Consider the following 70,401-nt stretch of genomic DNA (forward strand, 5'->3'; position numbering starts at 1 on the left):
AGTGATACACAGCTCTGATGAAAGGGTATTGTACAGATTCCTATCCCATGTATGGAAATGTGTGGATAAATTTTTCCATGTCTCTTTGGGCTCATGTATTATTAGCAGATAGTCTGAAAGACAAATAGACAAAAAAAAATCATTCAACATATTGTATGTCCAGAATATTCTACTGTCAGTAAAGTAATGCATATTCCTATAATATTTTCTTTATTCGCTGATTCATAATTTTTTCAGTTCTTTCACACCAGCTCAATTATGCTCTGCTTGTTTCTCAAGTCTCTGAACAAGCACAGCATAATTGGCTTTCATATGTCCAACATCAACCACTGCCTTTGCTTTCAGCCACAAAGTTTCCTAGACACCAAAACAAAGCATTCTTCAGTACATGCTCAAGAGCTTTGCTCTCATACATCACTAGCTGGGCATTTAGTTCCCACATAGTTCAGTGCTCTACTAATCCTGAAGAAAACTACACTTGCCCAGCTTCAAAAGGATTTTAATTTGGAATTCCTGTTTTCCATGGGAGTTATGTATGGACCAGGCTACAGATATTCAGCCATAATGTATGAAAAATGTGCAAACTACATCTATAGGAGAAGAGAACAATGATGGAGGAGTTTCATTCCATGGTTCTGGGACAACAGGAATACTAGATTTAGGTAAAGTCATCATTTCTGCCTTCTATCCTGTCCCTGCACCTTATCATCAGCATGTAATTCTTCAATTACCCCTATATTGCAGTTATGAAACCTTGACTATTTTGACTTCAATGGATTTTGAAGAACTGGGTCAGAATGCATGTATGACAGATAATAAGCCTTAACTATAAAAGCAATAAAAATGCAGAAGGTGCTATCTATGTAATATAGTCCCATTAACATATCACACTAGAAATCTTAATTTTGGAATTTCCTGAGGTAATTTTAACTATGCAATTTCCACATTACATTAAAAGTCCTCCTTGTATAACACCCAGGGTGGCACAGCAAGTGTAGCAGGAACTGAAACGTGGGTTTCTGAGCTTAGTGACTTTAACCTCTGCTGCCTGAGCTTAAAGATGGCAGTCAGGAGAGACACAGAGTGCCAGCGTGGGTTACAGTAGCATATTCTTTAGTTTTCTGCTACTCGCACCCTTGTTTTCACAGCAAAAAAAGGAAGATCAACAGGCCTGAAGGAAATTGGATGGAAGTGTTCCTGGACTGAAAATAAAATAGTAAGATTTATTTTGAGTATTAAGACACATATGCATATATGGGGGTTGGGAGTGAGGAAAAGAAAAATACTCAGCATGGGTGTTAAGGAGAGAAAAACAGTGTCTGCTTTGACAGTTAGTATTTGGTGCCCTCTTCTGCACCCATCCGTACTTCTAAAGTTCTTTAGAATAAGGAGAAGAGCATCTGTCTGTCGTCCATTTCTACATAGCAGTGCTTTGCTGTGAGGGGCAGCGGGTCACCCTAGCAGATGTCAGCCATCATGGTGATGGGAAAAGTAGAATTTTTTTTAGGTGAGAGGAATGAGTGTGTTAATAGAGAATAAAAGGCTGTGAATAGAAATTTAAAAATATTTAACTGAGATTTCAGTTATGACATCTAAATTATTATATTAATAAAAGTAGGTTGTATTTTGATTGTGACTGAAAAAGAAGCATACCATGTATATAAGATATATAATCAGTTTAATCATATGCTGATCCCAGGACAATCTCATCCCAACATTTTATGAAATTACAAATAATATATAGCACACACAATTCTTCATAGTAATTTAAATGTCACTTTGCTAAATGAACTTGAAGACAGATTTGCACTTATTGAATGCAGAACAATTTCAATATTAATTTCTATTTTTTCCATTACTGGAAGATAATTTTATGCTAGAATTTCAAATACTTAAAACCAAAAGGTTCACTAATTCTGGTCTCAGCTTTTGAGCTTCAGTTTGAGTTTCAAGTTCAATTGGAAAGTTTCCTAACTACCTTCTTCTCTCTACCTTCATTTTATCCGTAGATGCACAAAGCATTGCAAACATCTTACAGCAGTTCTCTACCCGTCTGCCACAGCCTGGGCAGCTCTTGTTTCCTGCAAGATTATTCATTTATTTTGAAAAGGAACGATATGGAGGTTATAATTGTGCCAGCTCACAGCTCCTCCACTGAGAACTGAAGAGAGCAGTATCTAAATCATAGATGTTGTTATGAAAATGACAAGCCTCAGGTTCCTGAACAACAGTCCACCTGAGCCCCTGACCCCAGGCAAGGTCTCTCAGAAACATCATCTGAGCAAGGCATAGAAGACTGAGGTCTGGTTTTACCCTTCCAGGTATATTTCTGTTCCTGTTTATTGCTGGTTGACTTCATGAGAAGAAATCCACTTGACATTTTAAGATTTTCTTTCTTGGATACATAGGTTTGAGCAGCTGCTGCTAACCTCCCCTACAGTTTTGAAGCCAGTTTGTTTTCAGTCAAGTTAAACCTTAGAGCCAAAACTGTCAAACTTGGGTGACTAAATTCCACAGAGAGACAGGAAAGCAATTGGCCAGATTTTTGAGGATGGAAAACATTCTGAGTTTGGATCAACTTAGCACCTCCAAAAGTCAGGCCATTCATTTAAGTAATCTAAAATGGATTTTGATTCCCAAACATAGATATTTTATTTGGAATATCTGGCTAATATTTTCAATTTTCCTCAACAGCGAACGGCCATTCTCAGTAACCTGTCCTGAAAACTGTTACCTTCTTTCTTATTTTCTAACTTTGGAGTAGAGAAGATACATCTTTAGTGTAATGACTAAGTTTTATACATACATCAGAGGATAGATAGAATGAGGTATATCACAGAAAAAGGCTCAGGAAAATATGCAGACTACCACTCTGAGCAGGCACACGACCTCAAAAGCAGGGGCAGACACTGTGCACCCAGGCAAGCTCATCCTGAATCTGACATATTATTGTCACTAAGCAGATCTGAGCAATATAAGGAAACCTTGCTATGCTAGATCTGCATCTTACTGTGCAGGAGTGCAAATCCCAAATACAAGAACATCTCTGCAAAGCTAACTTTAGCCTAAATGTTGCCCAAGTTTAACCAGGATCCCAGCTTCAGTGTGGTGAAGCCTGTGGCACTAACTGGCTGGCCCACTAATGGATGCAGTCTAACAATTGATCTCCCTGTAGCAGGGACATATGTTTGCTCCATGGGAAAACTTCAAGGGTATACAGTCCTTCAGTGCTTTCTGCTCATCTAAAGAGGTCAGCCTTTTCTTATAAACAATTAACTGGGGATGTTTTGTTTTGTTTTGTTTTGCAGCTTGCTCCAGTAAAGAAATCCATAGGATGCCCATCCACAACTGTTAGTATTACATACAAGCATAGCGTGGACAAAACAAACTCTAGTGTTATTTCACAGTGTGGTTGCTTTCATGCAAACAGAGCTTATACAAACAGAGTAATTCAAGCACGGATAATTCATGTTAACTCTTCACTGAAGACACATCCATCAGTGGTGCATAGGAAGTGACTTTACCCTTGCTTTGTTTTCACTTAGGTTGCTAATTAAGAGAAGTTAATCTAAACAGCTTGAACTGGATTCAAAGTGTCTGGGATTTTTTTCTAGTTTACATAGATCAAATAAAACTAATTGATGTAAACTTTTGGAACTTTTCTACTGAGGACAAGATCCCGTGTAATAGAAAATATGAACACAGACTGCAAAAATAGATTCCAGAGTTTACAGCACCTTTTTTTTGTGATGTCTTATACTTTTACATCATATGACCATCTGCACCTAAGTGGAGCTGGCCATTCAACAAAGGGACTAGTCAGGTCACTGAAATATGGAGTTGCCCTTTGCTTGTATTTGGATAACTCTGATGGATAAAACATTGCTGAACATTATTCAGAAATGACATCAAACATTTTGTCTCTGTACACAAAAAATTGCAGTCTAGACTGAGAGGAGGCTTTCAGCATTCTTATTTTCTACTCAACTTTGCAAAAAAAAATCTTTTTGAATTAATTATTAAATTAAGGCATTTAAAAATAATAAACCAAAGCTCCATTTAAATCTCAAACAAGGATGAAGTACCTGTGGAAAGAGGAAGGACATTTTCCTCCTTTTGCCATGGTACCTACAGTTTTTGAAGGTGATTAGCTATTGAATGCTCTAATATTAAAAGGTTTTTTTAAAGGCATTTTATTGTGAGAATTCCTGATTTAAAGAGGTGCTTCAGGAAGTAATCAGCTGTTTTACTATCCTGTTGAGATAGCTATCTCTGACACTGTAAGCTCAAGTAGTATTCATATCAATGTAAGCAATGTTATGGCACACAATCTCAGATTAAACTGTGTGGAAAGCAGCTTCTAACATTGCATCATCTACATAGTAAAAATATATGCCATTAACAGAATGTACTTACAAAGACAACAAACAAATATCATAGGTAGGCTGCTTAGAAGAAACAGGCTTCACCACTATGTCATCATCATATTCCTCTAATCTAACAAAACAAAAATAATTTTGATGAGTCAGTTAAGAACATGATTTCAGAATAAAACCACCTGGGTTTTCTTTTTCAATGTCAGTCTGTGCACATCAGATCAACTTCCTTGGCATTTAAACTGCTTGCCTCGTGTCACACTGCATCAGCCAAAACAGGCAGAGGGACTTGTGCTAGAAGTCTCTTCTTTAAAAGGCAGAAGCCTAGAAGGGGCTAAATTTCAGAGGAGTTACCCTGATTTTGGAAACCATTCCCTGTACCAACTGGTCTATCTAGGCTATTTTCATTTGAGTCTGTCCTTATAGACTTCAGAAGCTGGTTGTTCTACTAGACCTGACAACAAGGCTCTGAAAAACCCCCTTTTTAACTCAAAGCATCACCCAGTACATTCAGAATCTAAAAGCTAGAGAAATATTCTCAGCCCAAAGCTCATGAGGGAAACACTCTGACCTGCTACCTAAGGTGATTCAGCATTGATCAAAAAACATAGGTACCTGAGGAGAAACAGCTTAATTGATCTAATTCTAAATCTATAATATTCTGCTTACATATACGGACAAGAGGATTGAGCCCAAGATTAAAAGTGTGTGGTAGCTGCACACCGAGAAATTAGCTTGGATCTCACCTGAACAGGGTGAGCTCTGGAAATGTGTGTTGTCACACAGCTCCCCACAGCTCAGGGCAAATGTCACCTAATTTAATGTTAACCACCTCAGCTCTTCAAGGGAGACTGTCATCTCCTTCTAAGCCCAGGCCACCCAGCCTGCAGCATGTGGAAAATACCTCCAAGCAGAGGCAATACCTGTGCACAGGGACATCAGCGTCATCGTGAATCTTAAAATCAGTAGAGGTTTTCTCCTAAATGTCCTGAAGCCAGGGCATAGAAATCAAACTCCTTGGCCTATGCCTATGTGAATCTTGGTACTCTCTTACTGATCCAATCTCTAGGGTTATATACTCCTAAGTTTAACAGTGTCAGGCAAAGTTCAAAGTGTTCTCAAAGTTCTATATTGTAAAATTAGAGTTAGAATAATTTAGAATAATTGGAATAGTTACAAGCACAGCTTTGGTCTGCACCATATAGGACTTCGCCAGCCATAGTTCAAGAATTAGTACAGCCCTGGCACCACTTCCAACAGGTGGTGTGGGTGTGGATGCCCTTTGCTGAAGGGTAAGACTTTATTAGTGCAGTTGCAAGCCACTCTGTGACAGCTGGCCTTAGTGCCAGAACAGGGCCCCAGAATGCTTTGCTTACCACCAAACGTAGTTTAAACACTTGCCAGCTGAAGACATACTTGCCCCCTTTATAAATTTAGGACCAGATGTGAGGCATTCTCCAGAGGTTTGGAGACTCTGAGAGAGTGGATAAGGAATTGGATCACTTCATTCACCCTCAGAACTCCACGGCAGTCTCTGACACACCTGTGAAGAGCAATAGCTTGTCCATGTGTGCTGCTGCTAGCCTGAGTTACATTTGTTGATGAGGAAACTGAGGCAAGTATTGCTTTTCATGGCTATCAGAAATGGAAATGGAAGCACCACAAAGCATGGGTTTGCTACTGTTACAGGCAATATACATCTTCCCACCTAGGTGTTCATTTCCATAGTTATAATTTTCAGATGAAAGGGTATGTCCTGTTGCAGTCTTAACTTCCAGTAAACAGAGATATGGTTTTTAATAAATGCATACTGTGGCCCATAGAAAGTACAAATCATGTTCCTTGTACTATGCAATAAACCTTCTGGATACCTTTTATTTAATTAATCTATGCATAGTGAGATTTTTATTTTAACATCAAGTCACTCCTTAACTATTAGAGCTCGCTCCCTGGAGAGAAATGTCCCCAATTATCATAATTATCATATAGTTCAGCTCCTGAAAATTTTATATTATGCATTTAACTTCTGGCATCATAAAATGTGAAGTGCAAAGTACACATGATGTACCTTCCTTCACAACTTAACAGTAGCATTACCTACTTCCTAGATCTGTACACTTTTTGTACTTTTGACATGGAATTACATTAACATTAGCCATTCTTCTCTCTTACTAAAGTAAGAGAAAGCATTTCTTTGCTTCAAAACTACTTGTTATAAACCATTCCTCCATTATAGCAACCATTCCAAAACTGTATACTCAATTTTTAGAAAGATTCCTGGATAAATATCTGAAATCATCATAATGGGCTAGTTTGTAAATTTTCTTTTGGAGATTACATGTATAAAAATTTCTCAAACAAGTCTCCTGTCTATAGAGACATTCGTTCAACTTGTCTGACTTTCTCACCACTTATCTTTAAGATGTAGGAGCTGTCTCTGTTACAATGGCACTGACATACCAGGACTACTCCCAGCAACAGTGATGCATTAAATGCTTCCAAGAAAGAATGCTTTCTCTCCAGTGGTAGCCTACGTACCCCATAAGTTATCCCAGAAATTCACTATGTGAATATACTTATTCTTCTGGGGATTCTTCAGAAGTTTTTCTAGATATTTACTTGAGGAAAGATCAGGATAGACCATAGTTGGAAATTTTAAGATAATCTTGCCACTTGAAATGTTGAGTTGCATTTTTTAACTAAAACCAAGTCATCTGTATTTGGTACTTTTTATATTAGATGCTTTGAACCCTTGATTAAGCAACCTAAGGATGTATTTAAGAATTTTTTCCTGTGCATTTAAGAATAAGCACTTTTATTCTCAGTCTTGTTTATTTTGGTATTTTGGACACATACTGTAGCTTCCTTTCTGCCACAGGGTTCTGTCCCATCACCATCATCCATTTATTTTTACTTCTAAATGAACATTTGGAATTGTCACTTAAGAGAAAGCATATTTTGTCAACGTCCTTCTCTGTTCTACTTTACTCAGTTCTGTTTATTTTCTTTCCATATCTTCACTTCCATTTCTTTAAATATTGACTTAGATATTCTTTAAATCTTAACTAAGAAAAAAGACAGACTTCTTTTTTGGTTTGTGTTAGAATTACTCATAAGGTAATATATATGCCCATGCAATAAAATAAATTTTAAAAAACAGATTTTGTTCTAAATCAAGAAAAGCCACCACAAATAGAACCATAACAGCTTGTTAGCAGACAGTGAGAATATTGCTGTGGCATAAAGGTTTCTAGATTTTTCCAAAGACAAGTAAAACAATGAGACGGTGGTGTGAAAAGGAAGAATCTTCAGACATGGATTATGGAAGAAGCCTTAAGAATGTAGATTCACTTGGAGCTACTAAAAATATTATCATATGCCAACAGTAATGTTTTTTTAGATTAAAATCAAAAGGACAACTGGCATTCTAAGGAAAAGTTATTTCAAAAAGATGAACCATCTTATTATAAAATTAGTTTTGATTCTTTGAAAACATTTGGCTTCCATCTGCTACAAATTATAAAGCAAACACAGAATAGGTACAAAAGAGAGAATATTAATTACTCTTTTTATTATTTTCTTTGATTTATGGATATGATCTTGTTTTAGCATAAACAAACATGACATATTTTGGTTTAAGCAGCAAATTTTTAAGCAAAAAGAAGATATTTCCCTGCCCACTCCCTTTTACGGCTCCTCTTTTGGGTCAGCTTGTTCAGACATCTTCAACAGGGTTTAAAAAGGCTGCAAGCTGCATATACATAACTTCATATTGTAACTCAACTATTTATTGGCCAGCACCCGCAAAAGGTAGGTAGGATTTAATGTTTAATCACTAGTGTGCTTGCCATCCTGACAAAGCACCTGATGACTCTACTAGCAAGGCAGGCATCAGACACAGGGGAAAGGGCCAGTCTCCAGGGCTCCTGAGGATGGTCCCTCAGCATGGCAGAGCTGCCATCTTCTACCTCAAGCTGAAAGTCCCAGGCCTGAAAAAATTCCATTAATTGATCATGGAAATTCTTAGGACCTGGTTTTGAAATTCCTTCTTGTGGTGCACGGCATTGAATAGTGTGCCATTGGTGGCAACAGCTTTGTTCACCAGGTAAAAAGTTCTTTAGAGACATATGGCAGAACAATCACCTTGGCTCAGTTCTAAAATGAATTTCAAGAGAATGGAATCCTCCCATTTCTGCAAATATGTCCAGGTTCAAAAAATGCAGCGCTATTTACATTCAATTTTCATATAATCTTCCCCTCTATATTCTACTGACCTTGACTTCTGAAGATTTCTAAATTTTACATTTTTCTGGATACCATGTTCCTGACCAGTAACAGCACTGCCACTACTCAGTGATAGTGATAAGCTGTTGTATGTATTCTATCAGCTAAAACACACCATCATCTAAAATTAAACCTTAACTGAGAGATTAACTGAATATTGCATAGAAAGTTTGAGAATTTGTGAAAGTCTCCTAATATTTGAAAGAAGACTAATTCAGATATGTTGATTTATTTTGCTAGATTTGTTCTAATACTGGAATAAAGATGCAAAACATTTATCATGTAATTTCCAGCATGAACATGAGAAGACAAAAATTTGATTTTTCTCAAGAATTTCAAACTATTCAAATTTTGTACATCAAATATTTGCATTAATTTGAGAAAAAATATGAAGACCAACATCTGTTTGCAAACATTCTCAAAATAATTAGAAGTCACTTAACAATCATATGCCCTTAGAGTGGAAAAACCTCTTTCAATAAACCGAAATAAGAAATTTAAAGTAATAATTAAACTACGTATCATTTGTAGAAAATTTAAAACAGAAAAAGGCAAAGCAAATTTTGTTTCCCCAAGCCTGTTCCTCATTGCAACAGCAATTATTTGCAGGCTCCAATAAGGTGTTTAAAATGTGATCTGAGCACTATCCTGAATGTACTTTACCAAATAATTCCACATTTAATTTCATGCAACAAAAGAGTTACATACAGTTGACTCATCTCCCCTTTTATTTTTAGTGTTTGAAACTGTATTTTTTACTTTGAATAATATCACATTTTCCCTGACAACTTCACTCTGAAATAGACTTTTTTCTGAAGGCTTCTTGCATTTAAAAAACTATATTTGCTCAGAACCTCTATATTCCAAAGAAACTCTTACTGAAATTCCAGTTTGATTAACTTTTTTTAATGCATTCAGAAGAGTGGAAAACTAGCAGTCATATCCCAGGGGACAGGGAAGTCCTTTCCCAAGAGATATTTAACAAGCTTATTCATTTTGCTGTGCTTTTAAAAATTTATTTTTTAAGTAAACAGAAATAATGTCATCTGATTAAATCATATTGTATCTGTAAGTACAGATTGACCTTTCCAGGTAACTTTATAAATGACTGAGAAGGCTTGGCCAAAGAGACAAAATGTCTGGCATCTTTAAAATATGCTGGAGCCTACTTACCTCCGCAAGGTTCAGGATAATTTGCTGCCAGCCAACCATGTCCGGCTGGATTGTGGCAGCACATTATAAGTGACACATGACTTATGTCATCAATACGTAAATAAATCAGTCAGCTCGTGACACAGAAGTTGGAGCTTCCTTCTCTTTTCCCCCTCAAAATCTGCAAACTTTCTCTTCCCTGTTTCACCCCCCATTTAGAAACAGAGCTATCATAATATAAGAAATACAGTTGCTTGCTGCAGATGTTCAGATTTAGGCTGACATGCAGTATTAGATTCTCACATGTAAGGAGGTGATGATTCAGACAGTTTCTACTGATACTTATAATAATCTCAATTATGTGTGCAACTTCATGAATGAGCTCCAGACTGTATCATTTACCCTCTTAAGTGCTTTCTTTGACGGTTGAAGATGGCAGAGCAAGAGTTGGAACTTGGCTCAAAGTGGTCAGTATCTGACAGGTTCTCCAGGCAAGCACAAAACACCTGTAAGTAAAACTACTTTCCAGGTGACAGATTAGTTCTCCAAGAGCAGAGCACTATTTCTGCATTTAGTTACCTCTTGCACTGATGTCTGAATGCTAAAGAAGCTTTCCATGCTTACTTCCCCCTCCAGCCATACCCACACAAGATTATTGTGGATTAAGATCTTGTGCAGCAGAACAACTTCCAGGTGTCATGTTGACTGGGTTTTCAGTACTGGTACCCACAGAGTAGACTGTAGGTAGTGCCTTGTTGCTGCAGTAAGAGAGAAGCCAAAAATGATCAGTTCTTTACTCAGAACATCTGGGTAAGACATCTGCAATATGTTAGATAGGTGGTTTTGCTGGACACTTTATGGCCTTGACATGGATTCAATACAGGTGCATGATTTGCTTGTTTCTGTACAGTTTTACAGCAGACAACTGCTGTAAAAAAAAAAAAAAAAATTGTTTTCTTTGTTATTTGACTATAATGGTCAGAAAGTAAGAGCAGTGATAGACGCTTTTTTTTTTTCCTAAATCCAGATTCAATTTGTCATTCTCTTTCTTTGTTATTTCTGGTAAAGATGCATTGTATGTATTTCTTTAGAGTTTTCTGTGGAAGCCCTGATGACTCAGAAGCTTCTGCTGCTACAGCTGTTTTAAAAGCTAAATAATTTCAGTCATAATTTCTTGTACTTTATTATTTCAGAGACCGGTTCAAAGCCTATTAAAGTAAAGTTAAAGCTTCCTTTTCAGCTCTGAATTGGATGGTAGTTTGGTCATTAGTTTCATTTTGAGGGGAGAAGAAATTTAGTTCTGAATAACCACTTGGTCCTCTTTAGAACATCTCCAAGAAGCATGGGAAAGTGCTAGGTGCTGGATCTGCCATTTCCTGAACTCCAGAGACACTGAGAGGACCACTTCTATTCTCTTAACTTTTCAGCTCCCACCCAGTTCTCAGAAGGTGAATGCAATCTTCTGTTAGACTAGCGTGTGGCTAAGGTGACCACATCTTCCACAACCTGGTCTGCTCAGAAGGATTAATTCAGCATCTGGAACCACTGCACTCTATGAAACAGTGCTTGGTCATCGACCATCACGCACCTGCACGAATTTTAATCCAGCAGGAAAGACTTGAGGCCACAGGAAGACACATGCCAGCCTTCAAAACAAAAGAGAGCCTGCAGTGGGACAAAGATACAGATGGAGTTCATAACCTCCAGCAGCATCCATAAACTGTAGAATGGCCAATCCCTCAGGTTGTCCCAGGGGGGCATGCTCTGAGATGTATTTTCTGGTTATCTGGTGAGGCAGACAGGACTTACAGTGGCTTCTCCGTGCCTACAAATGAATCTTGGGAAGCATACACAATCTGAAAAACTACTGTTTTACTTATTTATTCTGAATATATGTTTGCATCCAGACCCTAAAAGAATCAATAATGAAAAGTTTATAAATCTGAACAGGTTCAGTAATGCAAATAGCAATATATTTCCTTCTGTGTGATGAAGGGATAAAACTACTACTAGATGTGTCTAGATGAGGGAGATTATTTGTATTTCTAGTTCTGTTTTGGGGTCTTCCAAGCAGCTGTGCTATACAGGGAAGGAGGCCCTAATCAATGCTGACGTGAATTGATCGAGGTCACTTTGTCTCGAGGTCAGTCCTTAGGCCTCTTTTCTTTAGAAGCATAGGCACAGCTTCTGGATATAATGTCAGCCCTGACTCAAAGATGCTGCTAGGATCAGCAATGACATTAGTCTAATCATACAGAGACAGAAAAGTCTGATGCAAACCCTAGTTTAAAGAACAGTTCCAAACGATTCTATTATTGAAATACTGAATCAGCAATAGCAACAGTGATAAACATATGGAGGCAAAGTTTATGGTAGACAAATGACAAAGACACATTACATAGTCTAAAAGCACTTGCCAACTAAAAATAGGCCTAGACACTGCATTTAGATCTCTTTGGGCTGACTCTGGCATTTGTGTGGGATAAAACTATCTTCAGATGCCTCCAAATTACATCCATATAAGTTCTGTTTCTTTCTGGGAACTGTTTGTAAATTCAGTGGGGTCTACCCAAGCACATAAATTATGGCAGAGCTGGAACATAATACTGCAGAAAAGAATGTTCCCCAAAATGCCTTGCAGTGCTCAATGATACCCATAAACTGTGGGGGAAAAAATAAAACCAACCAGCAACCCTTAGACTGTGAAGAAAAGATGAAACAGATGTGGGGCTGTGATCCAAAGTGCAGTGAAAATCTGGGTAACACCTTCTTTCATGGGGAAGGAAAGCTGTGGTAAGGAACAAAACAGGGGGCACTGCTTTACAAGTAAAGATCTCTGGCTACTTTTGATTCACCTTTACTAATTCTATGCTCAATCCAAACCACTTTCCCTATAAAATTAAATATGATGCCTCTGTATTTGGTGTTGTCATGTAAATTTTCTTTATTTTTGTATTTGATAGTGTTGGAATAAAGATTCTTGAAATCTCTCTCCCTACAGACTTGACTGACAGCCCCCTAAGCGCTCTGCCTTTTATAGCGTAACATAATTGACAACCCTCAGGTAGCTGGCATATGCAGTCTATGAAATGAAGTGTGTTCGTTCCACATTTGAAGAAAAGTAGGTGCAATGAAATAGTTGCTATTATTAGCCTTTTAAAATAGAATTTATGTGTTTGCACTAAAGAAAGCATGACTTCTGGATATATCAGCCGCAAGCCTTTCAATAGTGATGAAGAAGATCAATGCAAAACAATTTCTGTGTCAAAAAGCACACACATGTCATAAAATATCTGGAAATTACTTAACTGGAACAGAGTTAAAATACTGCTGAATTGTCTGCATTTTTAACATGCATTTTGTTTTTTCAAACACATACTGATCAGCTTCTAAAACACAATGCTGTCTGTCAAGCCACTCTTCTCCAGTGCTCTCCCTAGCCAAAAACTCCAGTTTTTTGTTCAATGCTGGACCTGGGTGTTCCTAAACTTCCCTGGGTCTAAAGACAACCCAGAAAGGGCTCCTGGTTAGGCTCTGAGAAATGCTCTTGGCATGTGGATACTGTAACATCCTGAGATCCTGTCATGCAATCAGCCCCTGGATGAGCACTGTTGATTGCTGTCCCTTTGGCACATGTGCCCCAGAACTTCAGCCAAAATACTTACAGCTTAAGGAAAAAAGGCACAGGGGAAAGAGAACAGAAAACGCTTCATAAGAAGAGTAACTTTAGTTCAGAATTCCAAAACAAATCTACTCTTTTATTTCTGTTTAGGGAAAATGCAAAAATTTAGGTATATCTTCAGAAATGGACTTGGATTACAGCATCCTGCAAAGTTTGAACTCTCCTGCAACTATTTCCTTTGTCTTCTGATAGATGGAGTTCCCCACCTCTGCTGCAGATTAGCTTCTTCTGTTGCAAAGCAGCAGATCCTGCTACATCCTTCATCAAGTTCTGACCTCTTCTCCTGCATGAGTTTCTCTCATATCTAAGCTTAAGATACAGTCTTCAGCTCATTACCGATGAGACTTTTTCTCTGTATATCTAGCCTGTCTTTATAACTCATCACAGTCTACAACTTCCTTGTGAGGGGAACAGGAGGTGCAGGCACTGATCTCCTCTCTGTGGCGCCCAGTGACAAGCTGGGAGGGAACAGCCTCAAGTCGTGCCAGGGGAGGGTTAGGTTGGATATTAGGAAAAGGTTCTTGACACAGAGGGTGGTTGGGCACTGGGACAGGTTCCTCAGGGTAGTGGTCACAGCACCAAGCCTGTCTAAGTTCAAGAAACATTTGGACAACGCTCTCAGGCACATGGTGTGACTCTTGGGGATGGTCCTGTAGAGGACCAGGAGTTGGACTTGATGATCCTTGTGCGTCCCTTCCAACTCCACTATTCTGTGATTCTGTAAGCATGTATCCCTAGTAGAGTGAAGCCATCAGGCTCGATGGACCTTTGGGCTTTCCCAGATCCTTGCCAATTTTCAGACTGCATCTATGAGGCCGTGAGCTATAAATCTCCAGCACTGCCACCAGGATACCTGTTCCTAAAGCAACCGGTTTTCACAGTACCCATACTAGTAACCTGAACTCATGCTATCTACAAACCCCATCTCTGATCACAAAAGAACACCACAAATCTCACTTCAGGACTGTCTGCATGTAGGTTGATAACATAAGCAATCAGCAACTTTGGACCGAAGCTCAGCCTTAGGTTTGCGCTTAAGAATTTGCATATACTATATATGTGCCCCTCAGGCTGTCCCCTGACCCACACATGTGACAGGCTCAGCCTGGTTTCCTTATTTTGCTTTCAGTGATTTTTCACTTCAAAAACCTCAAGCCCCACACAGAAGCACCCTTTTCCTTATGTCAGGCCATCCTCAAAGACAGCACTCCAAAGCTTTGAATAGTCCCAAATTATATGCTTACCCCTCATTATCTAAGTCTAAAAACAAAAGCAGGTAATATGCTGCAGGCAACAGTCCTCAGTTTTGTGATTGCACAGAGCATGAATAGCAGGTTACATGAGGGTATGGGTAATCAGGCTCACAATTGAAACAGGTCCCCAGAGCTGAACATTGCCCAGCTGGGCTCAAAAAGGACATCCCTGCTGCACAAGTGACTAAAGTTCCTCAGAGGGCTTAGCGAAGCATTGGGGTAGCTTGCATGGATTAGGTAAGCATCTACAGTCTGTCAACTAAACACAGAGACAGAAAGAGAAGCCCTTTAATCTTGAGATAAGTAGATTAAACATGGTTTTCTTGCATTTCCCTCCACCTCTGTCTTAACAAATTTTGACAGAGGGACGCGGTGCAGGTGGTTGAGCATGTAAATAACCTCTGCTCACTTTTATCCTACCTTCATTTGTGCTAAAAACTGATTTTGAACTGGCAAACCCTGACTCCTGCCATTCAAGCAGAAGTGGCAATCTTTCCACTAAAAGGAATCTTTCTGGAACATGATAGCCGTGCCTACCACAGAAGTACACTTCCTTCAAAGCATCCCCAGTAATAACTACATGCACTTCTGATCAGTCTAGAAAATGATCACTCAGGGATCTCTGTACAAGTGTCTTCCAGGGGCAAGCATGCACAGGTAAACTCCTTGGCAGCAGCAGGATGGTTGGGAAATATACCTGAAATTTGCGCAAAAATCTTCTGCCTTGAAGAGGCAGCCATCAGTTTCTAATGGCTGACAACTCTAGTGATCCAAGAGAAACACAACATAGCCCTTCATTTCTGGACTTCACATACACCATGCTCTCTATTCAGCAATATGCAAGAACAATTCTGTAACCTCCAACTGAAACCATGGGCTGTATGAAGCCCGATGTCTTTGAAATCATACTCCAGATTGCAAACGCATTTAGGATTTTTTCACAGTGAGCACAGGAGCAGAAAAACGTAGGAAATCATGGCAGCTGTATTCACATCAACTAGTTCCCAAGGACAAGTGGGCAATATTTTATAGGTGGCCTGCTCCTCAAGCCTAATTGATGATTAATTATATGTGGGGAATAAATACCGTTCACTCCAACGGCGCTTTGTTTCTGTAGAGCTGACAGGGGTGAGAAGTAACAATTGCTCAGCACAGTGAGGACTGAAGAGCTCCTCTGCTGCTGAACAAAGCCAAGCTGTGGGGCGACAGATGGCAGATGAGATTCACCATAGGCCGTGAAGAGGCCATACCCATCGCTGGCATTCTCCACCCCTTCAGCTCTGCTGGCTGCTCCAGAAGGTGGGTCAGTGGGACTGTGACCCTAAGCCAACCCCCTTTTTCTCATTTGGAGAAACAGCTAGTAACTAAATGCCATCTCAACATACCCCGTGTGTGCATGGATGCAGTTCCCAGTGCTTGGCCAGGTGTGCACAGGAGAGACACTTCACTGCTCTCCTTCAGTGCAGTGTTCATAGCAATCATTTGCACGTATCCATGTCAGTAAAACTGCTGATGTCTTCATTTTCACAGCTGGCAATTGCAAAAATAAATGCACCTTTCCAGGCAGCTTCTCCTTGACTTCTCCACATGGATGACTTCCTTTGCCCACGGCCAGTCTCCTTACAACCTCTTTTACAACCCGGAGAGGAAATCATACTTACACCTGCATGGCGGGGGGGGGGGGGAAGCAAGGGCCACCCATGAAAAACTTAACAGAAAAATAAACCTGGAAAAGCAGAGATTCATTTCCAGAATTTCCTCTCAAATAGTAACTCCTCTTAAAAAGAAGGTCCCAGTAAGTCTAAAGAAAAGCTTCTCAAAATTCAGTTTTTAATTAATTTCCACTTTTCCCAACGTAAAAAAAAACAACTGACAAAATCTAATCACCTGTAAGGGTATATCCTATGTAACTCAGAGAAACTAGGAACACTCTCAAGCTCCCAAGGTTCAGCATCCAGACTAATATCACCTTGGGAGGTGCCAGGAATAACACCAGCCTCGCCTCAGAAAGAGACGACTCCTGTGTGTCTAAAGTATGTCATCCACAGAAGGGCAATGAAGCTGGTGAAAGGTCTGGAGCACGAGTCCTGTGAGAAACAGCAAAGGGAGCTGGGATTGTTTAGCCTGGAGAAAAGGAGGCTCGGGGGAGACCTTACCACTCTCTACAACCACCTGAAAGGAGCCTGCAGCCAGGCGGGGCTCGGCCTCTTCTCCCAGGCAACCAGCGAAAAGGACAAGAGGAGATGAACTTAAACTGCACCAGCGGAGGTTTAGATTGGACATTAGGAAGAATTTCTTCACAGAAAGGGTGATTAGACATTGGAATGGGCTGTCCGCGGTGGTGTTGGAGTCACCGTGCCTAGGGGTGCTCAGGACCGGCTGGATGCGGCACTGAGCACCATGGTCTCGCTGACACGGTGACTACCACAGGCTGGACTCGATCATCTCAGAGGTCTTTCCAATATAGTTGATTCTGCGATTCCTTTTTTTTTTTTTCCATGGGGAAAAAACCCACAACCCAGTGCTAGGGTGAAACCTGTTTTTTGCTACAAATCTCCAGAGCAGTGCTGCTGCAGCAGACGCTGCAAGTCCCAGCGCTGCGTACTCAAACAAGGAGTCCTGCTTTCAGCGCGCTCCTTCGGAGGCAGGAGGCCAGCCCGGGGGTCTCCTGCTGACCTGGCGGCCACTGTGGCCGTAAGTCCAGGTATAACCCACCACTTTCCCGACACGGCTGGATTTCAGGAACGCCGAGGCTCCGCTGAGCGAGAACCGGCACCGACCCCTGCCCGCGGCCACGGGCTGAGCCGGCGGAGCAGCGCGCAGGCGCTGCCCTGGCCCCGCCCCCCGCCCCGCCCGCCAATGGGAGGGCGGAGCGCCGCGGTCATGGCGGCGGCCGTGGGGCGCGTGGGGCGGCTGTGCCGCCGGTGGGGTGCGGGGCCGCGCGCGCAGGTGAGAGCCAGGCGGGCGGTGGTGGGGTCGGGGGTTCGCGTCCCGCCGGGAATGGCCCTGCCGGGAATGGCCCCGCCGGGAATGGCCCCGCCGGGAATGGCCCTGCCGGGTGTCCCCAAGGGGCGACATTGCCTGGGAGGCCCCGGTGTGGTGCTCACCCTGCTCCTGGGCCGGCGGGGCTGAGGCAGCCCTGCGTGGGGAGTGTCGGCGGCTGGAGTCGCGTTCAAGTCGCCCCTTTCGTGAGCTGCGTTTGTTTCCCTTGATGTGAAGCAGAAGAAGCCTGGTTAAGCCTAGAATTGACAGAGCGGTATATAGGGCAAAGCCCGCGCAAAATATGGCAGTTTTCAGGTTGATAATTCTGAATGATAAAACTCAAGAAGTTCCACCTCAACATGAGGAAGAACTTCTTTACGTTGCTGCTGGCAGGGCGTGGAGTCTCCTTCCCTGGAGACCTTCCAAACCCAGCTGGACGCGTTCCTGTGCAACCTGCTCTAGGTGACAGTGCCTTGGCAGGGGGGTTGGACTGGATGATCTCCAGAGGTCTCTTCCAACCCTGACAATGCTGTGATTCTGTGAATAGTATTTGGTCAGCAGGTGAGTAGATCATGAATCATAGAATCACAGAAAGACTTGGGTTGGAAAGGACCTTAAAGATCATCTAGTTCCAACCCCCCTGCCATGGCCAGGGGCACATCCCACTAGACTGGGTTTCTCTGGGCAAGTCTCTGAATACCTACAGTGGAGAGAGAAATGTGCACCACAAGTAAGGTAACTTCTGATTAAACAGAATAATTTCATTTTGAGAGGTAGGGGTGTTCAGCTGATTGCCATTTAATTAAGGAGCTTAGCTGCTGTCAGTATTGTTTGTGCTGTGATATTTGATACACCTGTACAGATATTTAATCAGTGACCAGCAAGTGGATAAAAAGGCCTGCTGGTAACACTTTCAAGTTACAAAGTAATTTAGGATAATAAGGTTTGAAGAACTGTTGGTGACTGAACTAAACCAAACCATGGGGTAACAGAAGAAAGATGCAGTAAGGAAATGAAATGTAATACCGGAAGGAGCAATTTGAGCTATTTATATTGGTTACATCTAGATTATCTTTACCCATTAGGGATAAAGACCTGGTGCCCATGTGGGTAGCTCTTTATGCAGCAGTCAGGAATACATTGTCTTACGGTGCACAAGGAATGACAAAGAGAAAAAGGCTGAAAATATTCTAATACTTGATTTTATTCTCAGTTGGAATAGTTTGTGTTACTTTGGCTATCTTGTGTCAAAGGTATGTTTATGACAGTAACTTGGTTTTCCTGGCCAGGCACATGCTTGAGTTTTAGCTGAAAATGATTTGTATTGTAAATGATGGAATGTTCTCAAAGGAGGAGTCACAGAGGAAGGTAGGACTGGAAGGGGCCTTGAGGGATCATTTGTCTATTCCTCTCACCCCCAGAGATGGGATCAGTACCTAATCCTGTAGCTATATACAAATTGTCTAGCTGTCTGTGAACCAAAGGATATGAAGAGAACTAATGGGAGACAAGGCCCAGAAACCTAATAGACTCTTCTTTCCATTAGCTGTAGTTAACTTGTGCAACTGAGAATGAGGTGAGAATGTTCAGGATGGTAAGCATTTATGTGAATACAAAAAGCAAGTTGAGAAACTTGGAAGAAAATTCCCCTGAGGACCATTAAAAACAAGATACCAGCATGTCTGAACTGCGGATAGCTGGAAACCAGGCAAGTGTCCTGGGAAAATTATCACTACCTGTTTGTCCTGTCCTTGTGCCTCTGATACAGGCTGTGTTTGAGAACAGGGTATAACTTGATGTATCCATGTTCTGACCTGCCATAACAATTTCTTACATCAAGCGCTTACCTGTCCTGACTGTTTGGAAATTATTTTATTATGCTTATCCTAAAAACCCCTTGCAGTAGATTAGTTCATTACTTCTTGTCTGTCTTAGTGGAGGAAGAAGTTTAATTTCTTAACTTTAAAGTTTGTTGCACTGAGAGACAAAATGGGAGAGGAACTTTGTAATTCAGTTCCCTTAGCAGTGACTGAGCAACAGGTATAGTTTCCTGTTCTTCCAATAAGCAAATGGCAGAGATTTAGTGCTATTTATAAAGAAAAAAGGATTTCTCTTAGGTACTATCCATCATTCACTCTGATGTGATTGAATAGATGTTCTCAGCAGAAGAGTTCAGAGTTCCTATTTAATTTGATTGGGTTGAGTACTTTATCTAAATCACAGTGGTTGTTATATGTACCGATATCAGAAAGAGATGATGGTACTTTGGTGACAGTCTTTCAGAACTACATACTTGAAATGTAAGAGAAGCCTTTTTTGCAGTTGTTAACTAAGCTGCAATTGAAAAGCCTGTTAGTACTTGAAAACTTGGGCCTAAAAACAACCAGATCTGAATTCTGTTCCCTGTTACACACATCTGACTTTTGCCATGTATCGATACATATAGAGCTATCTTTTATTTCCCCACTGTAAGCAAAACTTAATATGTAGGGTTGGTCAAACACGCACAGAAAGTAGGTTTTCTGAGCAGGTGAGATACAGTTCTATAGTTGCCTGCCAAGGGACTTAATTTTGAAAAAAAATTTTCTTCTGATTAAATACTTCGTGAAATCAGGTATAAAAAATAACATCAAATCACTTATGCATATGTGCTGACATCTTGTCATACTTTCTGATGTGTTTTGCAAAATGCTTCTGAGACATAAGTCTGATACTGGTTCACATAACTAGTCTGTAGGCCAAGTGAAATCTGAAATTATATCAGTGGTGTTTTAAGTAAATCCGTTAAAACACATTTTTGTGAAACAGCACACTAGAAATCCAAAACTCACTTATTGAGCAAAAAGCAGTTCTTTAGAAACTGGGATGGCTGTGAGCATCTATATTCTGTATAATTGCTGTGTAAAAAATGGGTTTTTTTGTGCAACAAGTGAACAGAGGACTGTCTTGCATGTCTACTGGGTTCAGTAGCAGCAGCTGTGCCAGTAGCTGGAATATTGGACACTGGGCAGCTTAAGTCCTGCGTTCTGATGTGGTTATACAGCCCCAGTTCCACATCTCTTAGTGAAGTCCTATCCCAGAAATAACATCTTAGTACAAATTTGTTTGTGCGCTGCGTGGTTTTTGAAAAGGAGGTGGTTGAAGTCTGCCAGATAAGAGCATGGAAGAATCATGAAAATGGTGCAACAGTGTGTGTGCTATGTCATTTGGGTGTTTTGTTGTAGAACGGACAACTTTTGGGCTTGAATTTAAATCTCCTGACTCCAATCCACCTTTCCTCCCATTCCAAAAGTATGGGAAACTTGACTTCTCTCTTAGTTGATTTGGTTTGTATCTATGTAACTCCAGTGAAGCAAAATGAACAGGATGAATAAACAGACAGTCCTAGTTACTTCTCTTCTTGAAAGAAAATAGGCCAGAGAAGTTGAAGTTGTCTGAAAATGCTAATTTTTTTTCTAAGGCAAATTTGACATAAGCTGATTTTCTGTAAGTTTATGGTCTCCCTGTAAAATCAGGATTTGCCAGTTTTAATTCTAGGTTGCTCAGAAAGGAGTTGGGAAGGAAGGGTTAATCACAATGAGTTGTGTCCAGAAGTTATTACATGAGCATTTTTAATAATGTTAATAAGCGTTACTATTATTAAAAAAATTGTGAGGCTGCTGTCTTCAGTGATGCTTTATGAAATATGTGAGAAGTGAATGCAAACCTCTGTGGTTTCCTCTACAAAGTAGAGGAGCATGCTTTCTTGTTTGACTGAAACGCCAGAAGCATTTAGCTGTGCTTTGCAGTTTCTGCCTGTGCCACCCATGAAATAGTGCACTTATCCCAGAAGAGGTACCCAATACAGTAGGTATTAATTTGCATAAGAGGCTGTTTTCTAATTATGAATAGTTTGTGTGTCCAGGGACTTTTGATTAGTGACGAATTGAAACTAGGGAAGAATATGAATAGCTTGAGGGAAGAAGGACAAAAATGAGAAAATTACAATAGAAATTGACAGGAATAAGATGAAAGGAATCTTTTTTAAAGTATTCTGTTTAAAGCATACCAGAGAGAAAGCTATTTTGGGCCAAGTAATAAGGAGTCATATTTTCATTAACAGGAATTACAAATAATTAGTTACTATTAAGACAGGTTAGACAGAAGATGAATTGAATTCTGTCCTGAGGAGTGACTAGGAGAGAATGGGGAATATGTGGAGATACCTTTGCTTACCTCATTGCTTTATAAGGAAATCACCAGTGCCTTGCCTGTGGAAAATGTGTGCATTTAAATTTTTGATTATTTTTCTTTTAATTCTGTGTATGTCAGTGTTTCCTCACGGGAAACATGAATATTAAAAGAGGAAGAGACAAACCAGGATTAGCACTGCATGCAATACATATAAGCTGTGGAGAAAACGAAGCAGCAACAGGTTCTTCATCACCAAATTCTACCTTTGACATGTTTTTAAATCTTCTAGCAGAGGTATATGTTACTTTCCTGAGGATCATACCCTGAGGGGCAAATATTTGTCTGTCAGGTAAAAGCATAGAGGGTTAGTCCTTTCTGACTCATGTGATCTTATTCAAAGATTACTTTACCTTCTATAGCAAGCCTGGTTGAATTCATAGGACCTATTTTGCAGCCCAGGCATGGGCTATACAGAGGTTTAATGCAGCATATTGTAGTCTTTATTTCAAGTTGAAATTTCAAGTGGAGTTGTTACGTTTTGTATATTGTAGACTGACATAGGTATGGATGGGTAAATTGGTCATGAATAGCTTTACATATGTGCAACAAATCTAATGAGTTGGATCAGTCCATCCTGGACAGCCAGATGTCCAAAATACCAACTGGGCTGTATGAAAGTACAAGGAAAAGCTGTGTTTTGTTTCCTGTTGAAGTAGGACTTTATCATGTAATGCAGGACACCAAAAGCTTCTTTTCACAGGAGAAGTTCTTGTAAGCTAACTGACGTTACTAACAGAAGGTACAAGTATGATCTGCTTTTGTGTTTGCCTTGTAAATACATTTATGTAATCTTGTTTTGATGAGACGTGTTTATATTGTTGTAGTTATAACTGGGTTTTGAGATTAATGTTGTATTTGTGTAACTTACAGGAAGGCAGCAAGTGTTTTATTTTTTTTATATTAGCTGAACTCAGAAGGGTGAAATCTGTCAAAATGTTCACCATGTCTAAATTGTGCTTGGAAGAAGACAATTCTCATGACTTGGAGAATATTGAATAATTTCAAATACTGCCTTTGTTCTGTTCCTTGTAATCAGGAGCAGAACTAGTTCACATTGCTGCATGTGTTTGGTTTTTAATGTTTTGCTAAAGGTAGACTGAGGCTGCAGCTCCCAGAGCAGCAGGACAATTTAATAATTTGCTCAAGGAAATGAAGGTAAAGAAAGGACTCCCCCTCTACTTTATTCCTCCCATTTGTGTGTTTCAGCCACCTTCTTGTTCCAGCTTTGGCAATTCTCAAAGTGATCTCTGAACTGCTCAGACGTACCAGCTTGGCTGAGAATTGCCCACTTGTTGAGATGAAGCAGAAGTTAGTGTTCTGCCACATGTAGGGAGCTGAGTTGGCTTGCAGAGTTGTTCTGTGCCAGAGCTGGCATAGGGCGAGTAAAGGGAGTGGAGGAAAGAATGCTGGCAGGGGTGGACTATGAGATGGGCACTGTCTGCCTTGTGAAGCTGCGCTGTCTGCTCACAAAGCCTAGCCGTGGCATGTTGAAGGGATGGGGGTGAAGTCTTTCAGAGTACTATGTGATGAACAAAACTTGGCATTTTTCTCAATCAGAAGTGATTCTTTTTCTGTCTTTGCTTTTCTGTCTCACATCGCTTTTTCTTGTGATTCCCTTCCTCCCCCCACCCACAGAAGACCACACAAATAATCAGTTCTCATTCAGTCTGTAGAATAATTAAGCTGCAGAGAACTTTAATACTAATGTTGGAGAGCCAAAATAGTGCATAATATTGGCACTAGGCCAGAACTGAGACATTGCAGCTCTGTCAGTGAAGCTCCTGTTGTCTGGCAGAGAGCATCACTGAAATTAGTCATCTTAAAAACTGTCTGTCTTGATGGAAGTAAGACCAAACCTGTGTGCCACAAAGACTGGAAGGTAACTGCCCCCTGAGTTATGACCTGAGCTGGTACAGTGCTCAGTAGTATTTGCTGCTGGACTACGCTATTAGTTTTCTGCTTGGTCGACTTGAGACAGTGAAGTAGCTTAAGAACCATTTTGGCACACAAACAAGGAAGGAGCACTTCATAGCCTTTCCAGAGCCTTTAGCAGTATTTGGTTAGTGGCTTCTGAAAAGCCACTTGGTAGCTGCCCTGCATATTCTTACCATACTTTGTTGTGGGATACCTTCTAGGTGAAGGCAAAACCTTATTTGCTGATAGATTTTTGTTTTCTTTTATGATGGGATCTGTTGATCAGTGCTGTCCTTTGCTTTTGCTGGATGTTCCTGATATAGGATATACTATGTTTCTTTCCATCAAAAAAATCTAAATTAATTGTAATGTGTGAAAATGTGAAGCTTTTAGAATGTGTTTATCTGTTTATGAACATTAAACCATTGGAAGAAAATGGTTTAATGAGTAATAATGCTTTTCCTGACTTACTCCTGTAATGTGTTGAATCTTGTTATGGGTATGAATAGCTTGCTATACTATTCATGTATTCATTTTATTTAGAGCTCACTATTCCAGAAGTGTAAAATTTCTCACTTTATTTTCTTTTTTCTTTTTTTTTGTTAGATGTTAAGGCTGATCTGTGCCACTACAGCAGTGCAGAGGAAAAATGTCGGAGCCTCAGGACCTGAAAAGTACACAGAGGCATTTATTAAAAAACAGATTGAAGAGTTCAACCTAGGAAAGAGACATTTAGCCAACATGATGGGAGAAGATCCAGAAACTTTTACCCAAGAGGATATTGATGTAAGTACAGTTGCTCTGTTGGAGAAGTAATTTACTGTAGAGTTTCAGATATTGAAAGCACTTTACTTCAGCATGAGCCCCTCAGCTCTCTGTGAATTTTAATCAAACTGTCAGAATAAGGAAGAATGCTACTATGCATTGCAAACATTGCAACTGTGACTGTGAATAGAGATTGTACCTCTGCTACCATGTGAGGTCAGACATCACAGTATAGAGCTGTATGCTGTATCTTGCTAAAGCACAGTAGGTTCTTTTTAAAAGTACTAATGGATAATCCCCTTGATCTGAGGTTGTAAGAGGCACTGTAGTGGTTTATGTAGCATTTCAAAATGTTTACTCACAATTTGACCTGCTGTGTATATTTAGGGTTTTCTTGTGTGATGCTGTAGTTGCTGGTAATGGATATTAAATTTTATAGGATATTTTATAACCAATGCTGTGGATTAGCTTGAGAATTTAATGTGGATGTGATTTTAAGCTCATATCAGTATCTACAAACATGTTGTTTTACTGTCATTCCCTCTCATGACTGGCAGACGGGTGGCCTCCTCTTTCTCTGTCATTTAGGCTTATATAAAGATAAGCTCAATTTCACTCAGAAAAATGTTTTGTTGCATGGATTTTTCTTTTTTTTTTTACATCTCAGCTGGCCTTCACTTCTGTCATTTCTGTCTTAGTTTATCGTACATCAGAGGTAGGAAGGAGAAATGTCATTAGGTGACATTCACTCTTAGGTGAAGTCTCATGGCTGAAGTTTTCTTTGCACAACAGCAACACTACTGCTGTAGCCAAGGCAGCCCAGTGTGCCAGCAGGACCCTTAGGATAGAGGAGGTGATGTGGTAAGTGCAAAGCAAGAGGTGTCCGTGGTTTAGTGTTTTTCAGAGCAAGATTTGTTTGTTGCCTCTCTCAGTGGCAAAATTCCATCTGCATGGCTGTGTCCATTGGAGAGGTCTTGACAGTGTGCTTACACCAAGAAATAATCTGTAGGTTGTGATACAGGCTGATTTCAAACATGTTTGACAGGCTTCAAAACTAAGTTCTGAAACCAGGCAGCAAGGTAGAGAGATCCAGAGTAATGGCCTGTTGAGAAAAAGGCTGAAATGAGACTTGAGTTTTATCAGGTCATAAAATCCATAAAGGCAGCTTGAGTTCAGGTAGGAAATCAAGCTTTGTGAGTACAAAGCTATGCACTGATACTGCATCTACTTTCATGCAGAGATGTGGGTATCACTCTGCCCTTCTACAGACAAGTGCCAGTGCAGAGACCCTGCCAGTCTCAGTGTAAGTAGGTAAAGTCAACAGTAAAAGTGTTCATTGAGGTCAGCAGTAATATCAGGCTGTTTCTTTACACTGGCTATTTTATTTCTCTGCAAACTATAACATTTCCTTTTCATGTATTTTCCAGGGGTTTTTTTCTTACCTTTAATGATCTTTATTTTTTTGAGTTACTTTCTTGTAAAGCAAGCATGCACCAATCTACCACCAGAATATGTCCCATGTTAATACAGTACAATGATGATGCTGATGGTTCAGTTTGCCTGAAAGGTTAATGGTAGGAGAATGCATTAATCTGTAGTCTGGCTTCCTTCCTTCCTTGATAGGGCCTAAGGTGAAGGCTTCTAGAAAGCAAGACTGCAAGAAATGCAAAATGACCCTATTTACGTAGTGGTTTCTTCTTTATAAATCCATAGCGCTACGGTCATTTGCACAACATTAACTAAACTCCACCATTAGTAAAAGCAGGTTCATTCTGGAAATCAGCTTTTACAAATGCAGTGCAGGTGACAAGTATGGGACTGCTTTGCAGACTGTTTCTGAAAAGATGGAGAAGTAGAGCCTAAAGAGTAGTGTTTTGTTTGGTGATACCAAGGATCTGCAGTACATGTTTGATTTCTTCATATTCCATCAGGTGTTGGGAAATAATTAGAGTGTGTAATAGTGTCTGCTATGCATAATTAAATTTCTGTTATAAAAATATAAAAGCTCCTTAAGCACTGGCAGGAGAATTACCAAGCTTTACATTTTGAACAGCAATAATTCTTTCTGATGAGTGCTTATATACCTCCATGTCTTCTGCTGTTAATCAGTCTTTGCAGTGTATTTCAAAAGTAGACATCCTAGGATTCTGTGCTTCACTGGAGTTTCGGTAGAGTTTCATAAAAGCTAAACCTTGTGAAGTTTTAAAACAGGAAAAATAAGTTGACTTACTTGCTAATCCTCGGATGTTGTGGAACCAGAATTGCCTCTTACTGATGCTTTTATTTAGGAATGAAAAGTTAAGCTGTGCATTACAACAGTATTTCTGGAGGAGAAAAAAAAATCCAGCAAATTGATATATAACTCTGCACAAGTCTACCAATTGCTTTTTAATTGGTATTATAGACCTTACTCTGAAGCTAGGATGTTTTATTCTCCTATGTGTGAATATGTGCTATGAAGTTTTTCTAATTGATTTGCTTTGCCCATTCCATTTGATGTATCATTTTTCACTATATTTCATAATTTGTGCTCATTTCTAATGAACAGAGTCGTTAGGACAGGCATGTCTAAGTACAACTGACAGCTAACATTAGGTGCCAGATGCAGTTTATAAAGCTATGTAGAACTGCAGAGAACAGTTTAAATAAATTAGCACCTGTACATTAGTCTCACTTGCTGGTAATTTATAAGCGAATCAGTAGAGATGACATTTAGGTAAGTCATTGATCAAGTTAACAGCTGCATACCCACTGCCCAGCTGGGATACCTAATTAATAGAGATTGCAGTCCTGACCTAGTGCTTTTCCCCATTTGAGTCTGTAATCCTTTTATTTTGTGATTTAACTTTTAACTTGCAGTTGTAGTAAACAGCCCACAATCATTTTCCACTGTCAGTTCTGTGATATTCCACTTTAAAGCCCAGAAATCTAAGTAAGATTAATACAAGAGGAGCATCTTAAGTTTCATGACCTATTTATATGCCGGTATTTTTATTATTCATTTTTATGCAGTCGCTAAACGCTCTCCCAGATACGAGCTCATCATAAAGTAACACTCTTTCCCCGTAAGAGTTAGTAAAACTCCAAAGCTAAAGGTCTGCGTTCATTTTTGCTTTTTGTCTGTCTTATGATCTAATAGATTGTTGTCAAGCAGATGGAATAATTTGAATATAAAATACATGCTTTACTAGTATGTATACTGTTGGAAAAGTACCAGTAAGATTGTTAACTGTGAAAAGGTTAAATGTTGAAAAACCTAATTCCTCATAAGGTTTCTTTCAAAAAATTAAGGCTTCTTTCATGAAAAACTGCTTGTATTCAGTTACTTTTAAAGGTGACTCGGCACATCTCATTTCTAAATAGCGTTCAAATTTTAGCAACACAGAGTGTTAGAAATGAGTGAATATTGGCAAATGCGAAATGTCACAAATGTTATTCAGAACAAAATGTGTTTCTGAACTGCCTGTTGTCTGCAAGAAGAGTGTCTTGTCCAGCATTGTCCTTACAAGAAATAATGGATTTTGGATTTATTTAAATAGTGGAAGCTAGAATGCTTTTTTCAACTCTTCTTAATTTTTTTTCACAGTGGAAGCAAACTCTGCATCAGTATTTTTTTTATTTCTGCATCAATCTGAGCTGATGACTGCTGCATTTTTTTTTACCCTTTCTAATACTGTTCCTCATTTTGAAAAAATGAAATGAAGATAGAAATAACAACTGTTTCTTTCAACAGATTTTTTGGGGCTTTTTTTGCTCTGCAAGCTCATGACAGGACATTAATTTTCATTTTGAAAGTGATTACATAGTATAAATATAATGTAATATTAAAAGAAGGCGGGGTTTTTCATAAAATGCCAGTGGATTGTTCTGCTTGTTTTGGTTTTTTTTCAAGTGATAGAGTTAAAATGTTATGTCACTTTGAACTTGAAACTTTCTGTACAAGCTAGAATTCAGCTTTAGATGTACAGTGATGGGGGTGGTTTCAATAAATTTTACTAGTTAGTTGTTAGAGGAGGGGTTTGTTTTGCAATATGAACTTAGTTGTGTCACTGATTTGTTTGTGGGCTTTTTTGGTGTTTTTGTTTTGTTCTTAACCTTTTCTGTCTTGTTAAATAAATAAAAAAAATATTTCAGAGTTAACATTTTGTGCCCCATTTTTATTTCATTCATTCCTGGGTTTACCCCAGGTATTCTAGATTTTTGATGCTGAAAACTGTTAAAGAATACTGCTAGTGTGGTTAGCAGGAAAACAGCTGTTCCAGAAAACATCTTGGTCTGAGAGGTGATGAAGTACAGTGACTAAATGATGTGATTCAAGAGGCACAGTTTAAGAAGGGAAGTGGCTCTCGTGTGATCAAGTTGAGGAGTAGAAGCTGAAACAGCTTTTGCTCAGGTGTTTCATTAAAATGTTATGGCATAAAGTGTCACTTCTCACTTCAGTGTTTTGATGATTAAAATTTCGTATATATTTAAAAAGGAATGAGCTGGATTCTTGAGTCCACTGCCAAAAAGGGTGCTGCTGCAAAGGGTAGAGGTGGTGTTTGTTTGGGTTTTTTAAATTTTTTTTCCTTTCTTCTTTCCTTTTCCATAAAATATCTTTCCTCAGTGGATGTTACTTAGATAACTATTTTTGCACATGTTTTGCAAATGGGAATTAGTGGAATGTTTTGTGTTCAAGCTTCAATAAAAATGTGGAAAGACACTTGGGCAAGATCAATTTAAGACCTGAACTGTTGAAGTCTCCTATCCCAAAATGACTCTTGTCAACTCTATTTGAATTAAAGTATTGAATTCTTAGTTTCTTTAGACATTAGGAAATAAAACCAAAAGTAACTCTTACTGACCCAGCTGAATTTGTTTGATTCAGACTTAGTCTCTGACATGTGAGCAAACAAAACTTCTTTGCTTGTAGGGGGATGGTAGGAAGGGAAGGAGGATCAGAGGTCCGGATGTGCAACACCCACAGGGAAGAGGAAAGGTTGAGGGTGTGGCAGGTACTCTGAATGAGCACAACATAGCACATGCAGTGCTGGACAGATTATATAATTAATTGGTTTGCATGTTTGAAGGACTGCCGGATAGGTTTTTTTGGATTTCTCTGGTTTTGGGGTTTTTTTTCTTAATAGGGATGGAAGGTTGTACTCATTATTCCAACTGGCTTGAATTCAAACTTAGAGCTGCAAGTGAAAGACATTTTGGTCCTGTGGGCAGTGTATTGACTCTTCTGGTCCCTCAAAAAGTGATGATATAACAGGATTTCTTTTAGTTTGGTACAGGAAAGTTAAGTTTACCAACTGTGCAGTTTAAGAAATGTCAGATGTAAACTATCTTATTACTGACGTGTTCATTATGATCGGCTGTTTTTAAAGATGAGACTACTGGGTATTTTCTTTATCTCTGTGTGGATCAACAGTGAAATTTAAAAACAAAGAGTTTCAAATCCTTAAAAGATATGACTAAATTTTTTTTTAGTAACTCATAGCAGAAGCAGATTGTACCCATTCCACCTTTTTCAAGTAATTTATGTAAGTATTTTTGGAAACATTGTTGTGTTATTAGGTACCAGGATTTTTAATTCTGATTCTGCTGAAAATAATTATGGATGTTTCGTTTTTAGAAAGTTGTGGTTTGTTTCCAAAGACAATGGCAACAGTGTGATTTAACAAATAGAATGTGAAACAGCAGCCTGTGGAGTCTAGAGTGGAGTGCATGTATCTTATATAGCTGACGTGATGACAGGGAGAAAGTAGTTCTTCATATTCAGCACAGCAGTTTCTTTAATCTGGAGTTCAAGTCCAAACAAGCACCAAAAAAAGGGTATGGGCCAGGACCCTTGAGGTGAAAACCACTTCTGGAATGGGAAACTGCAGTTAAAACTAAAAGGTTTCTTGGGAACTTTACTGCTAGCATTTACACCTTGATTATAAAGTTTTAAGAGAGACATTCACCTGCTTTTACTGTTCAGGAAAATGCAGAATGTGCAGTTAATTCTCTATGGAATTTTAGTCTGAGACCTGGAGATTCCTGAAAGGAAACCTGTGTTCCATATCTGAAGACATTTTAAAAAGATTTGAAGAAAATAATTTCATGGTTATGTGCTTCAGCTGCACTTTGGAGGGACTAATTCTGATGTAATTCCTCAGATTGATCCACCATCTTTTAATATTGCTAGTACAGGGGTTTTTTTAAATATTTCTTTTCTACAAAAATGAAGCATTTGCATAGACAAAATCAGCTTCTGTAGATAAAGCTCCCAGGAGGCTGTCTGACTTGCTATGTAGTTGGTAAAAAAGTACAGCCTGAGGACCTAGCTGTGTAAAATTAAGAAGAAAGTTCTGTATAAAGTTGAACTGGAGTCTGTTGCATTCCAGGATAGTTCATCCTTAATTACATTTCCATAAGAAGAGAGAAGTCAGGAAGACTATTTCTTTCCATTTTGTAACAACAAAAAGATAAGCCTATAAAATGAACCATTCTTATTTGGTTAGTTATTGTGTGGAGATCTGAGAGTTAGATGTTAGGATTTCTTAATACAGGATGTGTTCGTGTTGTAGTGTGAAAGGCATGAGTATACCCTTAGCAATAAAATAAACTTTCGAAGAAGTAGAAGGTCTCAGATGGCAGCTACTTTTTTAATTGTAAATGTTAAATTGTTATATTTGGCATTTATTAAGGTGCCATAGTTACAGTAGCTGTTTTGGCTGAGATTCTGGAAATGCTTGTATAAAGATTATGTCTTAAGTACACACACAGTCAGTCTCAGGATCCTGTAATAATTTCTTTTAATATATTATATAAGGTGTTGGTTTAACATCATTTGGCTCACAGCAGATTTCTCTCTTGTCATCATAATTAATCCCCATTTGTTCATAAATAGGTGTTCACCTACTGTGCGTATGCATAAAATGCCCATTGACTAACAAATGGGAATACAGTAGTCACTAAGAGAAACAAAATTACCATTTTATAAAATCAAGTTGAGCCTTTTGTTTGCTTCAGAATTCTGAAAATTTCTGTTCAGAATGCCAGTAGGGGATTAATGAAAGTAATAGGTTAGGTCTTTTTACGCTCCATACGTATTAAATCCGTTGAAGCACTGACAAACCGCTCCAAGTCTATGGAAAAAATTATCAGCAAGTAATAGTCCTAAGGTAGCCTAAGTAACAAAGAACCATTCTTCTTGAGAGAAGATTTTAAACTCAGATTTTATTGTAATTCTACTTTTCTGAACTGTCTAATGGAAATATAAATGAGACCACTGCCAGAGGGGTTTATTTGGTTGGTCCATTTTACTGTACAAGCATAAGATTTCTGTCTGAAGCTCTACTACCCACTGTCTGAAGTTGGCTACCCTTGCCAGACTCCTACATCTGGGAGCTTTTGGTGGCTAGCTTTTTCTGTTGTTTTGTTGTTGTTGTTGGTTTTTTTTAACAAATGAAAATAAATAGCTCTGACAAATGTATGTTTTTGCATTATTAAATGCAGAGGGAGAGTAGGATGATGTGTAACAGAAATGGGTGTCATAGGGTTTAGCTTTGTAAGGTGCTTTGCCTTACATTTTGCCAGAACGATGTGGAATATTGGTACACAAACTTTGTTGGAGGCAAATAATGCTTGTTTAATACATCACATAAATAGTGGTAAATATTGGTTAAGAAAAGGTAAAGTATGTACCTCGTACTTAGTGAAAACAGTGGTAAACAATGAGTGTGTAATGAATGTCATGCATTCTTCTAAAGTATTTTAGCAAGCCTTTAGGTATCCAAGGGGAAAAAAAAAAAGTTGTCACTTGAGTCTTTCTTCTCTGAGCAGTTTGTTCAAGTTCAGCAAAGATTTTAGTGATTCACAGTTGTTTCCAAATGCAATGATCAGTGAAATGCTTATTTAGGCTATGTAAAGTATCTATTACTGCCGCAACAAACATGGCTTTTTAGACTTGAGGAAACTATGTCTGGAAATTGTAGGAAGTGGGATTCCAAATGTTTAAAATTTGGCTTTTTCCTGTTGCTTTAAATAAAATTTCTATGCTTGGTCTGTCAGTAGGCACTGTTAACAAGCACTGATATTTTCAGAAAGATAAATAGGTAAGTGTTGTGATTTCCTCTAGAAGTCACAGCACTTGAAATTTTACTGGAAAATGACTGTGTATAAAGGTGGTCTTTGCACTTGAGTAGTTCTGGTAAGTTGTGATAAATGCATTCTATAAAAACTAAACCTGGCAGCAGAAAGTTCACTCATTCTGATGCAGCAGAGTACAGCCTTCAGAATGAGTTTTTGCTTCTTCTGAGGATGCCAGAGGAAATCGTCTGCTTTTCTTTGCAGCACATCACATATGTGTTATATTTTCTTACTGATTTGCTTGCTTACTGTACAAAAGTTCTGCTATTTTTTGTTTGTAAGAAACATTTTGATGATGCTTTTGTGGGAAAAAAAGTAACAAGATCTTTTTTCTTGTTTTCAGAGAGCTATTGCCTATCTCTTTCCTTCTGGCTTATTCGACAAACAAGCCAGACCTATGATGAAGGTAGGATTTCTTGTTACGTTTCTGAATAACTGTAGCATGATATTTTGAGTAAGTTTTTCCTTCTGCTGATATTTGTTTATTTATTTACAGCATCCTACTGAAGTTTTTCCAGAGCAGAGAAGTAAGTGTTCTTAGATACTTAGTTTATTATTTCTAAGTATTAGAATTGTTACATATGGAGAATTTCTTATTTTTATGGATTGGCTCTTTTCTCTATGTTCCTAATGACTTCTAAGACATGAGCAGTAAAAGTCTATTCTGATACTTTGTGTTTTAGGATAAAAATTATTGGTCTATTCCGGAATACCACTGATCTTCTCAGAAACTGCATTAACTGACTAAGATAAATGTTTTTCATTGTTTAAAAATAAGCAATAAGTGGAATGATGTGTAGAATCTCTTGAAGTAATGGGAAAACCTTTTGTTAAATTCAGTAGTTTTTTGTCAGAGCTGTCTGTCACCTCCATAAAATACTCATTAATACTATTTTAAACCAAAAGTTTTCTTTGTAACTTTATTGCTCTAGACAATTAGAAATTACAGTTTTGAGTTTGTTGAAAGAATAGGCAGAGTAGAAACTCTCCTAATCAGCTCTTTGACGTGAAAAGTCCTAACTCTGTACATCTGTCCATACTGTCTTTGGTTTTGCTCCTGAGACAAGTCCCAGTTGTCAGTGATATGCCAGTACGTTGGTCAGTTCACTAAAATCAGCAATTTAATTTTACATAGGACATTTAAAAAATAATGTCAAAACCTGTTGTCCGTTTTTTGCTAGCATTTGGTATGAACTAGTAGCATGGGTGTGAAATTCTACATTCACTGAGCTGTCAAGTCCCAGATGAACACTTCTGATTATCATTAAAATCTTGACATTTTCCTTCCTTTTTCTTGCTGCTGGAATGAATGATACTTGTTTTTTCAGGAACTTTGTCTTTTGGAAAGCTGTCTAAACTATCTGAAATCTTGAAATTTCAGCTTTCAAATGGTATCATGCCTTATTTTTTAACTTCCCTGTATTGTAAAGTAAAAAAGTAGAAACTGAAAGGTTAGGAGAGAGTTAATCATTAAGCAGTTTTAAAATCCAAAGGCTGTTTTATGGAAGAACTAAGCTACTATTCTATATGCTTTCAGGACTAAAGAATTCTTTGAAATGCTAGCTATATCCTGAGGACTGTAAGAACAAATTAGTATAAATGTGTAGTTTTGTATTTACATCTAAAAATAACATTTTCAATAAGTATCTCTTAAGGCAGCTTTGTCCTATCTATGTATTGCGTCTTTGATAACTTTGAAGTACAAAAACTTAAATTTATACTTTAGAATGTTCCCTGAACAGTAATTTCAACAAAATATGCTTTCACAGCTGCATACATGGAAAATCATGCAGTCCACTCGTAGTATATGTGGGTAAAAGTCCCTTGTATTCTTTCTCTTCTGCTAAGTCTTGCATCTTTACATTCAACTTCTGCTCTATTATATCTTGATATTCCAGTCCAGTATATATAGTGCTTATCAGACAGGTTTTTGGAGTCTTATATTTGCCTTTAATTTATAGATAGCTTTAGTTGAACTTCACTGGATAAAATGGCTGGGACTTTCTCTACAGTTCAATTTGTAAAAAGCTCTCAGGTGTTTATTTTTGTAATTTTTCTTTATTTGGAAGACATCTTTGTCATGTTGTATAAGTTTGCTTTTTTTTTTTCTCCAAAGTTGAAATTTATTGTCCTTAAGTAACATTTTGTAATGAATAAAATACACTGGATGTGCTGAATTAATATGGAACATTTGTTTTCTTGCTGAACTAATTATGTAAACTATAGGGTAGGTCTTTGTATTTAAATATGCCAAATGTAATAACATGAACAAGTTCTAAAATCACCCAAGTTCAGAATACGGTTGTTGCCACAAAAGGCAATTGTACACATACCTAGTTTAGCTTAAATGTATTATGGTAAGAAAAACCTTCTTTTTTGTAGCACTGTTTTCCAGAGCTGCTAATCTTTCATCCTTCATTTTTCAATGTAGATTTCAGTTGTCTCTTACTTTGTACTTCTTTTTGCTCTAAAATGTATGCTTTTATTTACAATACCACCTATACAGTCTTTTAAAGTTTAAGATGTACATGAGGGATTTCCTCATGTAAAATGATATTTACAACTATAATGATAAATATTTGATTATAATTGCAGATGGTGATAAGCTTTTAAAAATATTGTCTAAATCATTAAGATTTCCAGGCAGATTGAACACCTGTGAAATGTCTTTAAATATAATATTTAAATTTAATATTTAAATTTTAAATTTAATATTTAAAAAGACAATCAGTATTATGAAAGAGATTTATAACTGCAGTTATATACAAGGGATTTGTTTTCTAGTGATTGTATATTGCTTGCTTGTCTAATCTTGCCTTCCCGTAGAAATCCAGTGGGGAGAAGATGGCCGACCATTTCACTTCCTCTTTTATACTGGCAAGCAGTCATATTATTCATTAATGCATGTAAGTATGTTATCTGTAATAAATAATGTCAGCTCCCAGTCAAGTGCATGTTATTCTAGAGGTGCCACTCAGGAGCTCCTGAGTTTAGTTACGTCTTCACAGTAGGCCATAATATCACCACTGAAGTTAAATGCAATGTATATTTTTGTGACACAATATTCATTATTATGAGCATTTTTATGTCACATTTAAGAGAACACACTACATAATAGTTCTCCCTTTAATTTTTGGTTCATTTAACAGGTTTGGCCATGGACTGGTTTTGAATAGTCTGAACACTTTCTTGTAAGCTCTATCTAGTTGGTAGCAAAAGATTAGTAGTGGAGAATGCACATCCAACAAAAATGGCTAGTTCTAGCAAAGTTCACTGTAGAATAAAAACTAGGGTTTTTTTCCTCTGTGAAGGGCAAAGCTGTAGGAAATGTTATTTGTGCTGACATTTAGTGTGAAGAAAATTTGCATTTAAACTGCTTAATTGATTTTTCTAAGATGGTTCCATTCATGCAAACTTAAGGCTTTTCCTGATTAATATGGTTCCAGGAGTAAAGGATCTGCATCTTTTACCTTTATGAAAAAAGCTGTATCTAACAGAACGTCACTAGACCCTGAGTCTTAACATGGGTTATGAACAGACCTTTCGTATCTGTGACCATCAGTGGCAAAAGCATTATCTTCATCTTTAGAAGAGTCTATGGAAAGACATTCCTGTTTCTTACGTGTACTTATAGAAGACAAAAGCATTAATAATGTATAATGTAATAATGCAGAAATATTTAATTGGATATTCATGTCAGATTTTGTTTCCTCATTAGATAGTCTTAAGTTAGTTTTGTGGTTAGTCAGTTGTCAGAAAAACAAACTTTATGATCACAATTTCAGTGCACAGCTTTACTGAGTATAGTGTTTTTATTAGAATGATCTGATATTTATTTGCGTTCTGTGTACCCAAAGGACAAAATCCCCTCTTGTCAGGTACATTTATTTCTTTGGGAGAATAAAAAACACCCCCACTTTTTTTTTCTTTTTTTTTTCTTTTTTTCTTTTTTTTTTTTTTTCTGTTGTTGACCTTGGGCAAATGAGCTTCTTGCCCTGGCAGAAATGAAATGAATGATAAATGTAGAGAGTGTCTTTGCTGAGTAATGGAGCTGCAGCATAGGCTTTCCACAGAGGTTTTCTCCTGCACAGCCCGAGGCAGCCCGAGGACCCCTGCTGTTCATTTAAATAGGTATGTCAAATCTGCCTCGAAACGCCGCTGGTTTGATCTGTGGTAATATTTGTGAAGGTTCCATATGGACTTGAGCCCCCTGCAGTGCTAAGAAATAATGTACAACGCTTCATGGTGCAGACGCAAATTTTCTCTGAAAAGGGATGCAATGCTGCGTTTTAGCTGTCGGAGAGGATGATGGAGCTGACGCGCTAGGCCTGTCAACTTGTTACACGGATGGGTTGCACGCAGCAAGGCTGTGGAAAATCTGTGCCTTTTAACTTTTCTACTTAATCACGGTTGTAGCATTGCCTTTAGACTGTATGCTACATTAATTCTCTTCCTGCCTTCTGCCTTTCATCCCAAGTTTCACGGAAAAAAGTAAAGCATGCAGGTCTTGTAGAGGAGCCTTATCAAACAGCTGTCATCTGACAAGCCATTTGCATTTGTTTTGGCTGAAACAGAGCAACCCAAGGGCAAGATGTTTTGTTGCATTCCATCATAATGAAGAAATTACAAATTTTACAAGGAGCACAAGTTTATTTTTAGCTCTACCTAGCAGTTAGAGTATGCAAGCTTGCCTTGGAAATCTCTGAAAGTATAGTGCGCATTTTGTTTCTGAGAGTGTGGCAACCACCTTCAAACAAATGGCCTTGACAATTGCATTTTTCATTAGTATAGGATACTTGAGTGTTCTTCAAGTGTTTCTGAATATTTTCATTAAATAGGCTTCTATAAATGTAAATCCATTAAGTGAGATTTAACAGGGGTTTTTTAAGTCGGCCAAATAAAAGCCAAAATCTGCATGAAATTCCCAACATTGTTTTAACCACTTATTAAACTAATGTGTATTTAACAAAATGTATTCTTAACTCTCAAAGCTAATTAATTTGTCCAGAAAAGAGTTGTATGTTAATACAGCTTAGTGTAAGTAATCAATCTCATTTGAGGATGTCTTTTAAATTGCTACATTAAATCTAATAAACCGGATAAACATATTATTTAGCTTAAACTTGTATGCTATTAATTGCTACATAGGCTCGTGTGGAACTTGAATTTTATTATTGTTTAGTCATATAACTGGGCATAGCATTATTGTTTAGTTAGTGCTAATAAATAGTATTATCCACTTGCTGAAAAGAAACTATCTTTGAATGCATTATAATTGCCACTATACATGTTTGGCTTTCAATATGAAATGAACTATCATGCAAGATATTTGTTACATGCATTATTGTCTTTGTTCTGCTTGTTGAATAAAGTTTAGCTGTAGGGAAAAGGACAATTTATTTTTCTTCTGATACACAAAAGAATGTTTATTGCATGAAACACCGTTTCACAAATGCTTGATAGTACATTTGATCATCATTTAACTTAAAAGTTTTTTAGAATAATATCATTTTTGTAATGTGCAGAGCAAGACAAAATGGTATCTTCATATCATTTTGTATAGAAAAATAGTAATTTCATATAATCATGCTTCTCGTAATTTTTTAGAAATATCAGGGCTTGCTGATTGAGGTAAAATGCTCTAACAATTGAGCATTTTAACTCTTAAAAATACTCCAAAACTTAAAACCCATCAAAGTGTATGCTGACCTCAAAACAGAAGAAACAAAGTAAAGTGCAAACTGAGGTAAAATGTGGGCTCTGCAGCATATTTTAACTATAATGTTAATAGAGGTTTTTTCCCCATAAAAATCTCTTTTAGGGTTTCATTTGCTGATTTCTTCCCTATTTTTTTAATGCAGAGTAAAATAATTTTTAATTGTTTTAAGTGTCCTTGTAGAGATCTGAAATTTGATCTTTCTATTAGAAATGTAAGCATTTCAGTACATAGTCAATCTTGTAAAATCAGCTATTTTGATTGTGTAATAGCTGAGTTTACAAGACACACAGATGTGTACAGTCATGAATTGGACTATTGAATCCTCAAGTGATTAGTAAAATCTTCACCTGCCAGCTTTGAAAAAGCAAGTGTGTCTTCTGAAGCTTTCTTTAGCCGTTGGGGAGTGAAGATTTGTCAGATAAATTATTGGGCATTACATGTGATTCCTGATTTTGCAAAGGCTCATCCACACACTTTACTTCACACGTGAGTGGTTCTTTCAGTCTGTTGGCTTCATTTCTATACAGAGATTAGATACATGCATCAATTTTTTTCTTTTTTTTTTTTTTTGGTACTTCAGACCAAAATTTTATAAGAGTTGCATGTCCACTTTCATTGCCAGAAATATGTAGGAAATTATATTTAACATTTCTCTTACACTTGGAATTACTTTAAAATGCTACTTTTTAGTGTTGTTTGACTTCATCTCCTGCGTAAAGGGTTCTTTGTCTGAATAGACGTGATTGCTGTAATTTAACCAGAACAGTTTAGAGAGATCATTTAATTCTTAAAAGTGCACATTCTTAGAACTTGAACGGGCTGTGGAGTGTTGGTGTTCTTTGAGAATACCTAGGGAGGGTCTCAAGGAAAATCTTACTGTTGCAGCTGTTCTAAAGCTTTTTGTCATTGTAACTGACAATTAATTTCTGAGGCTAAAAAGTGGTGGATGGCAACCCCTATCTTGTTTTATTTGCCTGTGTTTATCAGTAGTTTCCAAATATGATAAAATCCTTAAGTCTTCTTTTAACTTGTGTCATATTACCTGAAAATACTTCAGTTGCTATTTAGAAGCGATTCTGACTGTAGTCAGTCTGTTTACCTCCCTATGTCCTTTTTTAAGGAACTGTGATGTAACTGTGTTTTTGTTGAGCTCCTGTTCATGTATTTTTGCTGACCATACCAATACATAAATATGTATTCCAGAATGTATTGGAGAAGGATGGGTGTTAGTGAGGAGGCAGACAGGGGACTGCTTTTGCAAGTAGGATAGTGATACCCTCTGCCTTTTGAAGGCAAGAGTTAAGTCAAGAGTAGCAGTAAGGTGAAAAATCTCCTTTCACATTTATAAGACTTAATAACCCAGTACCTCTTCTAATCATCTGACACCAAAATATCATCTTTGTGCCTGATTTGACTTCTTCCAAATGCAGAAACTCATGGAGCTCATCAGAATCAATCTCTTAAGACTGTTCCAGCTGAGCTCTCCGCAGCTTGCCGAGGGACAGCCACAGCCCTCCTTCCCCTTCTCTTCCCTCACTCTGCAGTCCCAAGCAGAAGCTTCCATACTCATTCTTTTCCGTGTCTTAACTCCAGATGCCTAAAAATTGCTTTGTGCAGGTACACCTCATGCTCTCTAACCCCACCTATGTATGTGCTTTTAATGTAGAGGCAAAAATTTTTGAAGCCTAATAGTCAGCTCTGGATGGAGTTGTTAAGGTTATAAGAGTGATGTGACATAAATCTTGCCCACAGTAGTGATGCCATATCTTGTTTTCTTAGAGGTGTAGAGTTATATTTGTGAGGTTTGGAAATACTTGAAAATAGGATTTCTTCTCTTGTATGTGAATGTTTCCTGTGTTTGAGGATAAATAAACTTTTCTTACGTTGAAAGTTTTTCCTAGTTCCTGTCTGATACAATTATCTCAAAAAAATTAAGGATTTCTGAAAGGCTTACTACTATAACATATGAGTTTTCATGCTGTCTCAAAAGCCAATGATTTTGTATTTCAAGATTTTTAATGAATTGTTTAAAAAGTATTTTTTCCACTGTGCCATTAAAAATGTCATCAGTGACCTGCATCAGAGACTTCAGTGAATTTAAGTGCTTTGAGTGCAGCTCAGATAACAATCTGTTCTTTGTTCATATATTTTAAGTACAAATATTTGTAGTGTATGTGCAGGTGTATTTTATATTAGCGAAAAAATCAGCTTGAACAGTAGGTGTTTATAATTAAGCAAGGGGCTTCTATTTTGGGGCTATGTTTAGGCTGTTGCAGAAATGTCACTGCATCCTGTTATAAATCCCAGTTTTATGTTAAGAACTAGTATTTCATTAGTTAATATCTGACAATACAGAGCTGTCTCACATTTCTTCCTTTACTGTTTTTATGTAAGTAATACAAATAAAAAAAACCCAAACCATTGTTTCTTGTCCCCACTAATTCTTACACCGTTGTTTTTCTCTAGTATTTGCGAAAATTCATATTACTACAGTATGGGAAAGTGACTATAAGTTTTCTATTTCACTTGTAAATTAAAGTAAATTATTTGGCATTTAAGTACTTGGTTGTAGTACAACTGTCCTGTTGTTTCAATATAATTTATAATTATTTCTCCAAATACTCCTATTAACGTTGCATTTGAATCACTGTTGTAATTCAGTGTTCGATATTATATTTTAGAACAAGTAGTCTCCATAAGTTTCTGAACTGAAAAAAACCCCTAAAAATACTTGATTTAAAATATGTTTGTTCTGTAATATTTTTACTGTGACTTGAGTGTTTTCTCCTTTTTTTTTTCTTTTTTCCTGAAGTACTAAATCACTGTCACACCATTGTTTGAAAATAATAACATAGCTAAGAATTTTGAGAAAACTATTTAAAAATACTGAAAATTGAGAGTAAGTGTATCTGTACGGTTAAAAGAACAGAAGTTCTGACTATGGTAAATGTGCAACTTTTTGTCCATGTAGACATGCCAGGGTAAGAAGTTCTGACTGATACAGGCCACCAGTAAATCTGACACTTCTACATGTACGAAAATCCTTACCAAATGAAATTAAATAAGTCTTAAACCTTGTCAGTATTTTGAGGAAGTCAAACCAAAATTTGAATGCAATTATTTTGAATGAAATTATTGTGCAGTATGTTTTGGAGTTGCATTCATTATACAAATGTAGTTGTCTTTCTGTATACAGTTGATAACTTCTTTTTTTTTACAAACATATGTAAGAAGGCAAAAAACACTGTTGGAGAATTCAAAATCAATTATTTTGAACTGCACATGAATTTTTTTTTTTTGTCAGAGCTCTGCTTGTCTTCTGACTCTGCATTTTAAGTGTTTGAAGAGTAGAACCACATAAACCTTTGTTTTAAATAGAAAAATTTAAAGGTTAAATTTAAAAATCCATTTAAATACTTTTTCCATATACATTTAAGGAAACATATGAAAAATTTCTGAACGTTCAGAAACACCAAGACCAACTGGTAGCTGAAGACCGTCCCCTTCAGAAGGAAAAAAGGTAAGCTTCCAATTAGAATGAATATTGGTAGTAGTTTTCTTAATGTACTTTCATATCCTGTTTTGGCACTTCTGGTAGTTCCCCACCCCACCTGCCTTCTATTCCACAAACATATTTTCAGACTTTTGCTCCATTCCTTGTGTAATACTTGTATGGTAATTTCAGGTTGAAAAGTCTTACGAGGTATGTGTGGAATGCTCACTTCTCACTGCTAGAGTAGGGAAAGCCCACCTATTTCTCTTACTCTTTAATCTCTCTCTGCTCCTTTCAGTATTCTTTGCTTTATAAAACTTCTGAAGTGTGATTTGAAAATAAACAGAAAATATCCAGAATTCTATGTTTCTGTATGAAACATATATATACTCATATATATGAATGGTTTATATATATATATAAAAAACATATATTCTGTATGAGTTTTTCTAATTATGTCTTTTATTAAAGCATTTTGAAAAAAGGAGGTAAACTTTTTATAAGAAAACAAGGGCTTTTAAAGTACCAACTGCACTGTTCCTGATGAGAAAATCCTAGGACCTAAGGCTGGGCTATTTAAGAGTCTTTAATTACAGTTCTTGAATATTTTAACATACCAATATTTAAGTTGAAGAGTATCAAAATACTTAATTTCACAAATTTTTTTCTAATGTCTTTGAACAGAAATCATCAAAACCTAGTAATTTTAGAAAAGCTCATTTGGCTGGAATTCTTGAGTTATCACCACTATTAGTAATTCAATTTAGTTTCTCTTTTTCCCGTTCAGCTTCTCTGGTATGCAAGCTCTTCAGCTAGTTAGCCACTGGACAGAAAAGGTCCATGTCAACCAGAAGCTATGGGAGATCTACAGTTGTTGATTTCTTAGTGCATACAGTCAGAATATGCTTTTCAGTGTTGTTTGTTCCTCTTGGATTACTCTTGATTTTTTTATTTTGAGATTTCTTGCAAGGATTTTCTATTAGAACATTAAATTAAGCAAGCGTTTAAAAGAAATGGATACAGCTAGGAGGTTTTGGTTTTGGCATTTACTGCTTTTCTGTATAGTTACTTTTTTCACAGTCCCAAGTTGTTTTTGTCTTTGTTCTTCCTGTGTATTTTCTAGCCAGATTTATGCGTTGCTCCAGGAGCACATCGTGTTGGTTTGTCACTTCTTCATTTCAGCCATTTGTTATTTATGTTAGGAAGAGAAAGGATTAATTTGCTGAGATTATTTCAATTTCTTAAATAACAGAAGTTCATGTTTCTTCATGATATAAATAGCATCCTGTGACCCACAGAATGTTTTATTACAGATTCATACTAGTTTCTGAGCAGACAAGAGAACAAATGAATTTAGTTTCTTGATGTATGCTACTGAAAAATAACCTGACTCCTTACAGAGCTCAGCCAGTGGATTTACTGATGTGAAAAACGACCTAAAGCTAGTCAGAGATGAAAGGTTTTTTTCCGTGTTAGGTTTGTAAAGCTCAGAGAATTTAAAGGATTTTTGAGACTTACTTTCCACACTGGATATGGTACTTCCTCTGAGATTAGTCTGGATAGGATAATTTATCTCCTAAGTGTAGGTAGAGGGTTGATAGGAAGGACTGTTGTTTTGGTGTGAGGGGCATGGGGTTTGTTGGGGTTTGGTTTGATTTGGGTTTTTTTCCCAGAAAATAATCTATTGTGAATACATTCTGTAATATTAACTGTAGGGTTAGGACCTGCTCTGAACTACTTCAAGTTTATAGGTTTTCACATGTAAGAAATTTTATCCAGTTTCATTAGAAGTAGCAAGTAACAGTGTGTAAATGTAAGTATCTACTTCAGTCTGTCAGGATTGGAATCTTTTTAAAATCATTGTTAAAATCTGTTTGGTTTCTAAATAATCATTTCTCATGTCCCGGCTCAGAAAAGCACTAAAATACATGCTTGAGAAGTAGTACTCCTTAAAAACACCTTCAGGAGTGTTTTGCTGAATCACAGCTTCCTTAATGCTGCTGAAAACACCGTTTCTAAAAAACCTGAGGAGTTAAGAAGCTAGTTACATCTTTGCCTTAAAATTACCTGATAATGTTGGTATGTATATTTATGGTGATGTTCTGTTTAGTTGGTCACTTCATATCATATATATTTCAAAGATTTATTTCAAGCATTGGTTTTTCTTTGTGTTAGCATTCCTGTACAAGGCTGTTTTCTTAGAAATTTCGGCTTTTTCTATCATCAGAGCAGTTTCTGTGCTGAGCAGCTCAAGATTACACAGTAGATAGAGTACAGGGCGTCACTGCCACGTTAGTACTTTGACTATGCTTGCTGCTAGTGCAGTTCTTTATATTGATCAGAAAAGTAAAGACCAGAGGCAAAATAATTTGATTTTAACATTCTGCCTTTGATTTTGCTCTTTGCTGCTAGTAAACCAAATTTTTCCTGGCAGCAGGCTTTTAAAAGTAAGTCCTTAGTTGGAGGGAAGATCACTTCCTATTACAGTATTACTCTAATTCAATCTCAGACTTCAATAATATGAATAATGCATAACTGATACTCATAATGCTCATGTGGTTAATTCAGTACATGAAGTTACCATACCTTTCAAAAGGCAGATCTTTTAAAAATCAACATAGGCCTTCACATGTTTACTATAGGAATGTGATCTGCATTCATTTGTAATGGAAAACGTATTTCTGAACGAAGGCTGACTGTATGTGTGGTCTTTTGTGATGTAACTCTAATTGCATGGTTAATTAAAGGAAGAATATATGTGATATTTTAAACAGAAACCTGGCTGGCAGCAGATGGCTGACTAAGATTGAATTGGAAGAAATGTTGTTAGAAAAACTGTCAGATGATGATGTAAGTAATTAATCTTTCGAATCTTAAGGAGGCTTGTGTCTTAAAAATATGAACTCTGGGTGCGTTTTTGGGTACTGGAAAGGTACTATGCAGAAGCAAGTGCTCTTCAAAAGAGTTTTCTATCTTCTGATGAAGTCTGTATATGTTGACAGCACTGTCACATTCATGTTGTTTTGAAGTGACTTGCGTTGATATTTTTTATCTAGCACAATACAGAACTCTTAAGAACTTTCCATTGTTATTAACATAATTTAGTTTTTCTCATGATAACATTGCGAGACCTAGAGCACTTGTTCCTTGTTATCTAATTATGTGGTCAGGAATGGGGTGTAATAACAATTTATTTTAGAAAGAGTCATTTATTGTAGTTACAGATGAAAAATGGACAGGGCTAGAACCTCTGTTACTAATTGTAGAGAAGGGGTAAATATTCAAGATGGGGAAACGCTATGGATTTGTACAATAGTAAACCTGCACAGAGTTATTGAATCCTTAGGATGACATGGTAATGATAGAAAAATCACAGAAGGCTTGTTAGAAATAAGGAGTCCTTTTTCTTAGTGATTGGCTACAGGATCAAATATCAGAAACAAGACACAAAGCTGTATAGATCTGTGGTTTGATACAGATACCTCCTGTTATGTTCTCCTTGTTATGAATATGGTGGGAGAGAGGAGGGTGTTGCAGTTTCCCCAGTGTCTGCAAACTGTATCACTCTGTAGGTTTGGAGTTGTCCTTTATACCTATCTCTGGGGATAAGACTATTCATCCTAATAGTCATACACTTCTTTCTCACTCAGAGCTTTTCCCTACAGTCTTCTGAAGAGCATTAGATTTTTTAAGAGCAGGTTTAGTCTATGTGGCCAGCTTTTGGAAGCTTGAATATGACAGTACCAGAGAATGTAACTCTATTTGTCTGAACATACCAAGTGTTTTCTCACACAGAAGCAGTGTTCTTCAATCTTGTCTGTCCTGTGGACAACAGCTTTGCAAAAATAGCATGCAGCAGCAAACATGCCCTTTACTCACTTGTCATGTGGAACAGTAGCATGTGATGGCTTCCTTGTCTGTGGGGGATGTGAAAAGGTCTCGAGCAGATTGTGGTCCATAAGCATAAGGTAGAAGTAGTTGTTGTAAATTCTCCATCCTGGTAATATCCAGAAGACTTTATCTTGTTCACAGTAGAAGCCATTATGACTTCAGTGCTTTCAGTAGCTCCTGCATTTGGAATGGCAGTTTTTCCTCTCTGAGTGCCAGGTCTACTTGTACAACCAGTTTGGTGTTCTTCACTGTTTGGTTTTAGTACATTCTACATCTGTAAAAGTACAACTTAAAAAAACCCCAACCAACCAAAAACCAACACCAAACCCTTCTACATACTGGCCTCTCCCATGTAAGACCACAAAGCCTCAGCCTATAGTAAAGAGCATTGTTTAAATATATTTGAAATGTCTCGGTATAAGCTGCCAGTCTTACCTTCTTACCTCTTATCTTTTGCCACTGCAACAAAATTTTCAGTGGTGTTTACATTATTAAACAAAATCAGAGCTATTGGGTTTTTTTCCCTTTGCCACTCTCCAAGTGAAAACTTTGGAAGCTTTCTACTTCTATCATCCCTATAATTTCTACATTTTTGTATTTTCATATTTCTGATCTTCAAAGGCTTTACCACGTGTCTGTGTCATATTGTTAGGTAGAAGTAGTTTTCAAGTGATGTCGGAGTTCAGGGACTATCATTAAGTTACAAGACAAGTAGTAATTTTGTGCTAGAGAAGACTCTGGTAACAGAGAGAAGAACAAATACTTTCAATAACCACTTGTAAGTAAAAAAACCTTCAAAAATCAGGTTATGATATCTATATGAAAAATCCATTTTTGATGGTATGATACCTTTATATCTGGTGACAGCTGTCTGGGGCTCCTGGCAGTTAACACTTGGTAACAGGACATCCCAGCTTTTGGCACAAATGGGTTAACACAGTGGTGGGTACTCTTTAATCACATGTTGAAGAACTTTGGAGGGAGATATAAGGGGGAAGGAGAACCACACAGTAGTGAAGGATAATTTATTTCAAGAGGTTGCCCTTTAAGTCAAGTATCTCTTGAATTTTTAAATGCCTTGATTGTTCAGTTTTAAAGGAAATCATAAACATTAAAGTAACTCAGCTTGAACAGCCAAAGATAGATAAGCATTTCTGTATATGTTACGAAATATAATCATTTATGAGATTCAGTTCAGTGAAATAAAATTATTTCCAAATTAGTGAATATGCTGACTTACTAAAAATCAGGTGCAAATCTTTTCCTTTTCCTATTTTGATAAAACAATAATAAAATAATTAAGACATCCCCCCCCCAATGTTTTCTTTTTAAAAGTGAGATGAACTTCATTCTAATACAATAATCCTTTATTAAAAAGGGGTTGGTTATGCTTTGAAGTAAAGTTTCACTGTTTTGCGAAGAAAGAACTAGGTGTCTTTAGTCACACAGAAAATGATGCAACTTCATGCTGTTCTTAAATCAGCATGTAGGTGCAAAAGTGTCATCTTGTCAGAAATCGTCAATAAAAGTGAAGTAGGAAAGATTCATTAAATAAAAATAGAAAGTTTTCGCAAATGCAATTACGCTTGTATCCTTTAATGAAGTCTTGTTGTCTTACAGTATTCGAGATTTATTCAACTCTTACAAAAATTGGTAGCATTGCCTTGTGCTGACATCGAGGAGAATTATATTCAGAAGTTTTCCAAAGAAGTTCCTGTGCAGTTGCAGAAGGTGGTGATTGAGCCCTTGCAATATGATGAGCGGGGAGTGGCCTTCAGCACTGGGGAAGGTAATAATTTCAAGTTGATTGGTAATGATGCAGACTTCTTTTCTCTTTGCACTGCTTTCTTTATAGTATGTACAACACTGCTAAAGTGTCACTGCTTCATTTTATATGCTCATATATATGTATGCTGCATGTGTAGCTGTTAGTGATGTTACGGAGCACCAAGTTAAGACATGGTCTGGTCAGAAAGTACAAGTTTTTGGCCCAGACTCTTACCAGCTGTTTTTATATGTATTTCTATACAGTGGTACCTCTGTAGAGAGGACCCCGTTGTGTTGCAAGTTGTAGGATACAAAAGGACTTTCGTTTTTGGCCAGAGCTGATTGCTGAACATAAAGAGTGGACTGCAGGAGCACAAACATGTATGAAGAATTCCATGGATATAACAGTGTTGTTGCTTAGTATAAAAATGGCATGCTTAGGCTACTGGGTAACCTTTATCATGACCTTTGTAGGCAGTCCAGCAAAGGGGAACTTGGAAGATGCAAAGAATAAATAGCAAGGCATTTGGATATTTACAAACAGCCTAGGAAAATGTGAAGAGGAAATTCCTAAATATTATGGGACAGAGGTCTATAATGGGATATTGATCATTCATACTGAGATGGAGGGAATGTTAAAGAAAAGCCATGAAGGTCTCTGTATCTTCTAAACACAGGCTGTTACATTTTCATTGGAGGGACACAGTTGAAAAACAATATGATACAGGATATGAGAGATTGCACAGAAAAAATAATTTGGCAACAACATGTATAGGAAAGACTGTTGACTTTCTGGACAAAGCATGTGTGCACACTCACTTTATGCTGTACATTTAAGAGGAATCTTAGAGATGATGGGTATTATGCAGCAGGCAGCTGATGGCAATAAGAGCAAAGGTCACAGAGAATTTGAGGGGCAAAATGGCTAGAGAGCTCTGCCTTACCTGGGTGGTCTTCAAGATTGCATGACAACAAAGATGTGAGAGCACCAAACCGTGATTTAATTTGCAGTGGTTTTCAGTAGTATCTTCAGAACAGTAGTTAATGAAGTTTGATGAGCATGCAACCCATGTGATTTAAGAAAAGCCACCAAGTTTAATAAGTTCAAAACCAGTCTTGTTTGTGCCCCATCACCCCCAAAATGAAGAAGAATGTCTTATTTGTTTCATAATTCCTTTATCAGAATGATTGCTTCCTTTGTGCTGAAGGAGATTGGTCTCCCAACCCACGCTTCTCCCCCACTTAATAGACATTGATGAAAATATATTGAAAGATAGTTGTTCTTTGTTTGCTTTTTTTTTTTTTTTTGTTACCTCCGCCTGTAAAACCAAACAGCTGGCACTGTATGAATGTGTTGAGATTTGTTTAACTACTTGGGCACTTGGAAGTTCTATATAGTATTGAAACCTCATAAAAATTTAGTTTAATTCCTTTAAGGTAAAAGAAAAACTGCAAGAGCTACTGCAGTAGTTTATGACAACGGGACTGGAAAAATTACAGTGAATGGAACAGACATTTTACATTACTTCCCAGTGCTGCAGGACAGGTGAGAGCACTATGAAATGCTGTATTTTTACTGTACTTAAATTATTCCAGCAAAAGTAATGCCATACAATTATATGTTGGTGCTGCGTTCCACACTGTTGATTCTGTGTTCTTGTCTCTGTATAACTATCTGTTTTATAAAAATGTCTTGCATTTCCTCCTAATTTTCAGGAGTTTACTGATAGGCAAGCCTTGCTCTGTGCTCCTTGCCCCACCTTTTCTGAAGGGATGCAAAAACCAAGAGCACAGACTGTTTGAATAGTTCAGATTTTAGTCCGCTTAGAAAGGACTTGAAATTTGTTTTAAAAATAAATAATAAATATTATCTTTAAGTGCTTCCCAAGAGATTCGCAAATTGTATGCATGTGTATTTACTCCCTGGCATTCAGTAACGTAGTGGAAGCAAACAAGGTGAGGCACTTCATGTAAAGCTTCAGATTTTGGAGGATATGCACAGTCTGGTATAGAGAAGACTTCTCATAAGGCTGACATAAAGTTTGTATTCCTAATGTGTTTTTTATTTTTATTTTATATTGTGATTTTTAAGCTCAAGAATAGAGGGAGAGGTTGCTCAGTTCCAGTATCCAGAGCTGATGGATCTTGGTATCTGTAGTAGAGAAGTAGTGGAATAAAAGTAGTTGTAAAACTGAACTTAAAGTATTTACCCCTGGCAGTTGGAATATGCTCCTAGCTGCTAATTTCCTATTGATTTGAATGAGATATGAACGCCTTTCTGGATCTCTGCCCAAAAGTTAACTATGTTTTTGTATATGCAATGATAAGAAATGTGCATTGCATGGAACTTTATGCACAGGAATATTTTAAATTTTTTTTCCCCCCCCCCTTAGGGAGCAGTTGTTGTTCCCTTTCCAGTTTCTTGGCAAAATTGGAAAACATGACATGGTTTGCACAGTCTCTGGTGGAGGAAGATCTGCACAGGCTGGAGCAATACGTTTAGCCTCTGCAAAAGCCTTAAGGAGTTTTGTGACAGAAAAGGAGGTGGAATTCATGAGGCAAGGTAGGAATTGAAATTATTTCAGTGTTTCTTAATGTGTTTCTGGTAATTAACAGAATTAATACAAGGATCATTAAGGATCAGATTTGAGTAAATAATCCCAGTGAAACCTTGTATATTGTATGAAAGGGATCTGCATTTATTTATAGATTGTTTTTACTTGTTTCCTAGCATCCTTTGTGTACATTTTGGATGACTTCTCAAGCATTTTTCCATCTGTTCATGACCTCTTTTAGGTCTATTAACCAGCTTACATTGCCTCAACATAGAATCACAAAACATGAATGTGTATTCACTACTAAATAAATCTGGATCAGACATTAGTGAGCTGTAAGGTACTGAGATTGTGACTTGGCTGGTCGTGTCTTGTTCATGTTCTAAAAAGTTTTATTCTCGAACACAGATGCTGGAGGGTTGGCTTTGAAGAGAGAGTAATGAGCATAAGTGCACTCCATGCAACTAGCCAAACTGAGGGAGCTGCTTTCCTCTCTTGCATTATTTAGTGTTTACAAGTTACTTAGGGCAAGATAGAATTTATTTAGATAACTGCAGGATTTGATGCTTCTCAGTGATGAGATGCCCATACTGTTTCAGCAAATGCAGAGTTATGAATGGTGAGCTTTTAACCAACTGTGCTCTTTCTGGACTAGCAGCAAGCATACCTGCCTGTTTTAAAGGCAGAACAGCTGTGATTTTTTTCACTCTACTGCCAGCCATGAAACCAAACCTGTCTTCATGCTTTGCAACAATTTTCTTTGACTGTACCTTTTCAGCACTGGCAAGTATGACTTGCTAGGAAAACCTTTGTAAATAGACATTGTAATGAGTTTGGTACCTGTCCTGAGATCAGCATAATTCTGAACATGTTTGGGACATTGCTAAATATACGTCTAAGTATATTTATATATAAATATACCACAAAGAAGTGGTTTCCAGAGTGGGAAATGTGCAACTGATCCATTAGGATTCAGTAAGAATGTGCTGTATATAATTTATAAACGAATAAATACATACATTTGGGAGTACGTGCTCAAAAATACTGTTAGGACTGCATGATCAGAAAAGTTTGGATACCACTGCTCTAAGGGCTTAAGCAATATGGATAGATAAAAAACAATGTGTGGGTTTTTTTAGTGGTTTGTAAAGGAAAGTATGAATGCAGTTCAGTTACTAAAGAGAAGTTAAAATGTTAGAGGATTTGATGACACTCCTTTCAGTGTTTTGTGGTTCTGAACCTTTAGCCCTCTAGATGTTACAAATCATATTGTTAGTGAAAGTCAAAGTTACTGGCTCAGAGATAGTATACCTGTAATATTAACCAGTAGCAGTAAATAAATGGGTGCTTTTCTGTGTTTTGTAGCTGGATTACTAACAGTTGACCCACGTGTGAAGGAACGAAAAAAGCCCGGTCAAGAGGGACCCAGACGGAAATTCACCTGGAAAAAGCGATAAGTCTTGAGCATTTAAAGAACAACAAAGTGCTACCAAAATTTCAAAACATACTGATTTATGATTTGAAACAGTTGTATGAATATATTTAATAATAAAGACTTTTTTTTCCCTTTATACTTATTATGTCTTCTGTTTAAAAACCAAACAACAACTCTAAAAAATTGTGGAAAATCATGGTACAATTTGATAGAATGCTAAATCTAAAATAGTTGCCCCAGTTCCAGCTTTGCATCTTAGCTCTAGTGAAATCACTAATGATTTATGAAAGTCTTGGTAGATTATAATTACTGAAAATCAGTCTATTTGTTTAATGATTTGGCAATTTAAATTCTGAAATTAGGCAGCTCCTAACCAGGTATTTGGACATCTTCAATGTGCCTCCCTTTCTGCCTCACAGGTATCTGAGGATAAGCAACAACTTCCTACCTAAACTGTGGTGGAGTTGAGAAGCCAGTGAGAATAGTACTGACAATTGAGGGGATATTGAGAGAGAAACTGTCACAGAGGATAACCTTTGCCTGTGGATTCAGTTGTCTCCAGGATGCTTCCCCAGGTTAAGTAGGGAGTGATTCAGAGCAAGTACCTAAATTTAGGTTCTCTGAATCATCCTCTGGAGGAGTCAGTTTTTCTGTTCTTCCCCCAAATGCAGAAAGAGCTGGAGGGATTAAGCTGAAGTTGTCTTTTAGAACACTCTTCTCCACCCCTTAAATCTCAAGGGGCCTGTTCAAGGAGGCGTGTTCTGAATATGGCTAATGCACAAAGATAGCATTGGACTCTTTGCCAAATACAGTCATAACTTTTCTGTTTTAAAATCAGAAGCAGGAGGTGATGACAGTGCTGCCCACCTCCTGTCTATAACTGTAGCCTTCCAAAATAGATTAGTGGTTACAGCACTCACCCAAAAGCTTAAGGTTTTGCTTTATTGCCAACTTCCTTCCTGGGACAGAGGTCAAATACTTTCAAGGAAGAGCATATCCTTCATCTGTCCTGTAGGAAGTGGGCCACAGCAAAAAAGAAGATAAAGTTCATCTCACCAGGAAAAGCAGAAAAATACAACTCAGTTTTAACAACAGGGCACTTTCCAGCTTTCTTTTAATTTAGAACACTTCAGTACTTCAGATTCTTTCTCCCCAGCCAGATTTTTTAAGCGCTAGAGTACCTGCTCTGCTTTTTATTTGCTGTAGACCATGCCAAAAACTACACCTCAGAGGTCACAAAGGGTGCCAGCAGGTCATTGCAGGTGATAAGCAGCTGTAAGTGATGTGTACAGGTCATTATTTTCCCAAGCAGCATTCGGGGGTGAGGGAAGCAGCAAGTTAATAGACCTCATCAGCTGAGTAAAACAGAGGTCAGAAACTGGGTATGCATCCTTGAGTGACATGTTTGTGATTCCTCTCTCCAAAGCCTGTGCTTCTTTTTAACTCTTGTTCCATGAGAATACTCTGTAAACTCGGGCAGGATTTCTCATTACCAAGGTAGTTCATCTCAATCAGAATACGTGACTCTGGAATTACCTGAAAGGATGTTGTAGTAAGGTGGGTGTTGTTGGCCAACAAAAAGTAGCAAGTGATAGAATGAGAGAAAACAGCCTAAAGTTGTGCCAGAGGAGGTTTAGATTGGATATTAGAAAAAATTTCTTCACCTAAAGGGTTGTTGAGCACTGGATGAGGCCGTCAAGGGAAGTGGTGGAGTCTCCATCTCTGAAGGTATTTACAAGACATGTAGATGTGGCACTTGGGGGCGTGGTTTAGTGAGGGACATGGTTTAGTGGTGGACTTGGCACTGCTGGGTAAATGGTCAGACTGAATTTAGAGGTCTTTTCCAACACAGAACATTCTATGGCTGGTTAAATTGAATTCAACAGCTGAGGCAATTCACCTGTGCCTTTGAAAAACAAATGGGGATTTTACATGAGATATTTTACACTAAGGCAAATACAGAAAGGCTTAACTAGCATTTCTGTTAGTTTAAATCTGAATTGCTTGAGTGTAGCAAAATATATCATGTATCAGTAGAAGTTGTGATTTGTAATAAAAACATTAATCCATACTGGGACAGGTACCTAAGGATTCTTTTGACATGCTCACTTAATGAAATGAACATGAGCACATGGTCTTGAAAGTGCTAGCTGAAGGAGATTCTGGAGAAGATTAAATAGTAGAATTTTTATCTTAGTATCTTCTCAAATGAGAATGATCAGTTTGGTCACATTACTGGCCATACTGATTGCCTTATTACTGGGCAAGAATCTACAAGTGCAACAGAATATCAGCACTTACAACATGCAAAGTCTTCTATCATGTTTTAAAGGAATTATTGTTTTACCTTCCAAAAAAGTATGGCTATGGCCTTTGATGCTTGAACTGAGTAAAAAAAATTGAGGTAAATTTTCAGAACCACAGCTTTTTAGGAAAGTCCCTAGAAATACTGGTTAGTGCTGTGCAGCCAGGTCACTTGCTTCATAGCTACTGGATCAGGCTTCCAACTAAATCTGAAGGTGAGCCAAAAGAGAAAAACATTTTAAAAAGAGAATAAAAACCAACCAGAATTTTACAGTTTGAGGTTTTTTCATTTTTCATTTGTATGAAGTTCCTCTCAATCATCTGCAACATGTGTCAACATTTAGGGGTTAGGAAGTTAAATAATGTACAAAGATTATGTCTGTAGTGTTAAAGCTGATGAAAAGGTGAAACTACCATTTTTTTTACTCATTTTTGCAAACATCAGAACAACTATCATGTGGGAGAACAAAATAAGGAAATTATCAGGGTTGTTAATCATCATTTGTGACAGCAGCACAGTGGTAGAATCAGTTCATCAGTTTGAATAATCTCCATTAACTTGCCATTCCTCCTACTCCATTGCATTTCCAAGGTTATTGAGAGAAGCAGCCCTGAACACCTGCCTTCTGTGTGCAAGCCGGGCTTCTTAGGTCTCACTTTTGAACACTTGCAGTGTGGACCAACTTAGCTTGCCAACAAGATTTCATGATTTAGTGTCCTGTGACAGGTGCTTACACACTAAACATTAAAATACTTTCTGAGTGTGGGCAAAAAGAAGTAAGCCCTCTGTGCTTTCTGGGCAATGTATGTTGTGATTCATCCACGCTCTTTTCCCCCCCCCCCCCCCCCCCATCCACCAAATTGCTGTTTTTGCTGTAAGATACCGCAATTGCCTGTGGGGCAAATGGAACGTGTGCGTGCCGCCGGTGTCTGATGCTTGTCCCGCTGCTCCGGGCAGCCGGGGAAGCGCGGGGCTGTCCCGGGGCGCTCAGTGCTGCCGCGGGGCCACGAGGTGGCGCAGCTCGCAACCGAATGCGGAGAGCGGGGCCGGGAGCGGGATGCGGATACCTGGGAAAGAAATGAGGAATCTTCCTCATAAACAGTGCTCCGGTAACAACAGGTTAATACGAGAATAGGTGCATTGGGTTTCAAAAGGGTGTTAATCGAATTGTGTTTCCAGGACTTCTTTTTCACTCGTGACGAGAGAAAAGGTTTTAGTGAGAAATAATAAATGTCAGTTAATAGTAGTTCTCAGCAATCTAATTTCAGTGTATAAGTAATACCTTCAAATTAATAGTACATTATGCTAAGAAATGCCAGCTGCTCTTTGCATCTTGGAAATGGTATTGTAACATTGTGCCAGTCATTAAAAAATCACGGAATGGTTTAGAAGGGACCTTCGAAGATCATCTAGCTCCACTCTCCCTGCCATGGGCAGGGACTCCTTCCACTGCACATAATTGCTCAAAGCCCCACCCAACCTAGCCCTGAACACTTCCAGAGATAGGCAGCCATAGCTCTTTGGAGCAACCTGTTCCAGTGTCTCTCCATTGTAAAGAATTTCTGCCTTCTGTCCAACCTAAACCTATCCTTAGAAATCTCATACCAAACCTAGACATAACATAATAAATACAATTATTTAAATAAAATGCCTGAAATCAGTGTTGGCTAAGGTGAGGGAGATTTGTTACTGAAACTGGATTTTACCTGTACAGTTTCATAAAAACTCTGTAAATATTGAAATTAATTTTCCCAGTATTCAGTGAGAGTTTATATGGATAAAATTTCATGGGATGGAATTGAAAGCAAATGTGTTTCTTATGCTGTGCTAGCACACGGTGGATATAGGTTGTGGTATCTTACTGAGTGTCCAGACAAACATGTAAACATAAATCACTGCCTGTGTTCCTGCCCACGTAAACAGTGTGGGAGCAGAACAAAACAAGCAAACAAATGGGCAGTAATGGGTTTAGACTCATGGTGCTTAGCATCTGCCCCCAGCCACTGGCTCAGAAATTACCTTCACTGTTAGTTTTCAGTGTTAAATACCTGAATGTTGAAGTCTTCCTGATCGACTTCTAGTCCACCTGCCATTTCTCTCCTAGTTACCAGCCACATGGATACTCTGCTGCTCTGCTGGGGACTTGCTCAGTTTGAAGGAAGAAAACCTTGAGTGCTCCACTCACAGCACCATGTTTTTCAACACATTAAATCTTTAAGGTATTCAAGGTGTGTCCTATTTCTTCATCATTTTAATAAATGTCATATTCAGATGCTGATGATAGTGGCATAATAAAAAATGTAAGCAGAGTAGTGTGTGCTTGTCACATGTCCTGAGCAGACTAGTACATCACAGAAGCAATTTGAGACTGAGAGATAATTAGCAGGAGATACAAGACGGTTAAATCTTTTTGAAAATGCTGATTTGCCTCTGAGGTCAACAAAAGCAAACTCTCCTTGGTTTCAGAACTGGTCCTGACACTTTCCTGGTGGCCTGGTTACACTTTGCCTTAGTAACTGTTGTTGCTGACATAATGCTAAGAAAAAATTGATTGCACTAACAGTACCAGGGCAGAAATTATTTTTTAAAATCACAACATGTCTTGGTACAATCCTTATATCAAATCCGAGAGCAGCCCTGCAGGATTTGGATTGGTGGCACCACTACATCTTTGGCCATGTATACCTAATTATGGATCACATATGGGCAGTGGCAGCTGTAATGTTTTTGTGGTGGTGGAGATATCAGCAGCATATTTTTGTTTGTTTAAACTTGTATTCATATAACATTAACTGAGGTTTTAGAGGAAAATATTTCACCAAGCAAGAATGAGTATAGATTATCCACTGTCAATGATAAAATGATAAGAATATTGTTATAGACTGCATAACAGACAAAGAAGAGGTCATTGGTTTGTAAAGGACCTCATGTCTCTGTCTTATAAAATGCTTTTCATACTTGGTCTGAGCACAGCATGCCCATCTCTGCAAGTGTGAGGTGAGCCCGCAAAATCATCACTGAGAGCTCTTAGGCAGGAACAGCAATGCCTGAGAAGGCTGTGACATGAATAGTGACAGTGCTGTGTGAGACAAAACATCTGCTTCTTCAACTTTGTTGCAAAAGGAGAACGCAAGCTCATGGTTGCACAATATCCTCCTCACTCAGCTCACAAATAAAATCATAGGGCAGCTGGGCGGTCAGGATCTTACACCTTTCTGCTACATGTCACCTGTCGTGCTCAACCCGAGCTGGACACCCCCAGTAACAACCTTTGGGAACAGCTGAGGAGAGCCCCAGGCAGCTGCTGCAGTGTGTGTTGCAGTTCCAGGCACACTGTTGGTGTGTTTGCTGTCTGGGTTTGCTGTGAGAGGCTCAGAAAGATCCCACTGAAGCTGTAGTGTTCTGGAGGGGAGGGACCCCAGTAATGCTGAAGCAAGGGCTGCCCCTGCTCATATAATAGACATCTAGGATCTGTTCTTTAGTAATAAAGTTCACCCACAGATTACATCACCTGCAAGGTAGCGAGGAATTTGCTTTTCTCCTTGCTCAGCTGCTGTTAAATTCTTAGGAATTAAAAAGTGTGTTCTTTAGTGAGACCTTGACATGCATGCTGACATCTCTTGGATGTTTTTGAGCCAGGGCCACAGGTGTCCCTCCTGCATCTTTCACCTGAGGTATGTCTGGTAGCTATTGCTTCTGCTAGGAGAGCTGTGAAGACACACAGGTTTAACAGTCAGCTTCCCTCAAAGAGTTTCCTTCCCCATGAGAAAGTCACTTTGAGATCTATTCTAATTCCTCCCTCTGTATTACCTCTGAACTCTGTTTAATTTCAGAGTTAAGCAAACAGGCAGATTATTTTTTTCTCTAAGTCGTGCTTCCAAGGCTGAAAGACTCATTTGTGATTCAAGTTGCGAAGATCCCTTAATGATTTTATTTGACTAAGGCAAAATGAGAAAGGAAAACGATATTTAGAAAATTTCATTAGAAAAACATTTGCTTATTTGTTTCTCTAACAGCCAGATTTCTGGGTGATCTCTGCCTTATTTCATCAGGGATAGCTGGTTGCATCAGGTGTGCTGATGGAGCTGATATTGATGGGCTGAGTGCACAAAGCATACACATTACCCTCTGGAAGACTCGTACCTCAGACCAGGAATGTGCAAAAGAGCTGCCCCATGAAGATACTGCAAAGTATGAAAAAAAAACTCGGCAGGGGGCAGAACAGCTCAGAGCAGCTATGGAGAGTCAGGGGCAACTGAACTTCCAAAGCACAAGGCCAACCCTGCCAGGTGCTGAAGTCGGTCAAAGCCCTAGGAGAGGAGCCACCTCTGGTGGTGAATTGCTGTTCAGTGTGGAAGCTGTGGCACTGACTGGTGCAGTGATGGTGTCTAGTGCTTCAACAGTTTGGGGTATCACCCTTCATTCATGAAGGGTGGGGTTCCAGATCTCCCCCACCTGGCAGCTGGGCTGCTGTCAGGTTGGCAGGACAAGTTTGGGAAGGGTTTCACGACAGGAAGGAGGAACTGCTGGCTGGAACTCTCACACTGTGCGTGGGCAGAGGATGTACCCTTTCCCTACAGCAGTGCAGCTGATTTTATTTGCCAGTAAAAAGGGGACACTGGCTGTGTTTCATGATCCACTGTGAGCTTATTTTTATGTTAAGGAACTTCTCATTTAATATAGCATGTTATGTTAGCATAAAGTTTATCAGATGTTTAACATCAAAAGTCAAGACTTCATCCACTGCCTGAATTTGGCATAAATCTGATTGGTTTCTTTTGTAGAAAGCCAATTTAGGAATCAATTATATATTGTGATGGCTATGAAAACAGCTCTTCTTTGGTCATTGTAGTAGATTGCAGCTTGTAGTCTGACATCACTTAACTGCATAGCAAATTGTTTGAAAATGAAAACTCCGATTAGGACACTTACAAAATTTCTGTTTCAAAATGACTACTTAACAACCATTAAAGCGTCTTTATAGAAATGTCACTACCCTCGTTACATCTGTACCTTTGGTTAGTTTCTTTCCCCCTTTCTAATTTTCTCCCAGCATCTTGCAGCTTGCCTATTATTTGGATGTATAATTAGAAATCTATTATTATGTTTTATGGAGATGTAAAGAGTAGGAAGAAAGCTGCATAACTACTTTTTACATACAGCATGCAAATTATCCACCTTGTGTATTTTGGCTCTGAATGTTCCGCAGATGTAGTTTCATTTCTCTTGGATCTCTGTTTACCCATTTTTATTGCTAGTCATCAAGTATAGAAGCAGAAAAATCAAAATAGGAGGGGAGGAGGGACCTTCCCAAAGAAGCAGCTTCGCATGCCCCCATCACAGAGCAGTATGAAAATTAATGTGCTTCACCTACACAGTTCTGTGCATGGCCATTATTTATAATAGCTGGTCATGGAAATGGTAGGGGTAATCAACATCTCATGAGGAAATGGTCACTGCCAAAGCTGAATAGCTGGGAAAGTGCTTTGAAGGATACAGTTTAAAATGTTCAATCCAGATGCTATGTGTACTGAGAAAGGACACAGGACAGGGCTTTGGATGTACCCCACAGCTCAGGATGTGCAACACCTCTTTCCTCAGCCTGGCTCTTCCAGGTGACAGTTGTTGTGGACTTGCCTAAGGATAATATCGCAGTGTGTGCTACACTCAGGACCTGATCTGAAGTCAGTGGAAACCTTTACATCAGGTTCTTACATTTTTAAGGATTTAAGATCCCTCTGGTGAACTCCTGTCAATGCCTATGGCACAGTGTGGTTTATGGGCTGCACTCCTTCAGATTTTCCAGTTCACTGGAGAGTGAATGAGGTGGAGGTTTGTCCTTTCTCCTTCTGCATCCCAAGCCAAGAGGCTCCTCTGTGCTCTGCAGCTGTTGATCAGAAAAGTCTGGCGAGGCTCTGAAAGCTGGCAAAGCCTCTGAAGCTGTGACCACCCATTTGGATGTGGCATCGAGTACTGAATGCCTTGAGAGAGCTGCAAGCTTTGCTGTGCATTTTGGGGTCCCTTGCTGGATCCCTAACAGTGTTTCCTCGGGTGGGAGGATGCCTCTAAGGCAGGGGGGCTTCAGTGCAATGGCTTTAAAGCAAAGATTACTTTAAACTGGCATTGGACATTGGGTCTGATACCAGTGCATGACCGTGGCTCCTGGAGAGGGTATAAAAACACAGGATCTTTCTTTTTTGGGGGAAGGTGGAGGATGCCAGTGTTTGAGAAGGAGCCCCCTTCACGAGAGAAGGAGCCTCCTTAATGAGGGTCTGTCAGAGACCTGTGATGTGTGAATTAAGATTACACATAGCCTTGGTGTTGTATGTTTTAGTGGCTCAGTGTAACTTTTGAATATTAAATTTAAAAAAAAAAGGGGCAAAGTGCACCTAGTAGGTATGCAGTTTAAGAAATATATTTTGTTTTATTGAATATCATCTAGTTCATTTAGTCACTGGCTGGACAAAATGAGATATAACATCTTTACAATATACAGATTTTTCCCTCTTTTGAATAGCTGCTGGTGTTGCTTAGCTTTTAATTTGATATAACTGGCAAAATAATACATTGCCCAAGAGTATCAATCTCTTTAGTCGCAGTAAAAGCAGGAAAGAGATTGTGGCCAGCCAGATATTAACACCTAATAATAAAGTAGTGTTTGATCAGTGTATTATATGCATGTATACACAAACACGTTTGCATCCAGGTGTTACACACTTACATGTATTAGAACTAGGGAAGATACGTAATTCTTTCTGATTTAAATAAATAATTCATTGAGCTAATTTGGTAACTGTGCTGTAGTTATGACTTAGCTATAAAGACTGGAACAATTCAGAATAAAGTTGCAGTTAGGAAGCTCTCATGATGCTGGGTGAGCACATAGTTCAGCTCCTGCTCCTTTCCAGAGCTGCTATGTGACTGTACAGAAATAGCTTACTGCCTGGCCATGATCTGCAGGAATCTGGTAATACTCGAACAGAGGCAATGGCACAGGAGGTCTGTTTAGCTCATTACAGTGTCCAAGCTTGCAGAAGAGAATCCAGATATGAGCATGCTAATGTCAGTCCCCTGGCTCTGTCTGTCCATCCTCATGGCTGCTCGCAGGCAGCCTGCAGCTTCTGCTGCAGCCCTCGTGCTGTGGCCTGAGCTAAGTCCTTGTGTCTGATGGCACCAGAGGTGCTGCTCTCAGAGAAGAGCAGCACTACCTCCTTCCCTGCTCCAAGTCTGCCACAAGACCCCCGAGGGCTCAGTTCAACAGGCTTTTGGGACTTATTGAACCTAATATGGCTACACAGCTGTTAGCTGGTGCTCAAAACTGGCCTATGGCTTTTTGGAGCTGTAGATGAAACAGAATTGTGTTTCTAGGATGAGAGACTGAGCTACAGAAAGGAGGAAAGGTGGGGGCAGGAGGGCAGGTCAGACCTTTTGTTTCTGCTGCCATTAGCAATACTGGAGATGCCATAAATGACCACTGCTTTGGGGTGGCAGTGTATCATCCCTCAGAACTGAATTATATCCTTTCTCTGTGTTTTCACCTCCTCCTTGATGTCAGCACTGGTGCCCGAGCTGGCTCTCGTGTGCATGAAAGAGGCACTGACCCTGCGGCCAGTTTGTAGCAGCGAGAAGTTTCCTCCCACAGGTAAGGCTGTGCCTAAGCCTCGGCTGTCCTCAGGCAGGAAAGATCAGCTTTGGCCAACTGGAGGTCTGACACAGTCATTCCCAGGCATGACCAGAGAGCAACTGGGCTGCATTTGTGCAAACTTACATATGTTTTTTATTTTAGGGTTTCTGTAACATCCTTACTTGCAGGAGAGGGTAGGAGTGCGAGACATTGGGGCTGTTGCTTGCAGGGTCAGTGAAGTGATGAACCAGGTATGGACCAGGAAATCTCTAGCTCAATTCTGTCTCATTTATGGGTTGTGCCTTGCAGGTCCAACAGCTGTAGAAACTTTTTTAAATCACTAGTTTAAGAAGATATATCTCTGGATACACCCAGGGAGGAGATCTGTTGAGGAAGCAGGTGCCAGTTTTCCATAGTTACTTTTAAGAGCCAAATTGTGCCTTAGTGCTGATTTTTAGTTTTAAGGCAATATTGAGAATTTAAACACCCTTCTTTCTTTTTTATTATTTTTTATTTGATCCAGCTGGAGCTCATACTTCCTCTTTAACTTTTTCTTTTATTATTTAAAATCCTTAATTATCTGAGACAAAATTGGTAAGAAAATCTGCAGAATCTAGGGATTCCACAGAGCTCTCTCTATAAACACTCAGGCTATTCACTGTTGCCAAATAGACATGTGCCAACTCTGAAACACCCACCCACTCCCTCCTTCTGCCGCAGCAAACTAATAAGCACATTGATTACATTCATTTAAGGAAAAACACTGCTCTTTTAAACTTTACATCCCGCGTGCTTTAGATTTCTGATTACGAGAGATATCCTGTTTATCACACATCATGTGGTGAAAAAGCTACTTGACACACCTCAACGCATTAGATATTTTAAAAGAATATTTTATAGTGTACTAGCAAGTGGTAGTAGGAGATAATTATCATTTCCTGCAAGCTCTTGTACTATTTGCAAGATGAACGAGAGGTCTCTCAAATGTGATTTTTGTAAAGGTCCCTTAAATGCCTTCAATCCCCCCAAACAAAAATGTTCACATGCAGTTTCTCTCTTCCTTTCCTCTCCTCTCCCCCTTTTCCCCCTCCCCAAATCTGGAAAAACTTTTTACAATTATATCAGGCATCCACTCAATGCCTATTTTGCTTCTCTGTAGGAATCAGACATGAATAATAGTTATGTATAGGTTCATATGTATACATTTATATAAAAAAGCAAATACAAAATCATATGTATGTGTTGTACATGTACTGATAAAATACATAGTGCATATTTTGCTGAAGTTGAAACCCAGCTTTTTGAGATTTGAGGACTAGCAGGAATGTCCCAAGGTAGATGAAAATCCGTTCCAAAAGTCCCGGGCAGCTCTATGTAGTTATGTACATAGACAAGCTTGCTTTCCTCCAGTGGACCCTTGTGGGAGTCCCCCACCAAGCCCCAGGGCCCTGGAACTGGCCAGCAGTGCTCCCTGGGTATGGCCCTGGCCAGGTTTCCTGAAAGTGCCAGTGCAGGGAAGGGAGACAGGTCCTCATTGGAGCAGCTGATGCTGGTTACCACGTCTGAGCAGCTCAGAAATGAGCAACAAACTCATTGCAAAGCTGTGGAAAACCTTGCTTGGAATCCTCCTCTGGGCCTGTTTGAGTTTACTGTGGTGAATTTTTGTCATGAGTGAGAGATTTGGCCACTTAAAGAAACACTGTCAAGTGTACTGGCAAAAGCAGGTTTAATATGAATTTGTGAAAATACAGAGTTTGATGGAAAGGTTCACTCTATTACTTGCTAAATAACTTAAAGCATTGATAGGACGATAAAGTTAGAAACAACTTGGAATAATTTACATGAAAGCTAGGAATGCAAAAGGGCTAAGAGTGCCAGGGATACGGATGCAAAGGTAAGGATGCAAAAGGGGTTAGCAGCACTTAATCACTGAGTACTTGAACATTTACAAAGCGATTCAATGCAGTTTGCTACAAATATAACAATGACTTAACTATAGATCTGAGATAGTACCATTTATACCATAATCAGTTCACACATACACAGGGTGTTGGTTTATTAAATAGGGAAAATACCCAGACCCTAAGTAAGAACCAGAATTCTGATTCATTCTCCTCACTTGAAATACCCTGAATGAGGAGGGTCAGTGATAGGGCACCAGCCACACTGGCTGACCAGCAACATCCCACAGCGGTGGGACAGTGCTCTGCCGTGATAGTGCTGTGTTCAATTTCCCAGCCTCAGTGTTTCACACCCTTGAAGCTCCTGACCAGCCTGGCAGTGCCCCCATGAGAGCTTGCAAGGGATTAATGATGCAGAGGAATGGGGTCTGTAGATTCCCTGGCATCCAACCCTGTAGTACCTCTCCAAGCAAGAACCATCTTGTGCTGGCTCTGACAGTACAGCTTTGCTTTTCTTTCTCCAGAAAGGAGAGGTTATCTGCAGGTAGTAGAGAAATCTGTTGGGATCCAATTTTTCTTTGCTACTGAACTTCAGTATTTGTGATTCTGAATTCAATGCCAGGTGCTATGGTAATAGGGAACAGAGACTTGTGCATTTGTAAAACCAGTGAACATAACCCAAATAACCACTGCATGAGGCAATGTGAGTTTTTAAAATTCACTGTGCTCATTTGTAACCTCGAGTAAAACATTTGTCTCAGGTCCTGTTTCCAGACCACACAATGGCTATGACTGGAGTTGGATTGATGTTTCCACAGCTTCTCATTATCAGGCTGGGGCCTGCTCATACTCCTCAGTGTAAGCATGTATCCTCAGTTACAATTTCATTTTTCTAGTTACCTTTAACCCTGTATATTATTGTCCAAATCCATAAATATTTCTAAAAAATGTACCTTTTCCTGTTTGCCTACACAGTACTAATGTAGATTGAATCTTTCAGTCAAACCCAGGTACTGTTTGGTTTTGGTTTTTTTTTCATTCCATATGTGTGCAATCTCCATATCTATTCTAGTAGACTTTTAAAGGCGTCATTTACTAAGATGATATTCCTAATTCCTAATATTTTGACTGCTAACCACGGATTTTTTCCCCTTAGAATAGCTTTTCTAATGGAACAATTCAGAAAAAGCGCTATCATCATATCATAATGTACTGTGACAAGAACTGTTCAGCTTTATGTTTTGGCATTCAGTGTATTCTCAGTTTTTCACTGTCTGGCAAGATATTATAGAGAAGTAGTTGAGAAAAACCTTTGTAGTAACAAATACAGGACAAATTGTAGCAGGTCTCTTGCTGTTTTTCAATTGTTTTTAACGTGCATGTTTCTGTCTGACCTCTTCCAGCAGAAGGACAAGACACCAGCTGAAAACTTCTATGGCTTGTAACTGCAAATTTTCTGTAGACTTTCCAAGATTCAGTGGAGCTTGTTTCTGTCCTTGGAAAGAAGGGAGCAAGTAACTCACACAGAAACCCTAAATATACAGAAATCATGGCTCACAGTAGAGGGATTTAGTGGTAAAACTTAGTTCACTTCCAGGAACTTAACTGAGTTGTTTGAATAAGAATTACTTTGTTATGGGTTTGGATATATGTCACAAAAAAGGAACTTGTAAAGTTGAAGAATCCTCCGTATTTTCAAGTCCTGATGAGAAGCCTTCTATAGAGGGATCAGTAGAAATTGTAAAAACATTTCTCTGACTCTAAAGTCTTGGAAATAATTGAAAATATAAATTTATGCTGTAGAAGCTTGTTCCTCTTGCTACATATTTTTGTCACTGTTCCTGTTGAGACTCTGCTGTAGTGATGCTTACAGGGAGGATTCCCAGGAGGCCTGAAACCTTTCAGATCTTATTGCTTATATGTTTTCTTTTCTTGACAGAACAATATGAAATATCTGACCTTGCCCAGAGCAATATCATTAAAGCTAAACAAGATGACACTTGTACTGTGTCTTGGTCAGGAGCTGTCTAAAGCATTTTCTGAGTTCTTGTGGAACAAGAAGGAAAATTTCAGGCAGTTGAAACACATGTGATGACAGACAACTAATATTTCTTATTTTAACACAAGTTATACTACTAGTAGTAGTAGTACTACTACTACTACTACAACTACTAAAAATAATGAAATATATATTAATACACATGTTTAAAACAAAGAAATGGGGTGTTTTATAGCCCAGAAGCTCATCTTGAAATTTTTTTATCATGCAGTAAATGAAATTCAGACCTAGGTATTTTGAAGAACTTTCGTTTGAGGACCTACTAATGCGCTTTGGGCTAACATCAGGTGATCAGCAGAGCTCTGTCAGGATGGGTTTTTTTACCTCATATCAAGCATAGGAGAACATATGGAGCCCAGCTGACACTATCTATGAACTGGCAACTGCACGTCAGTCAAGGTGACTGGGGAGCCAGGAAGGGCTAAGGAAGTGAAAGCCGGTGGGTCAGGGGTACACAGCAATTTTCTGCATTGAACACAAGAGGACAAAAATTAATTTTTGACACACAGTAAATCTAGTCTTCCTTTTTCCCTTCACTTGGGGAAGAACTCAAAACACTTTATGTATAGGTCCCATTCATGCAGCCTTTGTGTCCTTAACTGGGAAAATATTTTAAAGTCGTCATTCTCTTCCCCTTTTGTTCCCCAGCTTCAGGGGAAGTCAGTGCTTCAGGGACACATCATACCAGTGATGCTTGTGCCATCCAGTGACCTGGGGAATGGCAGCTGCCAGTTTAAGCAGTGATATGATGCAGCCTGTTGGTGAAGCCCTGGGGAGAGTACGGGCAATGCCCTTCTTTGGGCAGAGCTTTCCTTGCTTGCCCAGAGGCTACATGGAGCTCCTTTTCTTCAGTTCTCCTTTGTGCTTGCACAGGATCAGTAGCACTGAGGAGGATGAATAACCTCATAAAGAGGATTATTCTCCTGTCTGGATCACCTTTTCCCCTGCTATACTGGCTGTTGTGTACTTTTTCCCCATACCAGAGTTTTACTAGGCTGGAGTGCCATTCACAGCACACTTCCCATCCTGGAGATTGTAGTCAACACAGATGGCTCTTTGTGGCTGAGTATATGTGAGAGCTAAATTGAATGTGAGCTCTTGTCTAATATTTAACAAAGCACATATTGAGTTAATGACTAATGTGTCATTATTGCAGGAAGCTTTTAGTTCCAAAAGGTTAAGTGGTTCATTTGAATATTGCCCAAGTATCTTTGCCCTGTCAGGGTGTTTTTTCCCCTAAAGTTAATTTGCTATTGTCGTGATCATGTCTGACAAGTGGTGGGTAAAAGCAAAGGCAGGTTATGGGGGTCTGTTTCCACGACATTATTTTACTGGTTGGATTTATTTAGCTGAGCATCTCATTTGCATGGGCCCTTATTCAGGGATGAAAAGCCAGCTTTGAGCATAGGGCATCTTCCACTGGGAATTATTTGCATCAGAGGCAAAGGACTTGGGGAGGAGTGATAGAAGAGCAGGCAAAGTTAATGGATCTAGAAGAGGTTCCCAGAGCTACAAGAAGAGACTTACTGTGCACTCATAGGTAGAGGAGTAGGCTTAGGAATTATTTTTAAATAAAAAATTGTTGTGGTTGTGTACTAGTAAAGCACCATAGAAACAAGTTCCTGCTACACTGATATTAATCATATGAACTGTTTATGACATATGGTCATGAAAATGCAAAAAATACTTCTCCATGTTGCTTTGCTTATGTTAAGCTCTCCATTATTTGAATGAATTTTTCAGTGAAGAGCAGATTCCTCTTAAATTGATTCAGCACACATTTTTGTGTTAGTTTGTTGAGAAGGGGAGCACACATCAAACCACTCTGTCCTACTTTGCTGCTTCCCAGCACAGGACCAGTGTGTGAATCTGTCCTCTGAACCTTTCAGGAAAACCCCAGCTCTTGCAGTTAATCAGCTGTTTTTCACCATGGTCACTGTAGGGACTTTGCCACCCTACAGCAGAGTGGAGCCCCAAAGGATCACCTTTGGCTTTGTAACACTGGTGTTTTTAGCATAGCTGCTTCACAGGTCTGTATGCTGCAGCTGTGTTTTGAATAGATTATGGAGATTTTTTTTTCTGAATCTTCAATTCAAAATATTTTTAAGCTATTAATTAATGATAACCTCCTATGGCTCCACCTCTCTGGAAAGGAAAGCCCCCTTAATACAGCATTGCTAACACAGAAGAAAAAACAATCTTGCTTTCAAGGTTGTGAGAGTTATTTTTTTTTTATTAGTTCATTTATTAGAGCTTCTACATCAACTCCTTAAATTAGGCAGCTTCTTTGTTCTAAATCATCTAAACATTTTTTTTCTGAATCATTTTTCTAAAGCCATCTGAATTAAGATGGCTGTTTAATTAAGACTTGCTTGCAACTGAACATGAAATGTGGATAAATTGAGGTACCTCCTGGTAAGATAGAAATGAAGCTTCTTTTCAGCTGTCAATTCAATAATAAGATCTGCCTTAAGCATTGGTAGGGAGAATATCCAGGAGCTAGACTGAGAACAAATATGTCTGTGTGCTAGTAGAGGGATCTAAATTAGCAGTCATCAATTAATTTGACACATTTGCAGGCTTCTCAGTACAAACACCAAAAAGCTTGGAGTTTAAAGTATCTTTTTAAAAGTATCTTTAAAACTTTTAAAGAGACTTCTGTGGGCCTTTGAGTAGCCTGGTAGGTGTTCTTGCAGTGGAGTGGTTCTTCTGTCCCAGAGCATGTCTCTGCAGTGTTCGAATTAAGGGACAACTACTAAATTCCTTCTTCCTCAAGAAACAAACCCGTTTTCTCTTTGTTTACTTTATAGTCTAAGCTGAAAATGTTTCTTCAAATGATTCTCAATGGCTTCCTGTGCATATTTTCAGCCCAATAACTAGCATGAAAATCAGCATCACGTTTTTCTTGTTTCAAGAGTCCAGAGAATTTGACGTAAAAAAAAATTTATTCTGTATTGCTTCAAGTACTTGAAGGAACTATTTTCTGCAGGAATAAAAACCTTGCCAAAGTGTGTTTTTGTGCCAAAGACCTTCACTTTCCAAGTCCAGATCTTTACCTCCCTTAGAGCAAAATCTCCATGACGGTTATCAAAGCACTGTAAAATCATGTCGCTTTTCCATGTAAGCAAGCTTTGCTAAACCAGGTTTCTCTGTGCATCTCAGCATCACAATTCTATGAAAGGATCAGCCTTCTTACTGAGTTTGAACCAAAATTAGATATGAGGAAGTATTTTTGTAAATGTGTTCTAATTCATTCTCTAAGACCTAGTGAGCAGTTATGGGACTGACCTGATTTCAGTCCTTGCTCAATATCATCCTTTTTTTCTTTTTGGTACCATTTTTTCCTGCCCTTTTGCATCAATAGATCCCTGCCTGTGGTGGTATCTCATCCCTTTTGATATCCAAAAGCGAAACCCATGATCTGCAAACCTCCTCAGAGCAAGTGTTTTGCAGTGGGTTGGGCAAAGCACCTGAACACAAAGCAAAGTGAGAGTCCCAGCCATTCCACACCCTGGGCCAAGACATGGAGTTATTCAAATGTCCAGGGAATAAATGCACCTTCACAGCCTCAGGACCACTTCAGGAGAGGCACCAGGGAAGGGTGACCAAAAGGTATACTCACACTAGAACACACAACTCCTCTGCTTCAGAGCAGAGTAAGATGAAGAGGCTCATTTCAGTAAAGTGCTTCAACAGATGCACAGCCTTGGAGGTCATCGCTCAGGGATGCGGCAATGTGGGTACCAGGGCAGCAGCTGTTCCCAGATGTGGGAAGGGAGGTGTGGGGGAGCTTCTCTTTTGTGCCCATCCCTGCCTGTGCTGTGGGGCCAGACAATGCTGTGCTGAGGCATGAAGCAGCGTGGAGTCTGTTTTACTTCACAGATCTGAAAATGTTTGCTCATTGGCACCGTTCTGCACAAGGTGTCAGGGGTCATTAATGGGTTTTACACACCTAAACCCCAAATGTATCCAAAGGAAATGCAGCAAGCCGCTAAGCTCAGTGAAAAGACAACACCCTTCTTTTTCATGCATGTCAGTGACCTGAAAGTTGTTTTTACAAGAAGGAAGCTGAAAAAGGTGAGTGGCAAAGTGAAGCTGCCATGTCCGTGGTTAAAGGCTGGCTAACACTCCTTTGCCTACAGCTTTCTCCATTGCATCACGCTTGGTTTTCCACTGGCACCTGTCCAGCCGCAGCCTGCTGAGTTTTGCCTCTTACCATATGCTTCTCCCCTGTACGCGCAGCGTTTCCCACAGGAGCCGCTTCTCGTGGCTGCTCATAATTACTGCGTTTCTTCCCTGCCAGCAGGCGATGGCCCCGGCTGCTGCAGGCCAAGGTGCCTCCCGGCGCTCCCGGAGCGGGGCTGGCTGCGCCCGCTGCTGCCGGGCACCGCCCCCGCTGCTCCGAGCCCGACCTGCATCCTGCTCGCTCCGTCGCTTCGGCAGATGTGCATGATTAATGGATTGTTTACCTTTTACTGCCTGATTATTATTTTTCTGCCTCTAACCTTTTCATTTTTACAAATATATTTTGACTTTGAAATTCTGGGGATTCCGCTTATAACCTTTATGTTTATTGGTGAAGTAGCTATTATTAGACTGTTTTTCCCCTTCTTTCTAATTCTGGAGTTTAATTATATTTTTCCTTCTGCCTTTTAGTACAGGTGCTGTAATTAAATGGCATTAAATCTGTTTCACAATCATTAAGTAGGCTTGTTATTGTCCTTTTTGTATATATTTTAAAGTTGTAAATAAGCCACCTTTCTATTGAATCTGTTTGGTATAACTTTGCCATTTCACTGAGATAGTGACACTACGGTTGTACAAAAAATGTCATGAGACAGGTAGAGTCCCTGTCCCTTCCCAGCCACCAGCACAGAGAGGTCAGAGTGACAA

General features: G+C 38.7%; 1 protein-coding gene across 1 annotated transcript; it reads left to right on the forward strand.

The window, feature by feature from the left end:
• Positions 1-17,607: 17,607 nt before the first annotated feature.
• On the forward strand, positions 17,608-51,757 carry MRPS9 (mitochondrial ribosomal protein S9). Its single transcript, XM_039549173.1, has 11 exons — positions 17,608-17,696; positions 24,483-24,662; positions 33,103-33,165; positions 33,256-33,286; positions 35,586-35,665; positions 41,916-41,998; positions 44,746-44,821; positions 47,483-47,651; positions 49,067-49,175; positions 50,023-50,192; positions 51,550-51,757. Exons 1-11 carry the CDS (start codon positions 17,631-17,633, stop codon positions 51,639-51,641), a joined length of 1,119 nt encoding a protein of 372 aa, XP_039405107.1. The 5' UTR covers positions 17,608-17,630; the 3' UTR covers positions 51,642-51,757.
• The last annotated feature ends 18,644 nt before the right edge of the window (positions 51,758-70,401 follow it).

This window comes from Corvus cornix, chromosome 1 (genome assembly GCF_000738735.6).
Source record: "Corvus cornix cornix isolate S_Up_H32 chromosome 1, ASM73873v5, whole genome shotgun sequence".
Taxonomy (NCBI): Eukaryota; Metazoa; Chordata; class Aves; order Passeriformes; family Corvidae; genus Corvus; species Corvus cornix.

Bases quoted from the DNA above. Each gene is read 5' to 3' on its own strand.
- MRPS9 (XM_039549173.1), top strand. From the start codon at position 17,631: ATGGCGGCGGCCGTGGGGCGCGTGGGGCGGCTGTGCCGCCGGTGGGGT. The intron at 17,697-24,482 runs GTGAGAGCCAGG...TTTTTTTGTTAG, and splicing joins GTGCGGGGCCGCGCGCGCAG to ATGTTAAGGCTGATCTGTGC. The intron at 49,176-50,022 runs GTGAGAGCACTA...CCCCCCCCTTAG, and splicing joins TTCCCAGTGCTGCAGGACAG to GGAGCAGTTGTTGTTCCCTT.